This window comes from Mesocricetus auratus, unplaced genomic scaffold (assembly GCF_017639785.1).
Source record: "Mesocricetus auratus isolate SY011 unplaced genomic scaffold, BCM_Maur_2.0 Super-Scaffold_6731, whole genome shotgun sequence".
In the NCBI taxonomy this organism is placed as follows: Eukaryota; Metazoa; Chordata; class Mammalia; order Rodentia; family Cricetidae; genus Mesocricetus; species Mesocricetus auratus.
Genome location: NW_024429185.1, coordinates 4,112,911 through 4,184,999, shown reverse-complemented (window position 1 = coordinate 4,184,999; position 72,089 = coordinate 4,112,911). Strand labels below are relative to the sequence as shown.

Sequence of the window (72,089 nt, the reverse complement as noted above, 5' to 3'; positions counted from 1 at the left end):
GTTGTTAAAAAGCAACCCATGTAGAGGCAGACACAGTAGTTCTCATATTTAGGCATCCCAGATATATATATATATATATATATATATATATATATATATATATATATATATATCCTGTAAGGTAAAAAAGAAAGCAAAAGATAAATGAAAAGAAAGAAAAGAAAAATTTTCTGCCACATTATGAGATAATGAACCTCACAAAATGTCACTGTGTTCTCTTTGTGTTACCATCTATAAATGGGCATTGATCCTGCCCTTAAGTGTGGTTTGTTACCATGGCGGATCAAAGGTTTTATAGCTAGGTTAGTGATGTAGATTTCTCCTCTGATAACAGGCAAAAATGCCTTCCAAGTATCATTAATAGTAGTCATAAAGCTTGAAGATTCTATGTAGTCAGAAGACCAACTTCTCCATATTCTGTGGGTTATACAGGCATTGTTCTCAGCAATGTGGCATTACTATCAGTCTGTGTAGAGCAACTAAAGCCTGGATTATATTTCATTGTTTCCATAGGACCCAATTGACCAAAAGATCAAGTATATATAAGGCATTACTGGCACTGGAAGTTTCATTTGCTGGCACAAGACATCTAATTTGGCTTTGTCTCCCCCATTATTTGTAATTCCATGGATATTTATTTCAGATATGTATATATTTTAAGAAGAATTTATTGTAGTAGTTTTCAATATGTCCTCCAATGTGGTCCAAGGTCTTATCTGCCATTCCCTGCATTCCCTCTTTTATCATTCTCTTTTCCTCCCCTCTCCCAATTTGGTCATCCTGCTACAGTTTCCTTCACAGTCTTTTCATAACTTTCTAATGTATTTCCCATTCTGAAGAAGATCCTCCCTTAACTACAGTCATTTTCTCTAATAGAGCCTGTATAGGTATGTGCATCCTGTTTATCAATTATTTAACAGCTAAAATCCACAAATAAGTGAAAATATGTAAAATTGTCCATTGGTATCTACATTACATCACTCTCAATTATTTTTTCTAACTTCATCAATTTGTCTGCAAATTTCATGATTTTTTAAACAGGTGAATAATAGTCAATTGTGCAAATGTACTATTTGGTGGACAAGTAGGCTAATTCCATATATTTGACTATTGCTAATAAAGAAATTAATCCACAAAGTATGTGCCCAAGATTGATATAACAGCATCTTGAAGTAGGTTTATTCCCAACTTCCTCAGGAATCACCACACTAACTTCCACACTGGCTCTTTACAAGCCATCTAGCAATAGATGTGTGTTCCCTTTACCCCTCATATGTGTTAGCATAGGGTGCAATTTATTTACTGAACTTTGCCATTTTGACCTGTTTAAGATAAAATCTCAAAATAGCTTTGATGATTAAGACTATTGAATAGTTTTTCAGTGTTTCCCATCCATTTTGTATTTGATCATTTGAGAACTTTTTGATTCAGTTCTTCATTTCCTTTCTGATCACTTTTTTTAGCTTTGTTATCCAACTATTATGTGTGGAGCTGAAAAAGGATTTTTTCCTATACTGTAGATTGCCCCTTTGAATAAGAGTGCCCTTTGCCACACAGAAGTTTTTCAGCTTTGTTGAATGCCACTTACTCATTGTTGATCTAAGTGCTTGTGTCCTATTCAGAAAAAAATTTGTTGTCCTAGTGAGTTCAAGACTATTCCTCACTTGCTTTGGTAACAGATTCATGTCTCTGCCCTCATATTGATGTCATGATCCATTTGGAGTTGAGATTTGTGTAGGGTGAAAAATATGAATCTATTTACATTCTTCCACATGAAGTCACCCAGTTTGACCACCACCATTTAATGAATATGTTGCCTTTATCCCATTGTGTATTCCTGACTTCTGTATAGAAAAATCAGTCTCCCATCACTTTGTGGATTGTGTCTGGTTCTTAATTCATTTCCATTGATGAGTAGGACTGATTTTTGGCCATAGCATTTTGACTTTCAGACTAGAACTCTATAGTGTAATTTGAATTTGAGGATGATCTCACCTCCAAATATTCTTTTATTGATTATTCATGAGAGTTAGCTATCCTGGGTTTTTGTGTTTTCATAAGAAGTAGAAAAGTATCCTACCAATTTCTGTCAAGAATTGTGTTGCAAGTGGGTTTCTTCTGATAGGATGGTCATTTTTACTGTACTAATCCTACTGATACACATGCTTGTGAGATTTTCTGATATACTTTCAATTTCTTAGATCAATATCTTAAAGTTTTTATCTTGCAATTCTTTGACTTATTTGGTTGCAGTTATCAAGACTTTTTAAGAGTATTTTTAAGGAACCAGTTCCCTGATTTCTTTCTCTAATTTATACTTGTGTATATGAGGCTATTAATTTAGTGTGCTACTACCTGGTGGAAAGTATTTACTATGTGAAGAATTTTCTCAAGGGAGTTTCTAGGGTTACTTATGTATACAATCATATCATCTGAAAATAAAGACACTTTGACATTTTCCTTCTTATTTGTATACACTTGATCCCCCTCAATTCTCCTATTACCCTAGCTAAAATATAAGTCCTATACTAAAAAGGCATGGAGTGGATGGACACTGTTGTAGTCATGTATTATTTATGATTTCTTAAGGCTTCCCTGAGGATTCAGAAAGCAAAGTCAGTCACAATAGAAGCTAGGCACCACCTTTAATCCCAGCAGTCAGAAGCTAGAAGGTAGCAGTACACACCTCTAATCCTAGAATTCAGGACTAAGAGGTAGGTGGATCTCTTTGAGTACAAGGCCACTCTGATATACACAATATTGAATCACTATGAAAGAAAATTTTAGCTCACACCTTTAATCCCAGCAACAGTGTATCAGATAAAGGCATTGATTCTCTAGCCATGCTGAGGAGAGGTTATTCTAAAGCTTAGTGAAAATTCTCAGGGACAGGCTCAGTCCCTTCTGTCCGAGGAAGTGATAAGAGTCTAGTTCCCAGCTAATTTAGTTTTCTGACATTCAGCTTGAAGTTTCAACCCCAAGATACATCTCTGGGTCTTTTATTTTTCATGTTACACATTGCTTCCTTGCTTCTGATTTTAACTGAAAGGCTTCTAGTTTCATTTCATTTAGGTTGCTGTTGGCTCTCAACTTCCTGTAAACGGCTATTTTCATGTTGAGGTGTATGTCCCCTGTATTATTAGTTTCTCCAGGATTGATCATGGAGTGTGGTAATTTGAATGTAATTGACTACCATTTGCTCATTTACTAGAAGTTGTGTTTTTTTGGAGCTGTTTTGGCCATGCTGGCATAAGTGCGTCACTTTGGGAGTGGGGTTCAGGTTTGTTATGCTCAAGATATGTCTCATTGTCTGAGTCCACTCACTGTTGCCTTATGATCAAGATATGGCCATCACCATGTCTGCCTAGAATTCAATGAGAATGATGACAGAACATACCCAAACTTATGGGATACTTTGAAAGCAGTGCTAAGAGGAAAGTTCATAGCACTAAGGGCCCACTTGAAGAAACTGGAGAATAGTTACACTAGAGAATTAACAGCACAGCTGAAGCAAACTTACCCAGGAGGTGTAGATGCCAGGAAATCCTCAAATGAAGGGCTGAAATCAATAAAGAAGAAACTAGGGAAACAACAGAAAGAATCAATGTAACAAAGAGTTGGTTCTTTGAGAAAATCAACAAGATAGACAAACCTTTATCCAAACTAACCAAATGGCTGAGTATGAGTATGCAAATTAACAAAATCAGAAATGAAAAGGAGGACATAACAACAGACTCTGAGGAAATTCAGAGAATCATCAGGTCATACTTTGAAAACCTGTACTCCACAAAATTCAAAAACTTAAAGGAAACGGACGACTTCCTGGATAGCTATCCCCTGCCAAAATTAAATCAAGAACAGATAAGCAATTTATATAGACTTATAACACCTAAGGAAATAGAAACAGTCATCAAAAGTCTCTCAACCAAAAAAAAAGCCCGTGGACAGATGGTTTCAGTACAGAATTTTATCAAAAGTTCAGAGAACAGATTATACCAACTCTCCTAAAAGAATTTCATGCAATAGAAGCAGAAAGGTCTTTGCCAAAGTCTTTTTATGAGGCCTCAATAACATTGATACCCAAGCCACACAAAGACACAACTAAGAAAGAGACCTTCAGATCAATTTCCCTCATGAACATTGATGCAAAAATACTCAATATACTGGCAAATTGGATCCAAGGATGCATCAGAAAACACATCCACCATGATCAAGTAGGCTTATTCCGAGGGATGCAGGGTTGTTTCATCATATGAAAATCTATTAATGTAATCTACCATATAAATAAGCTGAGAATCAAAAATTACATGATCAACTCACTGGATGCTGAAAAAGCCTTTAACAAAGTCCAACACCCCTTCATGGCAAAGGTCTTTGAGAGATCTGGGATAACAGGAAGAAAACTAAACATAATAAAAGATATATACAGCAAACCAACAGCTGACATCAAACTAAATGGACAGAAACTCAAGGTGATTCTGCTAAAATCAGGAAAAAGGCAAGGCTATTCCCTATCCCCATACCTCTTCAATATTGTACTTGAAGTTCTAGCAAGAACAATAAGACAACAAAAGGAGATCAAGGGAATACAAATTGGAAAGGAAGAAGTCAAACTTTCAATATTTGCAGATGATATGATAATTTACATAAGTGACTCAAAGAACTCTTCCAGGGAACTCTTAACAGCTGCTTAACACCTTCAGCAAAGTTGCAGGATACAAGACTCAAGAAAGTCAGTAGCCCTACTGTATACTAATGATGAGAGGGCCGAGAAAGAAATCACAGAAACATCACCCTTTACAATAGCCACACACAAGATAAAATACCTTGGGAAAATGCTAACCAAACAAGTGAAAGCCCTGTATTGCAAGAACTTTGGGTCTTTAAAGAAAGAAACTAAAGAAGACACCAGAAAATGGAAAGATCTCCCATGTTGTGGGTTAGGTAGGATCAATGTAGTAAAAGTGGAAGTCCTGCCAAAAGCAATCTACAGACTCAATGCAATCCCCATCAAAATTCCAGCACAATTTTTCACAGACCTTGAAAGAAAAATTCTCAACTTTATATGTCAAAACAAAAGATCCAGGATAGCCACGACAACCCTGCTCAACAAAGCAACATCTGGAGGCATCACCATTCCTGACTTCAAGTTCTCTTTTTTTCCCACTACATTTATTTACTTTTAAAAGACACTATCCCACTTGGTGGTCATACTAGTCTAGTATTCCTTGTGTGGTTCACAATTGCCCTCAAACACAGGATTATAAGCATGATACATTATATTTGCCACACTGGACTCTTACTGATGTTGTCCTTTTTTATTATCATTTTTTATTTTAATTTTAAATAGCTTGTTTTACATGTCAATCCCAGTTCCTTCTCCCTCCCCTCCTCCCGCACTCCCCTTACCCCCCCACCCTCCCAACCTATTGCCAAATCCTTCCTCATAGGGGATATCTAGAGTCTGTCACTTCACTCTGGGTAGGGTCAAGGCACTCCCCTAAGAGTCCAGGCTGAGAGAGCATCCCTCTTTGTGCTATAGGCACACGATGACTGTTTGTATTCCAGGGATAGACACTGATCCACAGCTCAGGTCCCCATAGGTTGCCCAGGCCTTCTCGCTGACACTCACATTTGGGGGGTCCAGATCAGTCCCATGCTGGCCTCCCCACTGTCAGTCTGGGGTCCAAGAGCTCTCCGCTGTTCAGATCAGCTGTCTCTGCTGGTTTTCCCACCCATTCTTTGCCAATTTGCTCATCACTACCCTCTCTCTGTCACTGGGTTCCTTGGATTCAGTTCAGTGATTAATTGTGTGTTTGCCTTTTCTTCCATCAGTCACAGGATGAAGGCTCCCGGATGGTTATAGACATCAAGTTCATTATCAGGAATGGGCATTCAAGGTGTTCTCTCCACTATTGCTTAGCTTGCCAATTGGTGTTATCCCTTTAGATCACTCGAGGTCACTCTGGTGCCTGATCTGTCTTCTATCCTATGATTGCCTCTTCCCCCTATTCTACCCACACCCACTCAACTTCCTGATCCCCCATGACATACTCTCTTCCTCTTCACACCCTCTCTTCTTCCCAGCTCCCACTCCCCCCCCACCCCTCGCCGTGTTCCCCATCCATTCAGAGGATCTTGTCTCAATCCTCTTCTCTTGGGTACTATGCATATATGCATATTTTAGGTTCTTTCCTGTTTCCCATACTCTCTATCAGTGGAAGTGCAGACTGGCACGATCCTGATCCATGTCTAAAATCCATATATTAGTGAGTACATACCATGTTTGTCTTTTTGCGACTGGGTTACCTCACTCAGGATGGTTTCTTCCAGTGCAATCCATTTACCTGCGAATTTCAAGATTCCATTGTATTTTTCTGCTGAGTAATACTCCATTGTGTAAATGTACCACATTTTCTCTATCCACTCTTCAGTTGAGGGGCATCTAGGTTGCTTCCAGGTTCTGGCTATTACAAATAATGCTGCTGTGAATATAGTGGATCAGATGCCCTTGTTGTATGAATTTGACTCATTTGGATATATGCCTAAGAGTGGAATTGCTGGGTCTAGTGGTAGATTAATTCCCATTTTCCTGAGGAATCTCCATACTGATTTCCAAAGAGGCTGTATGAGTCGGCACTCCCACCAGCAGTGGAGGAGTGTTCCCCTCTCTCCACATCCTCTCCAGCATAAATTGTCTTCAGTGTTTTTGATTTTAGCCATTCTGACAGGAGTAAGATGGTATCTCAGAGTTGTTTTGATTTGCATTTCTCTGATGGCTAAGGATGTTGAGCACTTTCTTAAGTGTCTCTTGGCCATTTTAACCTCCTCTATTGAGAATTCTCTATTTAGTTCTGTACCCCACCTTTTAATTGGATCCTTTGGTGTTTTGGAGTCTTGTTTCTTGAGTTCTTTGAAAATTTTGGAGATTAGCCCTCTGCCAGATGTAGGGTTAGTGAATATCTTTTCCCATTCTGTGGCCTGCCTTTTTGTCTTTTTGACTGTGTCCTTTGCCTTACAGAAGCTTTTTAGTTTCAGAAGGTCCCATTTGTTAATTGTCGATCTCAGTGCCTGTGCCACTGGTGTTATGTTTAGGAAGTGGTCTCCTGTACCAACTCGTTGAAGAGTATCTCCCACTTTCTCTCCTAAAAGTTTCAGTGTGGCTGGATTTATGTTGAGATCTTTGATCCATTTGGACTTAAGTTTTGTACAAGGCGATAAACATGGATCTATCTGCGGTCTTCTGCATACCAGTACCCAGTTATGCCAGCACCATTTGTTGAAGATGCTTTCTTTTTTCCATTGTACAGGTCTAGCTTCTTAGTCAAAAATCAAGTGTTCATAGGTGTGTGGGTTAAAATTAGGGCTTTCGATTCAGTTCCATTGGTCTACCTGCCTATTTTTGTGCCAATACCAAGCTGTTTTCAGGACTATAGCTCTATAATAGAGCTTGAAGTCAGGTATGGTGATGCCTCCTGAAGTTCCTTTATTGTATAGGGTTGTTTTGGTATCCTGGGCCTTTTGTTTTTCCATATAAAGTTGATTAATGTTCTTTCCAGGTCCTTGAAGAATTGTGATGGAATTTTGATAGGGATTGCATTGAATCTGTAGACTTCTTTTGGCAAGATTGCCATTTTATTATGTTGATCCTACCAATCCAAGAGCATGGGAGATCTTTCCATTTTCTGGTATCTTCTTTGATTTCTTTCTTTAAGGACACAAAGTTCTTGATATACAGGTCTTTCACTTCCTTGGTTAACATTATCCCCAGATATTTGATGCTCTTTTTGGCTATTGTAAAGGGTGATGTTTCTCTGATTTCTTACTCAGTCACTTCATCATCTGTATATAATAGGGCCACTGATTTTTTTGAGTTTGCCTTGTATCCTGCCACATTGCTGAAGGTGTTTATCATCTCTAGGAGTTCCCTTGCGGAGTTTTTTGGGTCACTTATGAAAACTATCATATCATCTGCAAATAGTGAAAGTTTCACTTCTTCTTTTCCTATTTGTATCCCCTTTAATTCCTTTTGTTGTCTTATTGCTGTAGCTAGAACTTCAAGTAAAATATTGAAGAGATATGGAGAGAGTGGACAGCCTTGTCTTGTTTCTGATTTTAGAGGAATTGCTTTGAGTTTCTCTCAATTTAGTTTGATGTTAGCTGTTGGTTTACTGTATATTGCTTTTATTATATTCAGGTATGTTCCTGTTATCCCTGATCTCTCTAGGACCTTTATCATGAAGGGGTGCTGGATTTTGTCAAAGGCTTTTTCAGCATCTAGTGAGATGATCATGTGGTTTTTCTTTCGCAGTTTGTTAATATGATGGATTACATTGATATATTTTCTAATGTTGTACCATCCCTGCATTCCTGGGATAAAGCCTACTTGATCATGGTGGATGATTTTTCTGATGTGTTCTTGAATCCGGTTTGGAAGTATTTTATTGAGTATTTTTGCATCGATGTTCATGAGGGAAATTGGTCTATAGTTCTCTTTCTTAGTTGTGTCTTTGTGTGGCTTGGCTATCAAGGTGATTGTAGCCTCGTAGAAAGAGTTTGGTAGTGAGCCTCCTGCTTCTATTATGTGGAATACTTTGAGGACTATTGGAATTAGCTCTTCTTTGAATTTCTGGTAGAATTCTGCACTGAAGACATCTGGGCCTGGGCCTGTTTGTTTGGGAGACTTTTGATGACTGCTTCTATTTCATTAAGGGCTATAGGTCTGTTTAGATTGTTTATCTGTTCTTGATTTAGTTTTGGCAAGTGATATCTATCCAGGAAATTGTCCATTTCCTTTAAATTTTCAAATTATGCCCTGATAATTCTCTGGATTTCCTCAGAGTCCATTGTTATGTCCCCTTTTTCATCCCTGATTTTGTTAATTAGCATGCTTTCTCTCTGTCTTTTGGTTAGTTTGGACAGAGATTTATCTATTTTGTTGATTTTCTCAAAGAACCAACTCTTTGTTTCATTGATTCTTCTCAGTGTTTTCCTGGTTTCTTCTTGATTGATTTCAGCCCTCAATTTGATTATTTCCTGGCGTCTGCTCCTCCTGGGGGTGTTTGTTTCTATTTGTTCTAGAACATTCAGCTGTGCTATTAATTCTTTAGTATGACTGTTCTCCAGTTTTTTCTTGTGGGCACTTAGTGCTATGAACTTCCCCCCGTAGCACTGCTTTCAAAGTGTCCCATAGGTTTGGGTATGTTGTGTCTTCATTCTCATTGAAATCGAGGAAGTCTTTAATTTCTTTTTTTATCATTTTTTATTTTAATTTTAAATAGCTTGTTTTACATGTCAATCCCAGTTCCCTCTCCCTCCTCTCCTCCCGCACTCCCCTTCCACCCTCCCTCCCACCCTATTGCCAAATCCTTCCACATAGGGGATATCTAGAGTCTATCATTTTACTCTTGGTAGGGTCAAGGCACTCCCCTAAGAGTCCAGGCTGAGAGAGCATCTCTCTTTGTGCTATAGGCACATGAAGGCAGATTGTATACCAGGGATAGACACTGATCCACAGCTCAGGGCCCCTTAGGTTGCCCAGGCCTTCTCACTGACACTCACATTTGGGGGGGTCCAGATCAGTCCCCTGCTGGCCTCCCCAAATTCGGTCTGGGGTCCAAGAGCACTCCCCTGTTCAGATCAGCTGTCTCTGCTGGTTTTGCCAGCCCATTCTTTGCCAATTTGCTCATCACTCCTCTCTCTCTGTCACTGGGTTCCTTGGGCTCAGTTCAGTGCTTAGTTGTGTGTTTGCCTCTGCTTCCATCAGTCACAGGATGAAGGCTCCCGGATGGTTATAGACATCAAGTTCATTATCAGGAATGGGCATTCGAGGTGGTCCTTCCACTATTGCTTAGCTTGCCAATTGATGTTATACCTTTAGATCACTCGAGGTCACTCTGGTGCCTGATCTGTCTGATTTAATGTGCATTTTGAGCTTTAGTAACGTTTCTTTCACGAATGTAGGTGCCTTTGTCTTTGAGGCGTAGATATTTAAAACTGAGACTTCGTCTTGATGTATTTTTCCTTTGATGAATATGAAGTGTCCTTCTTCATCTCTTTTGATTGATTTTAATTTGAAGTCTAGTTTGTTAGATATTAGGATTACTACACCAGCTTGTTTCTTGGGACCGTTTGATTGGAAGATCTTTTCCCAACCCTTTACTCTGAGATAACGTCTATCTTTGATGTTGAGATGTGTTTCTTGTATGCAGCAGAAGGAAGGGTTCTGTCTTCGTATCCATTCTGTTAGTCTGTGTCTTTTTATAGGCAAGTTGAGGCCGTTGACATTGAGGGATATTAATGACCATTGATTGATGATCCTTGTTTGTGCTTGATTTATTGTTTGAGAAGTTATTTTGTGTAGTTTCTCCTCCCTCTTTTTTGGTGTTTTGTAAAGTGGGAATATATTGCCTGTGTCTTTGTGAATGTAGTTTTCTTCCTTGGATCTAGGTTTTCCTTCTAGCACTTTCTGTAGAGCTGGATTCATGGATATGTATTGTTTAAATCTGGCTTTGTCATAGAATATTTTGTTTTCTCCATCTATGGTAATTGAGAGCTTTGCTGGATATAGTAGTCTGGGTTGGCATCCTTGTTCCCTTAGCATTTGTAGGAAATCTGTCCAGGATCTTCTGGCTTTCATCGTTTCCATTGAGAAGTCAGGTGTAATTTGGATAGGTCTGCCTTTGTATGTTACTTGGCTTTTTTCTTTAGCTGTTCTTAATATTTTCTCTTTACTCTGTAGGTTTGATGTTTTGATTATTATATAGTGATGTGACTCCTTTTTCTGGTCAAGCCTATTTGGTGTTCTGTAAGATTCTTATATTTTTATGGCATATCTTTCTTTAGGTTACGGAAGTTTTCTTCTATGATTTTGTTGAATATGTTTTCTGTACCTTTGAGTTGTATTTCTTCGCCTTCTTCTATACCTATTATTCTCAGGTTTGGCTTCTTCACGGTGTCCCATATTTCCTGGATATTTTGTGTTAAGGATTTGTTGGTTTTGAGATTTTCTTTGGTTGACGACTCTATATCCTCTAATGAGTCTTCAACACCTGAGATTCTCTCTTCTATCTCTTGTATTCTATTGGTGATACTTGCATCTGTAGTTCCTGATCATTTACCCAGCTTTTCTATTTCCAGCATCCCCTCATTCTGTGTTTTCTTTATCGTTTCTATTTCAGCTTTCAATCCTTCAACTGTTTGAGTTGTTTCCTTAATTTTTTTGGTTTTTTTTCTTGGTGCTCTTTAGATTCTTTGAGAGATTTGTTTATTCCTTAAAATTTTCCCCCATTTCATGGATTTTTTTTGTTTGTTTTTTCTTCAATTTCTTTAAGGGATTTCCTCGTTTCTTCTTTGAGAGACTCCATCATGTTCGTGAAATAATTATTAAGGTCTGTCTCCTCTTCTGTGTCTATGTAGTGCTTTTTGGGTCTTGCTGGTGTTGGATCTCTAGATTCTGGTGGGGTCATGTTGGTGTTTCTATTGCTGAGTGAGCTCTTATTCTGTTTTCTTCCCATCTCTTCTTCCAGTGGTTGCTGGTGGGGTGTTTCTGTCTCCACTGGTCTCCTTCCTTCCTGCAGCTGAAGCTGGGGATGCTGACACGGAGTTTGGGGCCTGGAAGGGCTGATGTCTTTCCTGAAGCTGGACTTTCTAGGGTTGGGGCCTTGGAATTGCTGACGTCTTTGCTGTGTGGGCGGGTCTCCTGAAGCTGTACTCGCTGGGGTTGGGGTCTTGGAAAGGCTGATGTCTTTCCTTTGTGGGCGGGTCTTCTGGATGCCAGGAGCGGCCCAGAAGATCAAGGGGATGGGTGTTGGGCGGACGGTCTCTGCCACAGACCCAGTCTCACCTGTAGCTGGACTCGCTGGGGCTCAAGTTCTTTTATAGAGCTGTAAACCTGAAAACAGATTGGTATTGGCACAAAAATAGACAGGCAGACCATTGGAATTGGATTGAACACTTTGAGATTAATCCACAAACCTATGAACAGCTGATTTTCGACAAAGAAGCTAAAATTATACAATGGAAAATAAATAGCATCTTCAAAAATGGTGCTGGTGTAACTGGTTATTGGCATGTAGAAGACTGCAGATAGATTGATGTCTATTATCATGCACAAAACTTATGTTCAAATGGATCAAAGACCTCAACATATATCCAGCCACACTGAACCTGTAAGAAGAGGAATTGGGAGGTACCCTTGAACCAATTGGTGCAGGAGACTGCTTCCTGAAAATAACACCAATAGCACAAACACTGAGATCGACAATTAATAACTTGACCTTCAGAAACTGATTAGCTTCTGTAAGGCAATGGACACAGTCAGCAAGACAAAAAGGCCATCCACAGATTGGGAAAAGATATTCACTAACACCCCCATCTGACAGAGGGCTGATCTCCAAAATTTACAAAGAACTCAAGAAGCTATTCTTCAAAACACCAAAGGACTTAATTAAAAAGTGGGGGACTGAACTAATTAGAGCATTCTTAATAGAGGAGACTAAAATGGCTGAGAGACACTTGAGAAAGTCCTCAACATCCTTAGCCATTAGGGAATTGCAAATCAAATCAACCCCAGTAGATCAATGACAGCTTATGCTGGAGAGAATGTGGAGAAAGGTGAACACGTTTCCATTGTTGGTGGGAGTGCAAACTTATACAGCCACTTTGGAAATCAGAGTGGAGATTCATCAGGAAATTGGGAATCAGGCTACCACATGATCTAGCAATTCCACTCTTAGGCATATACCCAAAAGATGCCCATTCATACAACAAGGATATCTGTTCCACTATGTTCTTAGTAAAATTATTTGTAATAACTAAATCCTGGTAGCAACCTAGGTGCCCCTCAACTGAAGAGTGGATAGAGAAAATGTGGTACATTTTCACAATGGAGTGCTACTCAGCAGAAAAAAAACAATGGAATCTTGAAATTTTCAGGCAAATGGACAGCACTAGAAGAAACCATCCTGTGTGAGATAACCCATTCACAAGAAGACAAACATGGTATGTACTCACTCATGTATGGATTTTAGGCATAGATCAGGGGAGTGTCAGCCTACAATCCCAGGGACAGTGAGTCTGGGAAACAGGGAGGTTCCCTAGATATATGCATTGTACCTCAGAGAAGTGGAAAGAGGCAAGATATCCTGAGCAGATTGGGAACATGGGGGGCATTGATAGGGAACCAGAAAAAAGTTCGGGTGGTAAGAGTAGGGTAGAAGAAGACATGGGGGAGCAGGAAGGTTGAATCAGGGTAAGAATAGAGACCAGGATGAGACATACCATAATGGTTGAAGTCATTATAGCTTTGAGGAGAGTGCTGACATTAGTGAGATTTCCAGAGATCTATAAGCATAACACCAACTGAAAAACTAAGTAATAGTGGAGAGACTACATTTATAGCCACTACCTCATGGCAAAGCTGATGACTACCTTATATGACATCGTAGAACCTTCATCCATTGACAGAAGCAGAGACAGATATTCACAGCTAAACAATGAACTGACCCCCTGGATCCCAGTGACTGAGATGGAGGAGTGATGAGCAAAGGGGTCAAGACCGTGCTGGTGAATCCCACAATGACAGCTGACTGGACGATGGGGAACTCTTGATCCTTAGACTGATGGCTAAGAGGCCAACAGGGGATTGATTCAAACTCCATGATTATAGTGTCAGTAAGGAGACCGCAGAAATCTCTGGGGCCTTGAATAGTAGATTAGTGTTCACCATGACATAAGAATGTACTTTGTGGGGCTACTCCACATGGAGGGTTGCTCTCTCAGCCTGAACACATGGGGAAGGGCCTAGGTCCTGCCCTGCATGAAATGACAGACTCTGGAGATCCCCCAAGGAGGGCCTCCCCCTCCCTGGGGAATGATGTGGGGTTTGGGTTGGGGGGCGTGGGGGTGGGGGTGGGACTGGTGGAGGGAGAAGGATGGAGCTGGGAATGACATTTGTAACATTTCAATTTCAATTTAAAAAAATTTAAAAACTAAAAAAAATCAGCTTTAATTTACATATTGAATGGAACCATCTTGCAAGTGAAATAAGAGGCTGTGGGAAACTCAATGTTTCAATGGTTCCTTGTAGCTTGGCCCCCATTGCTGATTCATTTGTGGGTGGAGCAGGAGACTAGGATGCTGGGGTGAGCTTGATCCTACCTCTGGAATGGAAGCTGCAGTGGCAGTCCCCAAGCACCTGCAGCCAGTCTAGTCCTTGTTCTGTGGGTGGGGCAGGAAACTATAGTACCTTGGCCCCTGCCACCTCCGCGGGGATGGAAGCTTCAGTGGCAGAGCCCAGGTACAGGCGGGTGGTCCGGAAATGTGACCTGGTTTACCTGGTCCAGTGCGTGGAGCAGGAGACAAGCATGCCTTGGTTCCCAACACTGGGATGGAAGCCACCGTGGTAGACTCCAAGCACAGGCAGCCAGGCTAGTCCCGTGGGTAGAGCCTGAGATTAGGCTGCGGGGGTGCCTTGCCTCCTGCCTCTGGGATGGAAGCCATGGCAGCCCCCAAGCACTGGGTGGTGGCCCAGAAATGGGTCCTGGTTTACCTGGACCCGTGGGTGGAGCAGAAGACTATTGTGTGTTGGTCCCTGCCACTGTGATGGAAGATGCTGCGGTAGACCCCAAGCACAGGCAGCTGATCGAGGTCTAGTTCCGTGGGGGCAGCAGGAAACTACAGTACCTTACCTCCTGCAGCCTCCACCGGAATGGAAGCCTCAGTGGCAGAGTTCAGCCAAACTGAAGCTCTTAGGAGAGAAAGTGGGTGGTACCTTGAATGAATTGGTACAGGAGACAGCTTCCTGAACATAACACCAGTAGCACACACAGTGAGATCAACAATTAATAAATGGGAAATCCTGAAGCTGAGAAGCTTCTGTAAGGCAAAGGACACAGTCAGCAAGACAAAAAGGCAGGCCACAGAATGGGAAAAATATTCACTAACCCCTCATCTGACAGAGGGCTGATCTCAAAAATTTACAAAGAACTCAAGAAGCAAGTCTCCAAAACACCAAAGGATCCAATGAAAAAGTGGGCTACAGAACTAAATAGAGAATTTGCAATAGAGGAGTCGAAAATGGCTGAGAGGCACTTGAGAAAGTGCCCAACATCCTTAGCCATCAGGGAAATGCAAATCAAAACAACTCTGAAATACCATCTCACTTCTGTCAGAATGGCTAAAATCAAAAACACCAATGACAATTATGCTGGAGAAGTTGTGGTGAAGGGGAACACTCCTCCACTGCTGGTGGGAGTGCCAACTTGTTCAGCCACTTTGGAAATCAGTATGGAGATTCCTCAGGAAAATGGGAATAAACCACAAGACCCAGCAACTCCACTCTTAGGCATATAACCAAAAGATGCCCATTCATTCAACAAGGATGTCTGTTCCACTATGTTCATAGCAGCATTATTTGTAATAAGCCAGAAATTGGAAACAACCTAGATGCCCCTCAACCGAAGAATGGATAGAGAAAATGTGGTACATTTACACAATGGAGTACTATTCAGCAGAAAAAAACAATGGAATCCTGAAATTTACATGCAAATAGATGGCACTAGAAGAAACCATCCTGAGCGAGGTAACCCAGTCACAAAAAGAGACACATGGCATGTACTCTCTCATATTTGGATTTTAGGCATAGATCTGGGATGTGCCAGCCTACAATTCCATGGCCAGAGAGTCTGGGAAACAGAACCTTCATTCAGTGGCTGGTTAAGTACTGAGCTGAACTCAAGAAAGCCAGTATCAGAGAGGGAGGACTGAAGATAAGAACCTTAAGGTACTTATGATTGGCAGTTTCCTGATGGATAATAATACTGAACATTTCTTTAAGTTTTTCCTCACCATTTGAGATTCATATAATGAGACCTCTCTGTTTATTTCTGTACTCCATTTTGTAACTTAATTCTTCATTTTTTCTCATGCTTATTTTCTAGAGTCATTTATGAATAGTGTATATTTGCCCTCCAGATCTGGAGTTATTTTCAATTTTTTATAAGGCCATTCTGTCTTTTCACAGTGTCCTTTGCCTTATAGAAGCTTTTCCATTTCATTGCGTCCCATTTATTAATTGTTGTTCTTAGTGGCAATAGTACAAGTGTTCTGTTTAAGAAGTCTTTTGTTCAGTGTATTCAAAGCTATCCCCCAATTTCCTTCAAGCATGTTTAGTGTATCTGGATTAATGTTGAGGTCTTCCATGCATTTGGATTTGACTCTTGTACAGGGTGATAGACAAGAATATATTTAAGTTCATATACATGCAAACTTCTAGTTAGAAAAGGACCATTAGTTGAAGATGCATTGTTTTTCCAGTGTATTTTTCCATATTCTTCATAAAAAATTAGATGGCAACAATGTTTGGACTCATGACTGTTCATCAATTGCTTTTGATCAATTTAATTGTGTGTTTTAATGGCAATACCATGTGGGTTTTAGAAGTACAGACTTATGGTTCTGCTTGAAATCATGGATCATGATACCTCTGTCTGTTTTCTTATTGCTCATTATTTATTTTGCCATCCTGGGTTTCCTGTTTTTTCATTTGATATTGAGCTGTCTTCTCAAGGTCAGTGAAGAATTATATTGAAATATTTCTATTATGGTACCTATTTTCTTACTCTCCTCTATTCTTCCCCTGACTCAATCTTCCTGCTCCCTCACATCCTCATCTCCCCTCCTCTTCTCCCCTTCTCTTTCTCCTAACTGCATCACCTCTCCTTCCATGCTTCCAATTTGCTCATGAGATCTTGTTCATTTTCCCTTCTCCAGGGGACCATGTATGTCTCCCTTAAGGGAGGAGATACACGTCTTATGAGTAAAAGATAGAACCCTCAAAGACACTCCAAAAAAGACAGAGACAAAACTTTCCAATGAATCAAAAAAAAACCTTTTCCTGCAAAATAAATAAAAACTTTTCAATGAGGGCCATAACAAGATGGGCAGGCAACATCTCCCTCTATGCCTTGGATGGTGGAATGTTGAGGTCCTGTAAAATTCCTTCTGTAGCACAAATAATAAAAACACAGAGACAGATATTTGGGTTCAAGCTGAGAATCAGAAAAGCAAAGCACCAAACACTAGAGATTCTTACCTCCACCAAAGCTCAGACCAAAAAGGGGCAATCCTATCCTCAGTGTGATTGCAGACTTCAATGTTCTCCACCAAATGTCAGACTGCATTGAGCTCCTGCCTTATATACCTCTCTAGTACTGGGATTAAAGGCATGTCATCACAAGTGTTGGAATCAATGGTGTGAGGTCTGTTTCTCGTTTAGACTGGCTCACTCTCATGTAGCCTATGGTGGCCTTGAACTCAGAGAACCATCTGCCTCTGTCTCCTGAGTGCTGAAATTAAAGGTGTAATAACCACTGCCTGTATTCATTGGTTAACCAGTGGCTTAGGTGTGTGCCTAACTGGTGCCTTAGTGTGTGTGTGTGTGTGTGTGTGTGTGTGTGTGTGTGTGTGTGTGTGTGCGCGCATTAGCTGTTATCTAGGTGAATGGCTTACTAGTGGTTCAGTTCTGCCCTCTGATCTTCAAGCAAGTTTTATTATTTAGACTACAAACAAAATGTCACTACGACACTCCACATTCTATATAAGGCTTCTGCAGAACAGCACCAGACTATGACTCACCAAAACGCCTTCATAGATGCTTGTTGTATTTCTCAGCATGGCAGTTCACTTCAATAGTCCTTGAACTGAAGGAAGCCATGGAACTTTGTAACATCCCAAAAGATATAACATCTCAGAAGATATGTTATGAAACAAAAAGTCCACAAGATCATCAACTATTGGGATAACATGAATGTAAATGGTCCTCAGAAGGTCATAGGGAGCAGCAGTCTTAGGAAGTATGGCCTTGGTGAAGTATGGTGCATGTACTCTCTTATATATGCATTTTAATCATAGATCTGAGGCGTGCCAGCCTACAATCCCATGGCCAGAGAGTCTGGGAAACAGAGCCTTCATTCACTTGCTGATGGAAGCAGAGGCAGATTCCCACAGCGAAACACTGAGCTGAACTCAAGGAACCCAGTGACAGAGAGCAAGGACCGATGAGAAAAATGGTTAAGACTGGGCTGATTTAACCCCCAGAAATAGCTGACCTGACCAGGGTTAGCTCTTGAATCCCAGACTGATGGTGGGGAATCCAGCATGGGACTTATCAAGACCCCCTGAACATGGGTGTCAATGAGGAGGCCTAGGCAATCTATTGGGCCTTGTGTAGTAGATCAGTATTTATCCCTGGCATACAAATGGACTTTGGGTGCCCATCCAACAATGAGAGATTCACTCTCAGTCTGGACTCTTGGGGGAGGGTCTAGTCCCTACCCTGGATGAAATAACAGATTATGGACACCCCCATGGAGAGCCTCACCATTCCTGGGGAAATGAGGGGGTTTTGGGGAGGTTGGTGGGTGGGCTTGGGAAGAGGGGAAGGAAAGGGAGAGAAACCTGTAAAGCAACCTACTTTCTAATTTAAATTTAAATTTAAAAAGCCAAAAAAAGAGCTATGGCCTTGGTGAAGTAGATGTGGCCTTGTTGGAGGAAATTGTTACTGAGGGGGTTTGACATTGGTGTCTTATACATTCAGGTTATAGCTAGTTCAGTTCACTTCCTGCTGCTTGTGAATCAAGATTTTGGGCTCTCTGCTCCTTCTCCAGCACCATATTTGCCTGCATACTATCATGTCCTGACATGATGGTAATGGACTAAACATTTGATCTGAAAGCCACACCAATTAAACAGTCTCCTTCATAAGTATTGCTATGATCTTGGTGTCACTTTACAGCAATAAAAGCCGTAACATAGAAGTTGGTACCAGAGAATGAGGTATTGCCGTGATAGGCTTGACCATACTTGTTTTTATCGCAATATGGACCTTGGGACTGTGGATTAGAAAAGCAGTTGAACAAATCAAGTGCTGCTTAATGGACTGTATTAATAGGAGAAGTGGTTCTTCCCAGGGAAAAGGACTCCAATTAGTTGTCTAGGACTGAATGGGCAACCCTGAAAATATACATAAAATTGACATTACATAGCATCAATAGTTTATATTCGGGAATATATTTGTATACACAAAAACATTATGTGTGCAATAATAATTTGTGAAAAGGAGACTATGAAAATTGAAGGAAAGTTAATAGGGATATATGTAGCCATGTGAGGGAAGAGAAGGGAGAGATGTTGCAATTAAAATGCAATCACAGCCCGGCAAGTCCAGCTTCAGGTGAGACTGGGTCTGCGGTGGGGATCCCCCGCCCAACACTCATCCCCTCAATCTTCTGGGGCCACTCCTGGCATCCAGAGGACCCGAGCACACAGGAAAGACATCAGCCCTTCCAAGCCCCAAATCCCAGCGAGTCCAGCTTCAGGTGAGATTGGGTCTCTGGCAGGGATCCCCCACCCAACACCCATGCCCTCGATCTTCTGGGCTGCTCCTGGCATCCAGAAGACCTGCCCACACAGGAAAGACATCAACGCTTCCAGGCCCCAAACCCCAGTGAGCCCAGCTTCAGAAGACCCGCCCACACAGGAAAGACATCAGCCCTTCCAGGCCCCAAACTCCAGGGAGCCCAGTGTCAGGAAAGACATCAGCCCTTGCAGGCCCCAAACTCTGGCGAGCCCAGCTTCAGGAAAGACATCAGCCCTTCCAGGCCCCAACCTCTGGCAACCCCACCTTCAGCTTAAGCTTCAGTGTCAGCATCCCCAGCTTCAGTTTCAGGAAGGAGGGAGACCAGTGGAGATGGAAAGACCCCTCCAGCACCCACTAGAAGAAGAGATGGGAAGAAGACAGAATAAGAGCTCATTCAGCAATAGAAAGACGAAGATGACCCCACCAGAATCTAGGGATCCAACAACAGCAAGACCCGAAAAGGACTACATAGATGAAGCAGAGGAGACAGAACTTAAAAATTATTTCATGAAGATGATAGAGACCCTTAAAGAAGAAACGAGGAAACCCCTTAAAGAAATAGAAGAAAAAACAAAGAAAAAATCCATGAAATGGGGGAAAAATTCAAGAAATAAACAAATCTCTCAAAGAATCTAAAGAGCACCAAGAAAAAACAATGAAAAAATGAAGGAAACAACTCAGTTGAAGGACTGAAAGCTGAAATAGAAACGAAAAAGAAAATACAGAACGAAGGGATGCTGGAAATAGAAAAGCTGGGTAAATGATCAGGAACTACAGATGCAAGTATCACCAATAGAATACATGAGATAGAAGAGAGAATCTCAGGTGTTGAAGACTCATTAGAGGATATAGAGTCGTCAAACAAAGAAAATCTCAAAACCAACAAATCCTTAACACAAAATATCCAGGAAATATGGGACACCGTGAAGAAGCCAAACCTGAGAATAATAGGTATAGAAGAAGGTGAAGAAATACAACTCAAAGGTACAGAAAACATATTCAACAAAATCATAGAAGAAAACTTCCCTAACCTAAAGAAAGATATGCCTATGAAAATACAAGAATCTTACAGAACACCAAATAGGTTGGACCAGAAAAAGAAGTCACCTCGCCATATAATAATCAAAACATCAAACCTACAGAATAAATAGAAAATATTAAGAGCAGCTAAACTAAAAGGCCAAGTAGCATATAAAGGCAGACCTATCCGAATTACACCTGACTTCTCAATGGAAATGATGAAAGCCAGAAGATCCTGGACAGATTTCCTACAAATGCTAAGGAAACAAGGATGGCTGCCCAGACTACTATATCTAGCAAAGCTCTCAATTACCATAGATGGAGAAAACAAAATATTCCATGACAAAGCCAGATTTAAACAATATGTATCCATGAATCCAGCTCTACAGAAAGTGCTAGAAGGAAAACCTAGATCCAAGGAAGATAACTACACTCACAAAGACGCAGGCAATATACAATCCCACTTTACAAACACCAAAAGAAAAAGGGACGAGAAACTACACAAAATAACTTCACTACCAATAAATCAAGCACAAACAAGAATCATCAATCAATGGTCATTAATATCCCTCAATGTCAACGGCTTCAACTTGCATATAAAAAGACACAGACTAGCAGAATGGATATGAAGACAGAACCCTTCCTTCTGCTGCATACAAGAAACACATCTCAACATCAAAGAGTAAAGGGTTGGGAAAAGATCTTCCAATCAAACGGTCCCAAGAAACAAGCTGGTGTAGCAATCCTAATATCTAACAAACTAGACTTCAAATTAAAATCAATCAAAAGAGATGAAGAAGGACACTTCATATTCATCAAAGGAAAAGTACATCAAGATAAAGTCTCAATTTTAAATATCTACGCCCCAAATACAAAGGCACCTACATTCGTGAAAGAAACATTACTAAAGCTCAAAAAGCACATAAAATCTCACACACTAATAGTAGGAGACTTCAACAGTCCACTCTCACCGCTAGACAGGACCTCCAGACAGAAATTTAACAAAGAAACAAAAGAACTAATAGAAGTTATGACCCAGCTGGTTTGAACAGACATCTATAGAACATTCCACCCAAATACAAAGGGATATACCTTCTTTTCGGTGCCACATGGAACCTTCTCTAAAATTGACCACATAATAGGAAACATAGCAAATCTCCACAGATGCAAAAAATTGGAATAACCCCCTGTATCTTATGAGACCACCAGAAATTAAAATTAGAATTCAACAATAACACAAATCGCAGAAACCCTATAAACTCATGGAAACTGAACAATGCATAATTGCACCATCCCTGGGTAAAGGAAGAAATAAAAAAAGAAATTAAAGACTTCCTCGAATTCAATGAGAATGAAGACACAACATACCCAAATTTATGGGACACTTTGAAAGCAGTGCTAATAGTTTCAAAAGTTCATAGCACTAAGTGCCCACATGAAGAAACTGGCAAATAAACACACTAAAGAATTAACAACACAACTGAAAGCTCCAGCACAAAAAAGAAGCGAGCTCACCCTGGAAGAGTAGATGCCAGGAAATAATCTAATTGAGGGCTGAATTCAATAAAGTAGAAACTAGGAAAACAACACAAAGAATCAATGTAACAAGTAGTTGGTTCTTTGAGAAAATCAACAAGATAGACAAACCTTTATCCAAACTCGCCAAACGGCAGAATGTCAACATGCAAATTAACAGAATCAGAAATGAATAGGGGGACGAAACAACAGACACTGAGGAAATCCAGAGAATCATCAGGTCATACTTTGAAAACCTGTACTCCACAAAATAAGAAAATTTAAAGGAAATGGACAGCTTCCTGGATAGATATCACCTGTCAAAATTAAATCAAGGACAAGCTGTTTAAATAGACCTATAACATATAAGGACATAGAAGCAGTCATCAAAAATCTCCCAACGTAAAAGCCAAAGTCAAGATGTCCTCAGTGCAGAATTTTACCAGAAATTCAAAGATCAACTTATGCCGACTCTCCTCAAAATATTCCATGCAATAGAATCAGAAGGGTCATTGCCAAACTCTTTTTAGAAGCTTTAATAACTTTGATACTCAAGTCAAACAAACACACAACTAAGAAAGAGAATTTCAGACCAATTTCACTCATGAGCACTTTGTAGGGGGGTTCAAATGGGCTTCCCAGTCAAGATAAAATATGTGTACATATTCATACAAACATACCAGGTACTCAAATCTTCCCTGAGCTGCAGCCATAAACACCTTCACAATGTTAGGTCTTTAAAAATTTATTAATGATGTTCCTGCTGGTACTTATCTTCCCCATCTTGCTATTTCATCAGATTTTGCACTGTTGTGATCCTATTAATTGTGTTTTGAAAAATAAATGAAATACATTCCAAGATAGGGATGTCGTGATTACATCTCTGCTCCCTTTTTATATTTGGCACAGACGATTTAAAGCAACAGGTGATTATCAGACTACGAAAATGTGAGTACTTTGTCTTATTTACTCATTTCTCTGTATTGGGAATCCAGGAACTTATCATGAATTCATCATTGCTTGTTTTAGCCCTTTTTTCAAATTCTTTCTCAAATGCATAGAGAAGTTCCTAATGAATTTTCTCAGTATTGATTAGCTTTATATATTAAAGAAGGGCAGATTTTTCACAGGTCTTCTTTTCACCAATTGCTTTTCAAGGGTAAAAGCTCTCAACTTATTCCAATATGTCCATCCTTCCTTAGTATAGGATGTAATTGCATAGGATGATGCAACGTATGTACGTTAAAACATAATGTGAGCCAGTTAGTAAGATCTGATATGAGAGGTCACAACAAGTTTCCTATCCTAACATATCCAACAGATGATAAAGCCCCTTTAATCACATGTGCTATTCCTAACAATTTCTTTTGAGAAGCCACTGTTATTCTTCTTCATGTATAAGAACAGACTTCATACTATAGTGGCCACATACATTTCTGTGAAATTTATACTATTACTTCATGCTATGCAGTCTCCACAGCATTTGAAACAACAATCGCAGAAGAAGAAAGAGAGCAGGCATCCATGAGGTACATTTTATTTCCGTTTTACTTGGACACATTCAATGCGGCATGTACTGAATATGCTCAATGCACTTTTGCAGCAGGAAGTCTAGTTCGTAAATGCTTAATGTATTTGACAGAATCACAACATTATGTTTTTGCCTATGTGAATTTTACAATGTGTTGTCAAAAGCAACAACCGCGGTAGCTTCTGATCACATGCTAGAGGGACAGTTCTACCACAATACTGTTAGCCTGGAATAGATGGTTACAATATGGAGCGCCTTTCCAGTTTCAGAAGACTTTCTTTTCTCTCATGGTAAAATAATAATATATTTGTGTGCTTAACTTCACTCAATTTAACACTTTTCTAAGGTTCCATGCTCACTTTATTTCACCAGTTTGAGATTTCCTTCCACATTGGTATTAATGTTTATATGTAGAATTTTCTTATAGCTACTCCCGGAAAGTATTGTAACAATTGACAAAATAGCATGCTTATCAGAAATATCAGGCGTAAGACTTGTAAGACTGATTAGTTAGCTTTTACAAACCAGTGGTTCATGATAAATATAGAAAGGAATAATTTCTTTGATAAAAGTCCTTTGAGGATATTTAAACACCTATAAAGTAGTTTTTAAGGGAGAAAGGGAAATTGTACTCTGTGTATGAAACAGATGTGCAAGAATCTGCATCCCATGATGACTGTAGTGTCAGTGGTAGTATTTTTTTAAAGAATAGGCAAGAGTTATTCTGTCTCAACTAAAATTATGACAATCTTTCAAAAGCCCGTTTGTGTGACCACTGAGTACTTGGTGAAAGATAGTTGAATGAAATAATTAGAAATCAAAGGCTATATGGAATATTTTCTTATCTAAGACAATAGGTCAAAATTGAAAATTCCAACACACACACACACACACACACACACACACACACACACACACACACACACACGAAATACAAGATTGAAGCTCTAGTATAGTCATGGGAAGAGCTAAACATTCTCAGAAATAAACACTGTTTCATTGAAGAAGTAAAGTATGCTTCCTCTATCCCAAGATCTCTTGGTGCAATTGTTATTAGGGGAAAATTTCATTTCACTTTGCAGGCAGAGAAGGTATTTGGGCATTTTCTGTTCTGTTTTTCAACCTCACTACCTCATAGACTAATGTGTGCAGCTGATTGCTTTCTCCATAAAGGCATAGTTGGATCTCTCTAAGGTGTAAAAGAACCCACTTCCAAACTGCAAATAAATCATAAGTTATTCAGTATAAATTGTTATTGAATGTTTTATTCAGTGGAGTAATGCATATTCAAATGATAATTTGAAACTTTAATTTTAGATGTGGCAGGAGAGTGTACAGAATCCCCATGGACAACAAAATTATTCCATGTATTGTTAATTGTTAACAACATTCACATTGAATATGGAAACTTATTTAAACTTTTTCCCTCTTCCATTTATACTGAATGATTTAAACATTAATATTTCCCTTATCCACAATTTATATACTGTACATTCTGGTTTATGCAAAAATGTATTCTGTAGAAAGGAAAATTGTTTACACCTAAATACAATGTCTAACTTTTATTAAACTTTGCAGCTTCTTAATATCAGTATGATTCTATAATATATTTTGAATTCTGCATATGTTGTTGATATAATCCCTTGTAGAGAACCCAAGGAAGTGGGAAGAAGGACATCAAAGTTTAGACACATAATTTTAAACTTATTAGTTTCTTTATCCATTTACTTCAGTGGTGGAATGGCATTGTTGCAATTTAGATTCTCTCAAGCAGCATGTAGTATTTTCTGATCCTCAACATTCTTGCAAGTTTTTTCCTCACTTTTGTACTTATTTTAAAAACTACATTATGGAGATATATGTTTTGAAGTTTTTTTTTTTTGGTTTTGTGAGACAGGGTTTCTCTGTATTGTTTTGGAGGCTGTCGGTCCAGCCTGGCCTGGAACTCACAGAGATCCGCCTGCCTGTGCCTCCCGAGTGCTGGGATTAAAGGCGTGCGCCACCACTGCCCGGCAAGTTTTGAAGTTTTTATCATATGTATCTTTCCCTTTATTGGTTAGGTTTTCACCAAGATATTTTATTTTATTTGAGGTCATTATTAAATACATTTTTCTCTGATCCTTTTTCTGTCCATTTGCCATTTGTATGTTGGAGGCTATCTGTCTGTCTATCTATCATCTATCTATCTATATTCTATCTACCTATCTATCTATCATCTATCTATGTACTTATTTCCATTTATCTTGTATCCGGCCACTTTTCTGAAAGTGTTTATCAGCCGTAGGAGTTTCTTGGGTTTTTTAGTATTTAAATAATATTTGACTCATTCCTTTCCAATTTTATCACTTTAATTTCATTCAGTTGTCTTATTGCTCCACCTAAATCCTCAAGTACTATGTTGAATAGACATAGAGAGAGTAAACAACTTCATTGCATTACTGATTTTACTAGAATTGCTTTGTCTTTCTATCCATTTAATTTGGTTTTGGTTATAGCTTGCTGTATGTTGCCTTCATTATTTTTAGTTATATTTCCTGTATCCCAACTCTTTCTAGGACTTTTATAATGAATGTTTGTGTTGGCTATTTTCAGAAGCCTTTTCTGAGTGTAATGCGATTGTTATATGGTATTTTTTTCAGATTGATTATATGGTGGCTTACATTTGATTTTTATGTATTGAACCATCCCTGTGTCACTGGGATGAAGCCTACTTGATCATGATCTATGTCATTTTTGAAGTTTTCTTATATTCAGCCTGCAAGCATTTTTGCATCTGTGTTCATAGGGGAAATTGTTCTGTAATTGTAATGTTTGTCGAGTGTTTTGGGGGCTTTGATATTAGAGTAACTGAGATGAATTGGTAATAAATTGGGAAATATTCCTTATTTTCTACTTTGTGGAGTGATTTGAGAAGTATTTGTAATAGTTCTTTGAAATCCTGATAGAACTCTGCAGTAAACTTGCTTTTTTTTTGGAGATGGTGTGGAGACTTGCATTGACTGCTTCTGTTTCCTGTGAGGTTTTATTGAAATTGTCTGATCTTGACTCAACTTTGGTATTTAGTATCTATTGAGAATGCTATTTACGTTTCTTAGATTTTCTAATTTTTTGGAGTATAGGTCTTTAAAATATGTACTTAAGGATTTCCTCCAGGTCAGTTGTTATGACCCCCCTTTCCTTTATATTTTTTTCAATACAATGTATTCTCTCAGCCTTTGTTTCACATCGCCTATGTTTATTCCGCCCAAACCCACTCTTTGTTCCTTGATATTTGTGTTTTTCTTTAGCTCTCAGTTTTATCATTTCTTGCAATCTACTCCTCTTGAATGTGTTCATCTCTTTTACTCTTAGAGCAGTCAGGTGTTCTCTTTGCATTTTTTGTTTTATGTAAGCACTTAGTGCTAAAACATTCATTTTGCAGCACTTTCACCGTATTCAATAAATGTGTCTGTGTTGTGTTTTCATTTTCATTGAATTCTAGAATGTCTTTAGCTTCTTTCCTTCTTTTGTCTTGACCCATTTTTTATTCAGTAGAGAACTTTTGTGTTAACGTGAGTTCATAAGTATTCTGTTGTTTCTGTTGTTGATATTCAGTTTTATTCCATTTTGGTGTGATAGGACACAGGGAGTTATTTCAATTTTCTTGTATCTGTTGAGACATGCTTTGTTACTGAGTGTGTTCATAAATTTTGAAGAAAGCTTCATTGGTGCTGAGAACAAAATATATTCTTTTGTGTTTTGTGAAATATTGTGTAACTATAATTTATTAGGTCCATTTGGTATATGATATTTATTAGCTCCAGTATTATTCTTCAATGCTGTCTTCAATATCTCATATTCTCTCTTCCAACTCCAGTATTCTATTGGTGAAGCTTGTGTTTGTAGTTCCTGTTTGTATTCCTAAATTCTTCAGAAATAGGGCAGATTTCTCAGTGAAGCAAGATATCTGAAGGACAGGTTAGAAGACAGATCAGGCACCATTGTGACCTCTGGTGATCTAAACGGATGACACCAATTGGCAAGCTAAGCAATAGTGTAGAGACCACCTTGAATGCCTATTCCTGATAGTGAACTTGATGTCTATAACCATCCTGGAGCCTTCATCCAGTGACTGATGGAAGCAGAGACAAACACCCACAGTTAAATACTGAACAGAACCCAAGGAACCCAGCGACAGAGAGAGGAGCCAAGAACAAATTGGCAAGTAATGGGCTGGCAAAACCAGCAGAGACAGCTGATCTGAACAGGGGAGAGCTTTTGGACCCCAGACTGACAGCTGGGAGGCCAGCATGGGACCGATCCCCTGAATGTGAGAGTCAATGAAGAGGCCTGGGCTACCTATGGGGTCCAGAGTAGTGGATCAGTGTTAATCCCTCGAATACTAACAGGCATCCTGTGTCCATAACACAAAGAGGGTTGCTTTCTCTGCCTGGACTCTTAGGGAAGTGCCTGTACCCTACCCTGAATGAAATGATAGACTCTAGATATCCCCTATGCGGAAGGAATTGGCAATAGGGTGGGAGGATGGGGGGGATGGTAGGGGGGTGCGGGAGGATGGGAGGGAGAGGGAACTGGGATTGACATGTAAAACAAGCTATTTAAAATTTGAAAAAAAGTTTAAAAAAGATATCTGAAGGACAGTATCATCTTTTTTGACAAAATTCATTGGACATTTTCTTCTATGTCATTCAGACTGTCTGGCAAAATCTTACATGAAGGAGGAATCCTAAAGGACTATACCACCTTGTTTGGGAAAGTTAAGCAGCATTTTTTGGATCCTGCATGTCCAGTTTTTACAGCATAATGTCAAGCAGTCCAGGCAAGAGTAGTTTCTTACCCAAACGGCAGACCTTGACACACTGAAAGCCAACTATGTAAGGTGATTCTTTTATACCCATCATCCTTTTGAGACAAATTAGTCTACCAGGTCCAGAAGTGTCTCACTGTTAAGAAAATTCTAAGATCTTAAAACATTTTAAATGCCATATCCTGTAGGTATTTGACATGTTTGCATATTATATACCCATCTGAAATATATCTCTGCATATCTAGAAAACCTAACTACATGATTATAAATTTGACAATTAAAGATGACTATTAATTTGTATTTCTTAGCTGTATATGACAATTTTAAATGAGCTGCAAAAATATAATACCTTAAACAAGTGTAGAATTATACATATAGTATAACAAAATTGACCATAACTTTGTATCAATAAACCAAAATTCATACCAATGTGAAGTATTTTGAGGTTAATGGTTTCTTTTTGGGTTAAAGTAGATGCACTAATCTACCTTTTGATTATTTCTGCACTATATTTTCTGTTTTAAACTGCTAAGTGGGCATAGCTAGGGCCAAAAGAGTAGCTTTGGCTGTTGGCTTCAACCTATTCAGATTCCCAACATGATGAATGTACCCAGGAGATTCAGGCTTACCACTCCCCAACTCAGAGGAAAATACTGCCATCAGGTAGCATGCAGATGGCCCATAAACCTTTTTTGTCTAAAGAGTGAAAGATAAATCCATCACACAGCATGCTGTGCAGCTTGTAGATGCCTCTGTGTAAAGTGGTAGGAACGTGCCATACTGTACTCAATACTGCATTCCATGACATCTCTGTACCATGCATCACATTAAAGACAGAAGTAGGAAGGTGTTTAAGCTCCGTTTTGGGTGCTAGGACCATTTTTTTCACTTTTGAAAGACCTATAGAAATTTGAGAGCCTCATGTTGAATGCCATTTGTCATCACAGGCTTTTCTGTGTCTTGCCAGGTTCCACAGATGCTTATAAAAAATCACTCAGATGCTTAATATTAATTATAATTGTTTGGCCAGTGACTCAGGCTTGTTATTGGCTAACTCTTACATTTAAATTAATTTATTTCTATTAATGTGTGTATTTGCATGTGCTCCAGGGCTTACAAGTAATGCTTTGGTATCTTGCTACTCTGTCAGCTACTGGAGTGTCTCTTGACTCTGCCGTCTGTCTCCTTTTATTCAGTTTGGCTTTCCCACCTAGCTTTGTTCTTCCCTGACATAAGCCAAAGCAATTTTATTCATCAACCAAAAAAGGAACACATATTCTCAGCATACAGAAGGACATCATATATGAGATATCAGGCACAAAAATATCAATATCATCATTCATTATGGAAATACAAGTCAAACCACAAGGAAATATATTTTCAGATCCCAGGATGTGGTGATAGGAAGAGACAGAAACACTAGGAGCTATCAATGATGTAGAAAAGTTGGAACACTGATAAAATGATGGCATAAAGTTAAAAGAGTATAGCTGCCATTATGGGAAATAACTTGAGGGTAATACCTTTCAATAGAAGAAATAAAATTAGCTTGTAACAGCCTTTACAATCCTGCTTATTATTGCACAAACTTGGACAGCCAAGTTCACATAAAAATAAGCACTAGCACCTACAACTATAAAATTCCTAATACCCCTAATTTAGAAATCATCTCAATGCCCATCAAATGAGTGACCAAACTGTCCAATCAATAAAATGTAGTATGCTACTCACATCTAAATGTGAACTACTACTGAATAGAAGCACTAACGTGTGAATTAGCCCAAGGGATATCTATTCTTGGTTGTCAACTTGAATATAACTGGAATAAACTACAATCAAGATATGGATGTCCAACCTGTGAGAGATATTCAGCTTGGTCTGCGGTGGTAAAACCATTTCCTGTCAAGACTTTTAATGTAGGAAAACACACCTTTAATTTGTGGCACACATTCTGTTGGAAGCCTATGTAAGTGCATTGATGAAAGAAGATTTTGTTCCTTGCTTGCTTGCCCTCAACTTCATAGCACAGCCATACTTTCACTGGCAATGGAGCCTACTTCTTAGTAGGCTGTAAAGCAACTCCCAAAGATAGAGAAATAGAATATAGTTATGGAGAAACCTTTGGGTGGCTGAAAAAAGAAAATCTAAAGGGGAGAAGGGGTAGCACTGGGATAAATAATCACATGTAGGGAGGGGCACAAAAAACTAAGGGAGATGTGGGAATTGTATATAAAACTAATGAAGCAGAGGTTTCCTAAATTACATATAGATACAAAAACAATGATATTATCAATAAGAGGAAGACAAATCCCAAACTAGACATCTCTTTTCCCCAAAGGAAAATGCCAGTGCCAAGATTGGATTACATATATTTTAGTTTGGGGCCAAAGCTGCCAATAAAACCCCCAAACAATTCAGAATACTGTCAAGATTATTGTAATCTGCAAACTAATTGTAATCCTAAATTGCTGAATAAAACATCTACATATCTCACTGAATACAGTGAAAGCAAGTTGCTAACTACCTGGAGCCTTCAAACCTACTCACTAGTATTCATGTTACAGGAAGATACTCTATTCACCAACAGAGAAGAAAAGTAAATACAAACCTAGTTACAAACATGTATCTACAATGGTGAGCTGCCTGCATTATATGACTGTGTAATATTAGCACAAATATTGTTGAAGTAATTGTCTTAGTTACTTGCTATGAAGATATCACATGAACAACACAACTTATAAAAGAAAGCATCTAAATGTGGGATTTAACACTTTGAGGTTTACAGATTTATAATGTGAGTCCTTTATAATTATGCTGGTCAGCATGACCTCAGGCAGGCAGCTAGCATGCGGGAATAGTAGCTAAGAGATGCACATTGTTCAACAAGCATTGAGACACCAGGCAAGACAAGGGCTTTTTAAACCTCAAAGCCCAGTACAACTCCTCCAAAAATGCTTCACATCCATCAAAGCTATACCAACTCCCACTAGAATGGCAAAGAATGGGCTGACAAAACCAGCAAAGACAGCTGATCTGAACAAGGGCAAGCCCTTGGATCCCAGACCAACAGCTGGGAGGCCAGCATGGGACTGATCCAGACCCCCTGAGTGTGAGATTTAGTAAGGAGGCCTGAGTAACCTATGTGGCCCTGGGCAGTAGATCAATGTTTAACCCTGGCATACAAATGGATTTTGTGTGTCCATAACACAAAGGGGGATGCTCTCTCAGCCCAGATTCTTAGGGGAGTGCCTGGACCCTGCCCTGAGTGAAATGACAGACACAGCATATCCCCTATATGGAAGTAAGTGGGGATAGGGTGGGAGGCTGGGGGGGGATTGTGGGAGGGTATAGCAAGAGGGGAGGGACAGGGAATTGGGATTTCCATGTGAAGCAAGCTATTTAAAATTTAAGTAATAAAATAAATATTTTCAGCAAAAAAGTCTAAAAATGAAGCTACCAAGAAGCCCAGCTATACTATTCCTTGGCATGTACTCTAAGAACACAGCATTCTACTAAAAAAACCTTGTTTAGCCATGCTAAGTGCATCTGTGCTCACAGTAGCTAGGAAATATAAACAATCTACATATCTTTCCACTGACAATGAATATGTAGTACATATACAAACAATAACTCTGTATTGGTGTTTAAGGAAAATGAATAAAATTTTAAGTGAATATATGAAATTAGAATGATTTATATTCATTCAAAGACATGCTCCCATATTTTTGTGGAGTAAAAGTGTGAGGGACATGAAAGTGGGGTTGACACATTATAACTAAAGGAATAAAGCATAGTATGCTTATTGACACATTCCAACAATTATTCAGGCTTAATTTTTAAAAATGAAATTCAAAGGATTGGGTAGGCCCATGGACCTTTAGACACATGCTATAAAGATTTACAAAGATGTGAATAATCAATGAAAGTAAAGTCCATCTCCTTATTGAAAGAAGTAAATTGTTTCTGAAGATTGAAGTCTATTAAAACAAAGAATGAGCTTTTGGGGAAACATGATCAAACAGGTAATCTGAGTACAGAAACTACCTACGCTGCAGATAAGGGTAGCTTGAGAAGAGCTATGCATTTTATTCATTTTGATGTATCATTTATAAACTTTTCTTTGGATTAGCTGGCAATTTGCTGCTATGATTGTCAGAAATTGGATTTTTTCAAATATCAAATGGGGGGGAATATGTGCAAATGGATAGTTCCCAAAAACATCAATACAGCAAATTAAGCTAGTGCTTCATGGGTGAAGACTTATAGAGAGTTAGAGTTTGAAACTGTTTAAAAATTTCAAGATGATAATAATTGCTGTTTGATCATACAGTTAATGTTAATACATGAAGTGAGTATATGAACATATTTAATGCTAATTAGAAAACATGCAAATACACATAGAATTTAATGCATTAGTATATACAAAAATGTAACGTAACAATAGTAATTTTGCAAAAAATAGAGTGAAATATTGAAATATAGATATTCAAAATTTGGTTTTGACAAAGTAGTTTCAGAAAACAAAATATCTGAACTGAGGTATCTTCCATGGTGACAAGAAGGAGGTACATCGTTAAATTAAGAATCACATATTTATGAAAATAAAGTTAGGGGAGTAAAAGGTGGCAAGCTGATGGCTACAGTTTGTAGTGATTCAAATGTTAGAATAATCCCAGAGCCATATGTAGATAAAAGCAAAAGGAAGAGTTCAGTTTGATGATTGAAGTGTATTGTAACTGTCCCAAGATCCAATTTTGAAAACAAGCATGTTTAATATTCAGAAGACATTTTAGTTTCAAAGTGTTTCTTATTCTTAGAATGATAACTATAAATTTTTTCTGACCTTAATAAAATAACATAGCACTTTGGAAGAAAAATGCATCCAAGTAGGCCAGCACCAGAAGCCAAGATAGATATTACCTCAGTGACTACAACAGACCTGCCCTTGGTGCTTTGGTAGACAGGAAGGAAAGTGACCCAGACACTACAAAATACCAGCATGCTAAATGTCAGGAACTTGGCTTCATTAAAAGTATCAGGCAAGTTTCTCACCAGGAAAGCCAGGGTGAAGCTCCCCAGTGCCAGGCAGCCCAGGTATCCCAGGACACAATAAAAGGCAGTGACTGAGCCCTTGTTGCACACAATGATGATGTGTTCATATTCTGAATGTATATCTATGTCAATAAAAGGAGGTGATGTCCCCAGCCAGATGCCAATGAAAATAAGTTGGATCAGAGTGCAGAAGGGTACTATGAAGTTTGGTGCTCTTGATATCAGTAACCACCTCATCCTTCTTCCTGGAGAAGTAACTCTGAAGGCCAGTGCCACAGTAACAGTTTTGGCTAAGACAGTGGAAAGAGCCACAGTGAACACAGTTCCAAATACGGTGTGCTGCAGAATGCAAGTGGCTGGGTTGGGATGACCAATGAAGAGCAAAGAACAGAGAAAACAGAGGATGAGGGAGATGAGCAGAATATAACTAAGTGTTCGATTATTAGCTTTGACAACTGGAGTGTCTCGGTGTTTTAAAAAGACCCCCAAAACAGAAACTGTCAATCCAGAGAAGCCCAAGGATAAGAAGGTTAAAATCATCCCCAAGGTGTCTTCATTGGATAGGAAGGCCACACGTTTTTTAATGCAGTGAATTCTCTGCATGTTAGCATATTGATTATCTGCACACCTTAAACACTGCTCCATATCTATTGTGAAATAAAAAGTTTGAGGTAAATTTATTAGTAAGAGACAAGAAAATGGAAAGATCCCCCAATTTGATATCTCTTGTCATCAAATAAGACCTTCAGTGCTTGGAACATTAGATGCCATCTAAGGGAATATAGGCCATTACCTGGGATTGTATTGTTCTCCACAAACTAATAGTAGTGTCCTCTTTCTAAAGAGAAATTGATGGGTTGCCTAACAAGAGACTTCAGTCTTAATGACTAATGTTGATATTACTGACACTCTGAAATCTACCACAAGAAAATGTAAAATATTACCTAGCTATAAATCCTTTAATCAACAATTGTTATGTAAGATCTGCCCCACCTGCCTGGTCCCAGAACCACTTCAGCCTGAAATAAATACATAGGCACTATATTAAATATAAAATGTTGGCCAATGGCTTTGGCTTATTATTGGATAGCTCTGTCTTAATTATTAGTCCATTTCTATTCATCTATGTATTTCCACATGGTCTTTGCTTACTAGAGAACACTTGGTATGTCCTCTCTTCTTGGGCTCTACATGAGACTCCAACTACCTACTTTTCCCAGAATTATCCTCAACTCCTGATCCTGGATACACTTCTTGCCTTGCCAGTCAGCCAATCAGTGTTTCATTCATAAGAAAAACATGTATACAAAAAGACATCTTCCATCAAACAGTGGTGACCTGTCTGCAAGGTACATAGGTGCAGCAGTGGACAAGCATTGTGGGAGAAAGTTCAGCCAGACAGAAGACTCAAGAGAGGAGAGACTCAAGAAAGAAAATAATTAAAAACAGGTACCTCCACTTCTAACAGTAAAATTGAATGGTGAAATCCCCCAGGTTTTGCTTGAGAGATCACCTTCTAAGGAGAAGGTGTATTAAATTAATCTCCAGCCTTTTGCCTGATCCATTAAGGTCAGCACAGTAAAGGAGAACTGAGAGATCACCCTCAAAGGCTGGCCAGCAAGTAAGGCTATGAGGGTGTATTGGAAAGGGGTATCAAGTTAGGGGTACCAGGTTAAATATTCAGGCCTTTGCCCACAAGGTCAGGAAAGAAAGGGGAACCTGATAGATAGCCCTCAGTTGAAGGGTGAATTGAGTAAATCTTAAGGCTGAACGATCATCCTTGGTTGGAAGATGGTGAATTGAAAATTGGTAATGGTTAATAAATTAGGTACTGGTATTAAGTGAAAGAAAAGAAAAAGATAAAAGTGTATGGAATAGAAAATACATGGAGTGTCTGGATACTGTGTGCTGTTAGGTTGTCTTTAAACTGTTTAATTGCTAAGAAAGAAACAAAAACTACTAAAAGACATTTGATTATCAATGCTGCTAAAATAAGCCAACTTACATATTTTGAAAATGCTTTCACTTCTAAATTTAAATATAAGGACAGATTACTTGGGAAAAGAATTTCTGCTTTTATTTCCATAGAAAATAAAAAGCTGTGGGTTCCTTCCAGACTAGTATGGTTTGATGAAGCAAGACCTCTGGAAGCAGTGGCCCAAGTGATTCAACATCTAAAGCAGCTAAGAAAATGCATCCTTACAGACCCCAAAACAAGGACTTATACAGGTTTCTGAGTTTTGTTATGATCTCCATGGTATGAACAGCACCCCTTTACAGCAGGAATTAGTTTGGTAAGAACAATGCCCACATTTCCAAATATTGTTTATAAATATTTGTTTGCATTTATACAGGGTTGGTTATTGCTACAAACTTAAGGTCAATTTTGTGAGTCATCTCTAAAAACTTTTTACAAGGAGTGGGTATGGCTGTAGCCCCTGAGAAAAATAACAAAATCCTATAACATGGCCCGAGAGCCAAAGAAATCTGTATGGAAGATTCTATAAAGTAGCAAACAGTTCAAACAAAATTTTAAAAAATACAAAAGGGGGAAATGTTGGGGGCTAGCCCCACAGGGTCTCTGAGTTGTTTGTCCGCTGATAGCCACCAGTGCATCCTGTTTTCTAGTCCTGGCTTACTGCCCCTGCATTGCCCCACTGACATCAACATCTAGCATGAGAAAAGCACGCTCTCTTCCACTGGGGTTTTTCTACTGTGTTGTAAGACTATATATAAGACTGTTCCCTCCTACAAGAGAGTCCTGTCACCACACACACACACACACACACACACACACACACACACACACACCTGACAATAAAGGCAGCACATACATTTTCTTAGTACAAACCGCTGAACATCTGTTCTTGCTTATCCTGATACCTCGGAGTTGCTTGTGGCGCAGGCGCCACACCAAAAAAAACCCTGAAAACCAATAGAAAAATAACCTATAGATATAAACTGATAAAGATTTATGACGCACTATTAAAGGGCAAATGTATCAAGAAGTAAACAAGAAGGAAAGGTACTGAAAGACCTGAAGTAAGTAGGCATCAGCCTGATTACCCCCATGACGTCCCGAGCTCAATAACCAGACAGTAGGATGCAACCACAAGAGGTTTAAGTTTTTACACAGGCGTCTGTGGGCGATTCAGCAGCTTGGCTAACTGAATGTGCCAGGCCCTAGGACAGCTTTCTTTTTATATACATAATGTTGGCAAGCAAAATAATAGGGATATTGTAAGGAGTGGAGCTACTGCAGGTGCAGATCTGGGCAAGCAATAGGGGATTGTCAGAAGCACAGGCAGAACTCATCCTCCCTGGAGAAACCCCAAGGTCAGATGTACACTTATCTCTACAGCCTGCCAGTTTCCTTCATTAACACTCTGGACTCGATGTTCTTTCTAATAAGACCTGGTTCCCTGCCTAGGGGAAAGGACCTTGGGTAATTTTCCACTGAGGTGACCTTCTGAGTCTCAAAAGGGGGGGGTGTATTGAGGTTTTTCAGTACAACATCCTGGAAACACATGGAACAGAAAACACCAAATCTCTTGGGCACGATAAAAGCAGGGCTCTGAGGGAAATATATGTGCCTGGAGGAAAGTACAAAATTATACAAATACATCTCTTAATTTTAAACTCCAGAACTAGTTGACAAAAAACAGAGTCCAAAATCTAGTATGTTGAACTATGTAATAAAACCTATATGGAAATTAATAGGGATACATAAAAGAAGAAATTAAACTAAGAGCTAATTCTACAAAATGATAAACAATTTTGACAGTAACTTATCAAAATTAAACAAACAAAAGAGATCAAATGAATACAAATCAGTCATAATTAGGAATATATTACAACAAACACCAAAGAATTTCACAATGATATAAAGAAATCCTTAAAAGCCCACATCATTGGACTGTAAAAAGCTTAAACAAGCAAGTGAATTTCTATACAGATATTAATGACAAAGAAAACCTAAGAAGAAAGGATAAAAGTAAAAATACAAACACAGATAAGATGATTATTCCAGGATTAAAAAGCCTTCAATATAAAAGAGACTGTTTAAAATGTATTCAAAATGTAAATCTAAGAACCTTTCAAACAAGAATTACAACCAGTACTTCAGTAATTATTTCAAAAGATAAAAAAAAACACTTGCTAACTGATTCTAAGACCAAAACTATTCCAATGACAAAACTGGAGCATAAAATTAACAACTATTAAAAAATAATTATGAACCAATATCACTGATGAAATTGATTCTACACTCTCATTAAAATAATTGCAAGCCAAATATTGGCATAAAGCAAGCAGATCATCCAACCAAGTAATGTTGTCTGATCAAAGATATGCAAGTCAGTAAAAACAGTACATTATACAAATAGACTTAAAGACAAAAATAACATGATCACAACAGGAGTTGAGAAAATAGAATTAATAAAATTATGCCTGTCGCTATACTTAAAGATCTAAGGAGGAAAGACCATAAGGGGACATAATTCAATATAATTTAAAATAGATTTGACTAGCCCAAAACTAATATTGTCCTAAAGAAGAAAAACTAAAACCAGGCTATTAAAATCAAGAAAAAGTTTACTTGAACTTGAAGTTCTTGTCATACAGGTCTTTCACTTGCTTGCTTATAGTTTCCCCAAGATATTTTGTTATTTGTGACTACTGAAAAGGTAATGCTTCTCTGATTTTTTCTCAGTCTGTTTAACATTAATATAGGAGGGCTGCTGAATTTTTGAGCGAATCTTGTAACCTGCTAAATTACTGAGGATGTTTAATAAGTTACATGTGTTCCCTGGTAGAATATTTGGGTCACTTATGTAAAATCACATATCATGACCAAATAGCAAGAGTTTGAGTTATTCTTTTCTAATTTGTGTACACTTGATCTCCTTTTGCTGTCTTATTGCTCTATGTAGAACTTGGAGTACTATATTGAATAGATAAGGAGAGATGGGGCAACCTTGTCTTGTGTCACATTTCAGTAAGATCATTTTGGTTTTCTCTTCATTTAGTTTTCTGTTGGCTGTTAGGTTGCTATATGTTGTCTCTATTATTTTCAGGTATGTTCTTTGTATCCCTATTCTCCCCAAGACCTTTACCCTGAAGGGGTATTGGATTTTCAAACCTTTTTTAGTATCTAGTGAGATGGTCATGTGGTTTTTCTTTTTCATATTGTTTATGTGGTGGATTACATTGATGGATTTTCATGTGTTGAACCATCCCTGCATCTCTGGGATAAAGCCTACTCGACCATGGCAGATGATTTTTCTGATGTGTTCTTGGATTCAATTTGGCATTACTTAATTGAGTGTTTTTGCACCAATGTTCAGAAGGGATACTGGTATGTAATTCTCTTTTTTAGTTGTATCTTTGTGTGGTTTGGATAACAAAGTAATTGTAGCTTCATTAAAAGAGTTTGTAATGTCCCTTCTGTTTCTACTGTGTGGAAGTTTGAGGGGTATTGGTATTAGCTCTTCTTTGAATTTTTGATAGAGTTCTGCACTAAAACCACCTGACACTGGCCTCTTTTGTTGGGAGACTTTGATGACTGCTTCTATTTCATTATGGGATATAGATCTATTTAAATTGCTTACCTGTTCTTGATTTAATTTTGGCAAGTGATATCTATCCAGAAAATTTTCCATTTCCTTTAAAGTTTCCAATTTTGTGGAGTATAGTTTTTCGAAGTACGGCTTGATAATCCTCTGGATTTCATCAGTGTCTGCTATTACCCCCCTTTTTATTTCTGATTTTGTTAATATGTATATTCTCTTTCTATCTTTTGGTTCATTTGGGTAATGGGTTATTTATGTTCTGAATTTCTCAAAGAACCCACCCTTTGTTTCATGGAGTCTATTGTTTTCTTTGTTTCTATTTTTTTTTATTTCAGGCCTCAATTTGATTATTTCCTGCCATCTACTCCCCCTGAGAAACTTTGTTTCTTTTTGGTCTGGAGCTTCCAGGTGTTTTGTTTATCTAGCGTGGTATTTCTCCAACTTCTTTTTGTAGGTGTTTAGTGCTATGAACTTTTCGCTTAGCACCGATTTCATAGAGTCTCTTAAGTTTGGGTTTGTTGTACACTGATTTTCATTAAATTCTAGGAAAACATCATTCTTTTCTTTGTTTTTTCCTTGACCCAATGTTTAATCATTATTCATTATTCAGTTGGCATGATTTGTAGGCTTTTTAGAATTTGTGTTGTAGCTGAATTCTAACTTTAAGCCATGGTGATCCAATATGATTCAAAGGGTTAGGTGTGTGTGTGTGTGTGTGTGTGTGTGTGTGTGTGTGTGTTTGTGTGTGTGTGTAGATTTGCTTTGTAATTGAGTATGTGGTTAATTTTAAAGGAGGCTCCTTAGGGTGCTGAGAAGAAGGTGCATTCTTTTGAGTTTGGGTGGAATGTTCTATGGATCTCTTAAGCCCATTTGAGTGGTAACATCTGTTAGACCCTTTACTCCTCTGTTAATTTTTTTCTGGCAGACCTGTCCACTGGTAAGAGTGGAGTGTTAAAGTCTCCCATAACAAGTGTGTAGAATTGATGTGTGGTTTAAGGTTTAGTAGTGTTTCTTTCACTAATGTGGGTACCCTTGTATTTGGGGCTTGCATATCCAGGATTGAGAATTCTTGCTGTGTTTTTCCTGTGATGAATATGAAATGTCTTTCATGATCCATTTTGATTACATTCAGTTTGAAGTGTCTTTTGAAAGATATTAGGATAGCTACACCAGCTTTTTCTTTGGTTCATTTGCTTGGAAAGTTTTTTCACAACCCTTTACTTGGAGGAAATGTCTGTCTTTGAAGTTGAGGTGTGTTTCTTGTGTGCAGCAGAAGGAGGAATGCTGTTTTTGTATTCATTGTGTTAGGCTGTATCTTTTTATAGGAAAGTTGAGTTCTTTGATATTAAGGGATATCAATGACCAGTGGTTATTGATACCTACTATTTTTGATAGTGGTGTTATGTGTGTTTCCTTAGGATTTTTGTCTGTGGGATTATTTATTGCCTGTGCTTTCCTGGGTACCCCTAACCTCCTGGGTGCTTTCTATATGGCAGGATTTGTGGATAGGTGTTGTTTAAATCTGGTTTTGTCATAGAATATCTTGTTTTTGCCATATATGGAAATCAAAAATTTTTCTGGTAATAGTAACCTGAGTTGGCATCCATGGTATCTTCAAGTCAGCATAATGTCTGTCCAGAACCTTCTAGCTTTGAAATTATCCATTGAAAAGTTACATATCATTGTGATGTGTCTGTTCTTCTATGTAACTTGACATTTGTCCTTTGCAGTTCTTAATATTCTTACTTTTTCTGTATATTTCATGTCTTATCTTATTTTACGTGGTGAGAGGACATTTTTTACTCTGGTCTATTTTTAGTTCTGTTAGCTTTTGTATCTTCATAGACATCTCCTTCTTTAGTTTGGGAAAGTTTTCTTCTATGATTTTGTTGAACATATTTTCTGTGCCTTTGAGCTGGACTTCTCCCTTTTCCATCCCAATTAATCTTAGATTCAGTCTTCTCATAGTGTCACAGATTTCCTGCATGTTTAGTGTTAAGTATTTGTTAGATTTAAAATTTTCTTTGACAGATGAATCTATTTCATGTATCATATCTTCAACATCTGAAATTCTCTCTTTCATCTCTTGTATTCTGTTGTTTATGCTTCCATTTGTAGTTCATGATCTTTTACCCAGATTTTCCATTTCCAGAATTCCTTCAGTTTGTCTTTTCCTTATTGCCTATGTTTCAAATTTCAAGTCCAAATCATTTCCTTCACTTCTTTAGTAGCTTTTTCTTTGTTTTCTTTAAGGCATTTTTCAATTTCGTCCAAATTTTTGCTTGTCTATTCCTCCAATTCTCTAAGGGAAGTTTTCATTTACTCTTTAATGGCTTCAATAATCCTCATAAAGTTAAGTTTAGGTCATTTTCTTCTGCTTCATCAGTGTTGGGATGCACACGTCTTGCTGTTATAGCACTACTAATCTCTATTGGTGTCATATTGCTCTTTATATTGTTGAACATATTCTTACAGTGTTGTCCAGGCATCTCTTACTCTAACTGGTATACATGGAGTTGGTGCTTCCAGGGGTCTCTCTTTCTCCAATTGATATAGTTGGAGGCTATGGCTAAGTCAGTGGCATCTCTTTTTCTCCAATTGGTATAGTTGGAGGCTGTGGCTAAGTGGACTGCTCCTTCGGGAGCAAATTGAACAGTGCCTCTGGTGACTACTGTCTCTGGTGGAAGTGTGCCCAATGCTCAGGTGATCATTTCTTGAGGTGCAGATGGGGCTACTGCTCTGGTGAATGCTCCTCCCATCGGAGGTAGGGCCACTGCTCCATGATTGCTTCTCTAGGTATAAGTGGGTCTGAGGGTCCAATGGTTGCTGTAACAGCAGAGTATCTCCAACCAAAAAAAATGTAGGTGGATGCTGGCTGGACACAGGTGCCCTTTCCTAGAGGAACTTCTTGTGAGAAATTCTGGAAGCCACTGCTGGAAAAAGCGGCCATTGTCTTATCTAGCATTTGCTCTCCACTCCCAGGCTTTTGGCTCAGGCCATCCTCTAACACTGTTTAAGGTCTGAGGCTCAGGCCTCCCATTGACACTGCTCGAGGCCTGAGATTCGGGACTCCTGACACTGCTCCTGAGCTGATGCTTAGGGTCTCCCATTGCCCAGATTGATATCCATTTCTTGCACTTAAAGGGGAATAGTAAAGAGGATAATTGTGTTGATAAGGTTTATACTTACTTGTTTCATTAGAGATCTCATTTTCTGAACAAGGGATGCAATCAAAGCAACAAATGGCCTTTCCTTCCACATGTACTTTCCTGAATCCACGACCACAACTCTCACTGCATAGGGATTGTGGGGTCTGAGGAAAGTTAGAGATGCATTAGCAACTGTTATATCACTCAACAAATGTATCAATAAATACAATGAGTCAGTAAACAGAAACTTTAAACATAACACATGCTCTTAAATAAAACTGAGTCTTTAGATGTTCTTGCTTATTTGTGCATGAGTTCATTGCCTAAATACAGTACTCTAGTCCTGATATGCCCTGAAAATTCATGGAAACTGTATGATTTGGATCCTGATAAATGAAAGGTAACTAAATTTGTCCTTTAAGTGGAGATATTTACAATCTTGTAGCAGATGATTTTACTTGATACTTGACTATCATGTAGAGAATAATTTCCTCTGCCATGCACATACACTGCAATACCATGATATAAATCAAATATCAAAAAATGCCTGAATTAGGGAAAAACCATCTATACTTTGTGTGTTCTTATAGATTTAGTTCCCTAAAAAATTTTATAGTGATAAATGGTCACACAGACAATGTACTTGAATCTCATGAAAGACATAAATCTTATGCATATATTGGTAAACAGAGAAGACCAGCTTCATCAGTGTAAAAACAATTCTGAAATTATAGTTGATAAATCTTCATTGGAGATCAATAGCATAACAACCATAAATCAAGAATAATAAAAACAAGAATGTGATACTAGTTGACTGTTTGCATTTGAAAATATTATGTTAGCTTCCACCAACCTCTGTAAATCCTAAAGGCCACTCTATTATGTCCTTATGTAAAGTCAATTGATGGCCAGGTGGAGCAAGTGGAGAAAACATTCCTATTTTCAATGCATGTACAAAATGTGTTGGGAAATGGCAATAGTTAAGGATATCATACTCTGCCACAGATTTCCTTTTCTCATCCAAAATAAATTGGTCAAGACGAATATTCCTTAGAAAGGAGTGCATCTACGAGAAATGAGTGGCTCGGGTTAACACAGAAAGCAACATGTAGAAAAGGTCTTCATCTCTTTTATTCCTTATACCATAATGCAGATTTAGCACAGCAATAAATAAAGCATAACAAGGTTAATAGTATGAAAAACTGAAATATCATAATATTCCCAAGTTCAGTAACATGAAACAAAATGAACTAAGTATCACAGTATGAGTCTCTATTGTTCATCAAGATTTCAATACTGTAATGAAAGCTTGACATGTTCTAAGATGATGTTGATGTACATATGTCATAAGTATGCTCATTAGATTTTAATACATAAATCCCTGGGACCAGAACTAGGATGAGGAATTGTTAAGAGAAGCTTTTTCTTTTGCTAGCCGCTTTGGTTTATCCTCCGCCAGCCCCCTGGGCTCTGTCGCGCCAGCCTGGTTCTAGATCCACATGAGTCCCAAATAAACACACAGGAGGCTATATTAATTATGAACTGTTGGCCTTGTTTGTCTCTTACTGGCTAGCTCTGCCTTAAGTAATTACCCCATAATTGTTAATCTAAGTATGGTTCTTACCGGAGAATAGTTCCCGGCGTCCTACCCCCATGACGTAACATGTTGACTCTCTTGTGTTTCCCCTTCCCAGAATCCTCCTCGACTCCTAGTCCCTCCTATCTAAGTTTTCTATTGGCCAGACAGTACTTTATTGACAAATGCGCAGGCAAATAACAGGACTTCCCCAACAAGGAATAGAAGAACTACCAGAGCATTGGACTTGCTAGCACCCATTGAAAGGGAACTCTGGTCTGCTCTTTCTGCATCCACTAGAAGAAGACATAGAAAACAGACAATACATAAAACACACTCTGCAACAGAAAAACAAATATGACACCACCACATTCGAGAGACTCCACAAGAGCAAGACTCCAACATTCCAAAGCAAATGAAACAGAAGGGAATGACGTTAAAAACAACTTCATGAAAATGATAGACACCCTAAAAGAGGATATAGGAAAATCCCTCAAAGAAATGGATGAAAAAAACAAAACAAAAATGCAAGAAATGGAAGAAAAAATGCAAGAAATGGAAGAAAAACAAACAAAAAGGCAGGAAATGGAAGAAAAACACACAAAAAATACAAGAAATGGAAGAAAACACAAACCAAAAAATACAAGAAATGGAAGACAAAGCAAACCAAAAAAATTCAAGAAATGGGAGAAAAAGCAAATGAAAAAATGCAAGAAATGGAAGAAAGAACAAACAAAAAATTCATAAAATGCAACAAATGGACAAAAATATGAATAGAAAATTGCAAGAAACAAAACAAACAGTGCAAGGGTTGAAAACTGAAATAGAGACAATAAGAAAACCCAATCTGAAGAAAGGCTGTAAATAGAAAAGCTGGGCAAATGGTCAGGTACTACAGATACAAGCATTACCAACAGAATACAAGAGATGGAAGAGAGAATCTCAGGTGTTGAAGACACACGAGGAGAAATGGATTCATCAACCAAAGAAAATAAAAAGTCCAACAAATCCTTAACACAAAACATCCAGGAAATATGGGACACCATGAAAAGACCAAACGTAAGAATAATAGGTATACAAGAAGGTGAAGAAAACCACCTCAAAGAGGCAGAAAACATATTCAACAAAATCATAGAAGAAAACTTTCCCAACCTAAAGAAAGACATGCCAATGAAGGTAAAAGAAGCTTACAGAACACCAAACAGAGTGGACCACAAAACAAATCCCCTCACCACATAATAATTAAGACCCCAAACATACAGAATAAAGAAAGAATATTAAGGGCAGCTAAGAAAAAAGGCCAAGTAACATATAAAGGCAAACCTTTCAGAATTACACCTGACTTCTCCATGGATTCTGAAAGCCAGAAGGTCCTGGATAGATATTCCACCAATGCTAAGAGACCATGGATGCCAGCCTAGGCTACTATACCCGGCAAAGCTTCCAATCACTATAGATGGAGAAAATAAGATATTTCATGACAAAACTAGATTCAAGCAATACATGCCCACTAACCCAGCCTTACAGAAAGTTCTGGAAGGAAAACTCCAACGCAAGGAAGATAACTACAACCAGAAAAACATAGGCATTAGATAATCCCACTTTACCAACAGCCAAAAGAACAAAGTGGTGGAATTCCACACAAAATTCCAACAAAAACAACCATTCCAAATCAAAGAAAAATAAGCAATCAATGGTCATAAACATCCCTCAATGTTAATGGCCTTAACTCACCAATAAAAAGACACAGGCTAGCAGAATGGATTTGACGACAGAACCCATCCTTCATCTGCATACAAGAAACACACCTCAGTCTCAAAGACAGACTTTACCTGAGAGTTAAGGTTGGGAAAAGATTTCCAATCAAATGGACCCAAGAAACAAGCAGGGGTAACAAACCTAATATCTAACAAATTAGATTTTAAAATGAAAACAATCAAAAGAGATGAAGGAGGTCATTACATACTCATGACAGGCAAAATCCACCAAGATGAAGTTTCTATCCTAAACATCTATGCCGCAAATACAAAGACATTGACGTTCCTAAAAGAAACATTACTAAAACTAAAATCCCATATGAAGCCCCACATACTTATATTGGGAGATTTCAATACCCCACACTCACCACTAGACTGGAATACCAGACAGAAACATAACAAAGAAGCAAAGGGTATAATAGAAGTAATGACCCATCTGGGATTCACAGACATCTATAGAACATATATTCCACATAAAAAAAGAATATACATTCTCACCACCACATGGAACATTCTCAAAAATCGAACACATACTTGGCAACAAATCAAAATTCAGCGGCTGCAAAAAAATTAGAATAACTCCATGCATCTTATCACACAAACTTGCATTAAAATTAGAATTCAACAAAAACACAAACTGCAGAAACCCTACAAACCCATGGAAATTGAATAATGCACAACTGCACTATACCTGGGTCAAAGAAGAAATATAAAAAGACATTAAAGGCTTCCTAGAATTCCATGAGAATGAATACACAACATACCCAAACCTATGGGACATTTTGAAAGCAGTGCTACGGGGGAAGTTCATAGCACTAAGTGTCCACATGGAGAAACTGGAGAATAGTTATTCTAGAGAATTAATAGCACAGCTGAAAGCTCTAGAACACAAAGAAGCAAACTCACCCAGAAGGAGTAGACACCAGGAAATAATCAAATTGAGGGCTGAAATCAATAAAGTAGGAAAACAATACAAAGAATCAATGCAACAAAGAGTTGGTTCTTTGAGAAAATCAACAAGATAGACAAACCTTTGTCCAAACTTACCAAACAGCAGAGTGTGAACATGCAAATATTAATATCAGAAATGATATTAGTGCGCCGAGGAAATTCAGAGAATCATTACGACATACTTTGAAAACCTGTACTCCACAAAATTCAAAAATTTAAAGGAAATGGATGACTTTCTGGATAGCTACAACTTGCCAAAATTAAATCAAGAACAGATAAGCAATTTAAGTAGACCTATAACCCCTATGGAAATAGAGGCAGTCATCAAAGTCTCCCAACCCAAAAAAGCCCAGGTCCAGATGGCCTCAGTGCAGAATTCTACCACAAATTCAAAGAACAGCTTATACCAATTCTTCTCAAAGTATTCCACGCAATAGAAGCAGAAGGTTCTTTGCCAAACTCTTTCTAAATGTCTTCAATAACCTTGATCCCCAAGCCACACAAAGACACAACTAAGAAAGAGAACTTCAGACCAATATCCCTCATGAACATTGATGAAAAAATATTCAATAAAATACTGGCAAATCAGATCCAACAACACATCAAAACAATCATTCACCACGACCAAGTAGATTTCATCCCAGGGATGCAGGGATGGTTCAATATAAGAAAATCCATCAATGTAATTCACCATATAAACAAGTTGCAAAACAAAAATCACATGATCATCTCACTAGATGCTGAAAAATCCTTTGACAGAATCCAACACCCCTTCATGATAATGGTCTGGGAAAACAGGAACATACCTAAACATAATAAAAGCTATATACAGCAAACCAACAGCCAACATCAAAATAAATGGACAGAAACTCAATGCAATTCTGCTTAAATCAGGAACAAGACAAGGCTGTCTGCTCTCTCCATACCTTTTCAATACTGTACTTGAAGTTCTAGCCAGAGCCATACGACAACAAAAAGAAATCAAGAGGATACAAATTGGAAAGGAAGAGGTCAAACTTTCACTATTTGCAGATGATATGAGAGTTTACATAAGTGAGCCAAAGAACTATACCAGGGAACTCTTTTTTTTTTTTTTTTGGTTTTTCGAGACAGGGTTTCTCTGTGTCTTTGGAGGCACTCCTGGAACTCGCTCTGTAGACCAGGCTGGCCTCAAACTCACAGAGATCCGCCTGCCTCTGCCTCCCGAGTGCTGGGATTAAAGGCGTGTGCCACCAAAGCCCGGCTACGAGGGAACTCTTAACTGATTAACAACTTCAGAAAAGTGGCAGGATACAAGATCATCTCAAGAAAATCAGTAGCCCTATTATATACATACGATAAAAGGTATGAGAAAGAAAACAGGTCAACATCACCCTTTAAAATTGCCACAAACAACATATAATACCTTGGGGTAATGCTAACCAAACAAAAGAAGTACCTGTATTGCAAGAATTTGAGTCTTTAAAAGAAGAAATTAAAGAAGCCCTCAGAAAATGGAAAGATCTCCCATGTTCTTGGATAGGTAGGATCAATGTAGTAAAAATGGCAATCCTGCAAAAATCTATCTACAGATTCAATGCAATCCCCATTAAAATACCAGCACAATTCTTCACAGACCTTGAAAGAACAAAAATCAATTTTGTATGGAAAAACAAAATTCTCTGGATAGCCAAAACAACCCTGTTCAACAAGGCAATGTCTGGAGGTATCACCATCCCCGACTTCAAGCTCTATTATAGAGCTATAGTCCTGAAAACAGCTTGGTATTGGCACAAAAATAGATAGGTAGACCAATGGAATCAAATTGAAAACCCTGATAATAGCCGCCACATGTATGAACATCTGATCTTTGACAAAGAAACTAAAAATACACAATTGAACAAAGAAAGCATCTTCACCAAATGGTACTGGCATCACTGGATGCTGGCATGTAGAAGAATGTGGATAGATCCATGTCTATCTCCATGCACAAAATTTAAATCCAAATGGATAAAAGACCTCAACATAAGTCCAGTCACACTGAACCTCTTAGAATAGAAAGTGGGTGGTACCCTTTAATGAATTGGTACAGGACACTGCTTCCTGAACATAACACCAGTAGCACATACACAGAGGTCAAAAATTAATACATGGGACCTCCTGAAACTCAGAAGCTTCTGTCAGGCAAAGGAAACAGTCAAAAAGACAAAAAGACAGCCCACAGAATGGGAAAAGATTTTCACTAACCCCACATCTGACAGAGGGGTGATCTCCAAAATTAACAAAGAACTCAAGAAGCAAGTCTCTAAAACACCAAAGTGGGCTACAGATCTAAATAGAAAATTCTCAGTACAGGAGACTAAAATGTCTGAGAGGCACTTGAGAAAGTGCTCAACATCCTTAGCCATCAGGGAAATGCAAATCAAAACAATTCTGAGATACCATCTTACTCTTGTCAGAATGGCTAAAATCAAAAACACCAATGACAGTTTATGCTGGAGAGGTGGTGGAGAAAGGAGAACACTCCTCCACTGCTGGTGGGAATGCCAACTTGCATAGCCACTTTGGAAATCAGTATAGAGATTCCTCAGGAAAATGGGAATCAGCCTACCACATGACCCAGCAATTCCACTCTTAGGCATATACCCAAAATATGCCCATTCATACAACAAGGATGTCTGTTCCACTATGTTCATAGCAGCATTATTTGTAATAGCCAGATTTTAGAAGCAACCTAGATGCCCCTCAACTAAAGAGTGGATAGAGAAAATGTGGTACATTGACAAAATGGAGTACTTTTCAGCAGAAAAAGAAACAATGGAATCCTGAAATTTGCAGGCAAATGGATGGCACTAGAAAAACCCATCCTACATGAGGTAACCCAGTCCCAAAAAGGAAACTTGGTATGTACTCTCTCATTTATGGATTTTAAACATAGATCCGTGGAGTGCCAGCCTACAATCTTACTGCCAGAAAGTCTAGGAAACAAAACATTTATTCAATGGCTGATGGAAGCAGAGGCAGACTCCTACAGCTAGACACTGAGTTGAACTAAAGGAATACAGTGACAGACATGGAGGACTGATGAGCAAAGGGGTTAAGGCTGGGCTGGTTTAACCCCCAGAAACAGCTGACTTGACAAGCATTAGCTATCCAATCCCAGACTGATGGCTGGTAATCCAGCATGGGACTGATCAAGACCCCCTTAATATGTGCAACAGTAATGAGGCCAAGGCAATCTATTGGGCCTTGGGTATTAGATCATTATTTATCCCTGGCATACAAATGGATTTTGTGTGGCCACCCCACAATGAGAGATGAATTCTCACCATGGACTCTTGGAGGAGGGTCTAGGCCTTGCCCTGGGTGAAAGAAAAGACTATGAACACACCATGGAGGCTCTCATTCTCCCTGGGAATTGAGGGGGCAATGGGGGATGGGTGTGAGGGCATAGGAGGAGAGGGAGGGAAAGGGAGAGGAACCTGGAATTGACATGTGAAGCAACCTTGTTTCTAATTTAAATTTAAAAATAAAAAACACATATTAAACTATTCCCTTTGTTTTCCCATAAAGTTTTTTCTTTAGAAAATTGTGATTCTTATAATTTGTGCCATTCAAAGAAATGCCCATTACCTTCCAGGGGAAATGCACCAGTCTCTTTACACCTCCTAGTCCCTGAAATTCTGCTTGATGAAGCAATAAATCATGAAGGGCATGAGCCACAGCATACACAGCATTGTAGAGGTTGTAACTCTCCTCACTTATGGCAACGTCAATAACTGGATAAGATAACATTCCCAAGGAAGCATTCAGTGGACAGTTCTCCAGTATGGTACAGTCAGAATCAGAAAATGTACAATCAAAAAAGAAAGACCAGAATATAGCTAAGTAAATGTCATTTGGGTATTTAGAGGGATTGACAGTATGGATAAATTTTCTAAATCCTGAGATTTCCTTATGGTGGTGTGAAAACATGAGAGAACCATGAAATGGGTCAAAAAGTATACTCTGTTTTATTTTGGAAGAATGATATGGTGATGCCATGACCCAGACTTTTTGTGTCATAAGAGATTGTTCTAACATGTGAACTAATGTGATCAGAGAATCAGAGTCAAAATAGAGTACAATAACATTTACTGCTGATTTCAAGATCTGATGATAATGGTTCACTTTAAATTCTGGAGATTCTGACAATTTGCTGATTGGCACAATTTCCATAAAGGCCACACAAATACTGTTCTTGTCTATTTGTATTCTAAAGTCATGCCAAAACTGAATGCTTCTTTCATCTTCTGAGATATACAGACCCACCCAATTCCAGTGGAAATGAAGTATTAAAGAGATCACAGCTTGGGCCAGAAATGTGTCTTTAGGTGCTACATGATATAAAGAAGGTAAGTGGATATTGCTACTCATGGTGGGATCATAACGTCCAATGGCGAGCTAAGGGAAGAGGACAGTTAAAAACAATATGAAGATAAGTCCTGTACAATTATGAGAACTTATTTGCCATTAACAATAGCTATATGCTTTAGAAAGGACAATAGGCTTATCTCATAGTTAGAGTTGCCATCTTCTTCCTCAGAATGTTTTGGAATATTAATGATTAGACTCATATTTGGAAAAGTCATGGTCTTCTACAAACTCTCCCACCACTCTATTCCTAATGAAGATCCCAAGCAATTAAGTTTAAACAGGAATTTTGCATAATGCATAAGTCTAGTCTCCACTTTTTACCTTTCCCATGAATGTATCATTATCAGTGTATGAATGATCAGTTCACTTCACTCCATAGCGACAGTGCTCACCTGTGGAATTTTGTACAGCTCCAGCAGTTTTCCAATTAGAGTAGATGATGTCCATGATGGTCCTGTAATTAATACTACAGACTTGCTCTCTTTCCTACAGTTGTAGTTAGGAATCATTTCAGCTATCCCTGAGATCCACTTTAAAGAAGGATACATTATGTCTACATCAATAAGTGCGACATTATACACATCTAATCCCAAAGTTATATTGGGTAAAATATGAGAGTTTCTGTTGATCTCTTCAATGGCAAAGAGGAAGGAGAGAAAAAACATGTATGTCTTGGTCTTAAACCTATAAAGATGAGAAAGAATCATTAAGAAAAGTTGCAAGTCATGATTTTATTTAAAAACAATGTAATCAGTTTATAGGTTGTATTGACCAATTTAATGAATCAATTTTTTATTTTGCTAGCATTTATTACTTGTACAAAATACTGGATTTCATAATTGAAGTTTATTGATGCTTGCAACATACTTTGCTACTTCTCACACTGGAATTAGCAAAATAGTCCTTCTTTTCCTATCGTTTCCCTTGTTCCCTTGTGGTAAGTTCTCCTTGTAGTTTGTTCTATTACCTCTATTATTCTTAATTTAATAATTACTGTTTTAGTATATATAGTTACAACTCTATAACCACACCCTGTTGATTCCATTTAGTTTTGCTCATATATGTATATATATGAATATGAATTGTTATTCATATCTATTTATGTTGACATATAGTTTTAGGATTGACTAATTGGTATTGGATAACCAATTAGATGCCTGATCCCTGTCAAGACTGATTATTCTTCTCCTGGCAGTCATTAATAGCCTGTAGGAAAGGGTCTAGGGTTTTATGATATTTCCTCATTCACGTGGGTATGTCTATGTGTACTGCCATAATTCAAGCCTTATTTGGGCTACCAAACCATTGAGAATTCATTTTAACAGCTTTCCTTCCTTTTGAGACTATACAATCTCACATAAGATGATATTTCCCAGATATAGATGTAGGAATTAAAAATGTACTTTTTAACTGAGTTTAAGAACCCCTTAGTCACTTGTTCTCTGTATACCAACAAGCTGTGGATGATGGTAATTTAATTTTCTCTGTCTTTTGCAAAAAGAAATTTCTTTGGTGAAGAAGGAAAATTATATGTACCTGTAAGTAAAGGATAAACAATTAGAACCTGGTAAGAAATTATGCTAGTTTGAGAAAATGTTACTCTCCTCCCCAGTCCTCTATACTGGAGCCAACAGCTCTAACTGCATTACCAGAGGCTGGTTGGATCAAGGGACACTAGCCCCAGACTGAACCCTCTCTCTGGGACTCCATATTCCCTCCCACAACTCCAGCTTCTTTACCAGAGACCAGGTTGATCCAATGGACCCCAGGTAAAATACCCACTGGTCACTAACCCTCCTTAAAGCGTACTCAACAGCTCCAGGCTGCACTCCTTTGCCTGTTCTCCTTAATTTGACTCACAACTTTGCAAGAAAAATTCTGCTCATCCCAAGAAAAACCTTATTCTAGGGAACTAGGGCAGACAATGTCTACCACCAGTTAACAATCTCTAAAGCTGGTCCAACAGACTCCAGCTGATCTCCCTGTCCTGCATGTCATCTTAGGTCATCACATCAGCTGAAAACTTACACTTTACTGGAAGACATGCCATTATAGAAATTACAGAGACCAAGCAGGTATGCAGAACCCCAGAGGCCACCCAGGTACTTGGATACTCAGAGGCAAAGTTGGGATAGAAAAACTCAGAGGTCTTGAAGGCGACAAAGCAACAGCATAGACACTTTAGTGGACATGAAAACTCACTAGTTACCAGAATGCCAGGCCAGTTAGGTCTGAAGATGAGAAACCAAGGGAAGAAAAACACCCATCTAACAAAGACAAACTCAGGAACTGACAAACAAAACTTTAGTCATTCCAAACCAAGATGTCTACATGCCAGTATAAGAACATAATTAACAACAGAAAGAGCAATATTGCCTCACTACAGCCTAGTTATTCTAAGACAGCAAGAACTGAATATTCCAACCCAGCTGGATCACCAGAAAATGATGTTAAAAATAGCTTTGTGAAGATAATAGGATCCTTAAAGAGGAAATGGCAACATCCCTAAAGAAACTGAGAGAAAGACAAATAGAAATATTGGAGAAAAACAATAAATTTCCTCAAGGAATGCTAAGAAATCAATAAAAAACAAACAGGTTAATGAAACTGTTCAAGACCAGAAAATGGAAGTAGAAGAAATGAGCCTTGGACAGCAGATCAGTACCCATCCCAAGTATACACACGGTCTCTGGACTCCCATAGAACAATGTGAGGTGCACTCTCACCCTGAACTCTTGGGGAAGGGTCTAGGCCCTGCCCTATATGAAATGACAGACTATGGACACCCCCATGGAGGGCCTCACCCTCCCTGGGGGAATGAGGGGATAACGGGGGGGGTGGGGGGGAGGGCACGGGAGGAGGGGAGGGAAAGGGAGAGGGACCTCGTACTGACTTGTGAAGCAACCTTGTTTCTTATCTAAATTTAAAATGGAAAATAAAAAAATATTAATAAAAAAAAAGAAAATACAAACAGAGGAAATTCTGGAAATGGAAAATCTGAGTAAGAGGACAAGAAATACAAATGCAAGCATAACCAACAGAAAAAAAGACAGAAGAGAGAATCTAAGGCATTGAAAATACAATAGGAGAAACACATTCATTGATAAAAAATGTTAAATCTACCATAATCTAGCACAAATTTCAGGAAATCTTTGTCATTATGAAAGGACCAAAAATAAGAGCAATGGGTACAGAAGTAAAAGTATTTCTACTCACGGGACAAGGAAAAAATTCAACAAAATCATAGAAGAAAATTTTCCTTACTTAAAGAAGAACATGGCTATAAATGTATAAGAAGCTAACAGAACCAAAAATTTCACCCTGCCACTTAATAATCAAGACATTAAAAATATAGTCAAATAAAAGAATATTAAAAGCTGAAAGGAAAAAGCCAAGTAATGTAAAAATGGGTTGCAATAGAATTGCAGTAAGCTTCTCAATGGAAAGCATAAAAGCCAGAATGGCCTCAACAGATGTCTTGCATACTCTAAGAGAACATATATACCAGCCAAGACAAGTATAACCAGCAGAACTTTCAGTCACCATAAATGAAGAGAACAAGATATTTCATGTCAAAGTAAATTTAAGCAACATCTCTCCACAAATCATCATCCACAGAACGTAACAGAAATAAAACACAAACCCAAGAAAGTTAACTTCATTCACAAAAATGCTTGCAGTAAATAATCCCACACCAACAAAAGCCAAGAAAGGGAAACACACAGACACAAAACCAACAACAAGAAAATAACAGAAATTACTCATCACTAGTTATTAATATCGCTCCATATCAGTGGACTCAATTTGCCAATAAAAAACACAGGCTAACAGAATGGTTATGATCCTTCTTAAGCACTCAATAAATAAACCTCAACACCAAGGATAGGTGTTGAGGATTTTCCAAACAAATTAACCAAAGAAGCAAGCTGGTGTAACTATTCTAATATATAACAAAGTAGACTTCCAACTGAAGTTATTCAAAAGAGACAGAGATGGATATTTTCATCACACCCATCAAAGGGAAAATCCACAAAGCTGATGTCTCAATTCTACACATCTATGCCTCAAATGCAAAGGCAACCACATTTTTCAAAGAAACATTTTCAAAGTATATAGCATATATTGAACCTCACACATCTATTGAGGAAGACTCTCTCACACTCACCCCACTCTCATCATGGGGCAGGTCATCCAGACAAAAACTGAAAAGTGAAATAATGGAACTAACATAATTTTGACACAAACAGACCTCTCAAATGTCCACAGAACATTTAAACCAAACACAAAAGGAAATACCTTCTACTCAACAACTCATGAAACATCCTCAAAAACTGATCATATATTTTCTCACTGAGCAAGTCTCAACAGATACAAGAAAACTGATATAAACCCCTATAACTTATCAGACCATGATGGACTAAAGTTGCATTTTATCAGGAGAAATGAGAAAACCCCTAAAAACTTACAGAAGCTGACCAACTATCTACAGTATCACTACTGGGTCATGGAACACATAAAGAAAATAAAACTTCCTAGAGTTCACACAATACACACAAATTTATGGAACACAATGAATGTGGTGCTGAGAGGCAATTTCATAGCACCAAGCACCTTAATAAAGAAATAGAGAGATCTTGCCAGGAAGTGGTGGTGTACTCCTCAATCCCAGAACGTGAGAGGCAGGGGTAGGCAGATCTCTGTGAGTTCAAGGCCAGCATGTACTGCAAAATGAGTTCTAGGTCAGCCAGAAATGTTACACAGAAAAATCCTGCTTCAAACATACCAAAATAAATGCATGTATGAATGAATAAATAAATAAATAAATGAATAAATAAGAGAGATCACATGCCTGACACCTAATAGAACACCTGAAAATTCTAGAACAAAGACCCAATAGGAGTGGACTGCAGTACATAATCAAACTTAGGGATGAAATGGAAACAATACAAAAAGTTAATGAAACAAAGATATGATTCTTTTAATAAAATCAGCAACATGGACAAAACCCTATCCAAACTAAGTAATAGGCAGAAAGTAGATATCCAAATTAACAAAAATTGTAATGTGAAGGGGGATATAACAGCAGTCACCAAAAGAATCCTAAGAATCATTAAGTTATATTTTAAAATCTGTACTCCAGGAAAATGTAAAAGAAAAAATATGGACTTTCTCAATAAATACTACTTATCAAAGTTAAATCAAGATCAGATGAACAATTTCAAAACAATTATTACTCCTAAGGAAATAGAAGCAGTCATTAAAATCCCCCAAGCATAAAATAGCCTGCGCCAGATGGTTTAGCACAGAATTCCAACAAACTTTCAAAGAAGAGCTAATACTAACACTCCTTAAATTATCTCTCAGATGCCCCTCAACTGAAGAGTGGATAGAGAAAAATGTGGTACATTTAAGCAATGGAGTACTACTCACCAAAAATAAATAAATAAATAAATAAATAAAATCTTGAAATTTACAGGCAAAGGGATGGCACTAGAAGAAACCATCCTGAGTGAGGTAACCCAGTCACAAAAAGACAAGCATAGTATGTACTCACTCATATATGGATTTTAGACATGGAGCAGGGCATTACCCGCCCACAACCCCACTGCCAGGGTGCAAAGAGGACCCTAAGAGAGATATGCATGGTAACCCGGAGAAGGGTTAGAGGATGCAATCTCCTAATTGGATTGGGGGGGAGAAGGGAAGGGTAGAAGGAGATGGGAGAGAGAGAGAAAAAAGAGGAGGGGAAAGGAGGACATGGGAGAGCAGGAAGTTTGAGCCAGGGTAAGAATAGAGGAGAAAAGGATGGGAGATACCATAAAAGAGGGAGCCAGTATAAATTGGAGGAGAGATCTGACACTAGTGAGATCTTCACAGATCTACAAGAATGACACCAACTGGTATTAAGGCTACCTTAAATGCCCTCCCATGATAATGAGAATGATGACTACCTTATATGCCATTCTAGAACTCTCAACCAGGGGCTGATGGAGGCAGTTGGAGACACCTACAGCTGTGAACCAAATTGAACTCCTGGAACCCAGTTGCAAAGAAGAGTGATGACCAAAAGAATCAAGATCGGGCTGGCAAACCCACAGAGGCAGCTGACCTAAACAAGGGGGAACACATGGACCCCAGACTGATGACTGAGGGGCCAGCATACCTCCCACCAAACTGGGTGACAGAGAGGAGGACTTGGCAATCTGTGGGACCTGGGAGAGTGGAGCAGTATTTATTCCTGGCATACAGAAGGACTCTGGGAACCCATACCACGTGGAGGAATTTCTCTCAGCCTGGACACATGAGGAAGAAACTGGGCTCTTCCCGGGATGATGAGACAGACCCTGAAAATCCCTCATGGAGGCCATTGCCCTCCCTGGGGAGCAGAGCAGGGGTGGGGTGGGGCGATGGGTTGAGAAGATTGGGGAATGGGGCAGTAGGGGAGGGAGAGGGAACTGAAAGTGACATGTGCAAAAAACTAAATAAAAAATATATGGAAAAATTATCTCACAAAATTGAAACAGAGGAACATTGCACATTCATTTTCGAGGCCAGAGTCACCCTGACCCAAACTACATGAGAGCTCAACATAGAAAAAGAATTCCAGAACAATTTCCCACATGAACATTGATGCAAGACTAATCAATAAAATATTTGCAAACTGAATCAAAAAACACATCAGATAGATCATCCATCCACCATGATCAAGAAACTTCATTACAGATTTACAGGGATGGCACAACATACAAAAATCTCTCAATGTAACCCTCCATATAAACAAACTGAAAGAAAAAAGTCTTGATCATCTCATTAGGGGTAGAAGAGGCTTTTGACAAAATCTAATGATGCTTAATGATAGAAGACTTGGAGAAATCAACAATTCAAGGGGCATACACAAACATAATAAACGAAATTTCTGTCAAGCCTATACCCAAGACCAAATTTAATGGAGAGAAATGAAATACAATTCCAGTAAGATCAGGAACAAGACAAGGCTGTTCATTCTTTCCATATGTATTCATATAGTATTTAAAGTTCTAGCCAGAGCAACAAGAGAACTAAAATAACTCGAGGGTATACAAACTAGAAAGGAAGAAGTTAAGATACTTCTGTTAGCTGATGATATGATAGTATATATAAGAAATTTGAAAAATTCAATCAGAAAACGCCTATAGTTGAAAAACACCTTCAGGGAAGTGACAAAGTTAACTCAGAAAATCAGGCACTCCCCCCATATACAAATGATTAATGATCTGAGAAAGAAATCAGGAAAATAATACCCTTCCCAATATTCAAAATTAATATAAAATAACATAAAGTAACTCTAACCAAGCAAGTAAAAGGCCCATATACTAAGAACTTCAAGTCTTTGAAGAAATAAATTGAACAAGATATCATGAGATGGAATGATATTTCAGGATCGAGGATTAGTAGAACTTACATAGCTTACATAGTAAAAATGGTCTATTCTACATGAACAGGCTACAGGTGCTTTAGAGCAAGTGATGCTGAATTTGGTGTTGAGTCTCAAAGGAAGGAGATTGTATAAGAGGAGGATAATGTCCCAGGCAGATGGCAAAATGACTAGGGGTACTAGAATTCAGAAGGTATGGAGGTAAATAGTGCAGTTAATCTACTTGGATCAATGTCATGGATACTGGTTATTTGGTTCCTGTAAGAAAGGAGGCCATGTTTTGGTAGTGCCTTCCATAGGAATAGAGGTGGGAATGGAAAAGAATGTTGTCCAACTTGGGCAACAGCATGATTATGGATTTCAACATCTATACGAGATAATAACTGTGGACTGAGAATTTGAGAACATAATGTGTGTTATTAGGATTAAGTGAGCCCAGCAAGCTGTACTTGTTAAAGATGAGGTTTTTTCCTACTGAGACTCAGGGTTATTATCATTTTACCACATAAATACCTACAAATACTGAATCATAGAAACAGAAAATGAGCACAAACCCCTCAGTCCATGATGCATTGCTTGATTTCTCAGCTGCCACAATTGTGAAAACTAAATGCTTCCTGTTCATGCTCCCTAATATTGGATATGCAGTTAAATAACTGCTGTAGCTATATAATATATATCTGAGTTATAGGCAATCATGCAGTTATTTGAACCTATCTATGTCTATATTTGACTATTTTATGATAAGATTTATGCTCTAATTTATGCTCTTTAAATCTTGCAATATTTCACCTAAAAGGAAGGAAAGAAATATTGCAAACATGAGATAAAAATCAAAATTCTGATCATGTTAAAGTTCTGTTTTTATTTTTATTTATTTGTAGATGTTAGTGTGTCTGTGTTTCTATATATGGGGACAAGATATGTGAGTACCACAGCATGAATGTAAGTACCCAACAACATCTTTCAGGAATTGTTTTCCACCTTTTAACTATAAATAGATCAGAGAATATAACCTCAAATAAAGAAGTCTGAAATAGGTTGCTTTACCTCTAGACTCAGCTTGTGCTTTGTTTTGTAAGTGGTTATTCCACAAAAATGTAAACTGTGATTGAATCAATAAATAATTTAGTACCATTTTGGAGAATAATGTTATATACATTCTAGCAAAACCATGAAAAAGCAATATGGAAGAGATTTTTAAAGCCAATAAAAACAATGTCTGTGGGTTTAAACGAATATGGCAATGCTTGAACATTAACCTGCATAAGCTATTGCATGTAGGTGTCAACCAACATGAAAAATCTGGACACTAGGATTTACAAGGCCATGTGAACCAATGGAGAACATGAAAACAGCAAGCATGGAATGCTACTTTGCAGGTCACAGTTTGCTTTTGCTATTCCATTCTGTCTCTATTACAGTTTCACAATCCAGATATGCTGAATTCTGTTATGTACAACTATGTCGAACAATTGCATTTCAACTGCATGTATTTGAATGATACATCTCTGTAGTTTCAACTAGCTTTCCGTTGATCACTTTTTCCAGTAATGAATTTTTTCATTTCTGTTTCTGAGGCCATTTGCAGTGTCAATGCTTAAAGTGTGAACTAGTATTGAGCTTACATTGTGAAATAAATCAATTTATTTCTTAGAAAGTGAAACAGGTGGGGAAAGAAGGGAGAGATAGGGAAAAGAGAGATCTTTCCAACTGTAAAATTTTATACTACCCTGGAGAATATAAGGTTCAAAACAGGCAGAAAATCAGATTGCTATCACTAAGGGGAAGTTGTAATTATTTCTACTAACACAGTGTAAGGAATAATAAACTATAACTCTTAATTCCAGTAGTCCACTTATTTCAAAGAGCCCTTTCACTGATTCTGATTCATGATAAATTCTCTGACTTATTAGTAAAGATTAAAGACATTATATTACAAAAATTACTGTATATGCAAGAACATGAATAATTTTTCAAAATATTTTATAATAATAATAGATTTCAAAATACAAAATAATACCACAATATACATATATATGTGAGAAAACATGGAAAATGTTTTCAAATACATGAATATGATAATATATTGTAGTAGATCATAAAATAAAAAGCAGTTATATTAATGGGAAACCCAAATATAAGATAGTTTTGCCCAAAAGCTGGAAATATAAGGAGACATGCTAAATTTGAATTTAATATAAGATTTAAAAATTTTTTCACACAAATATACAGTCAAAGGTATCATATAATACAAGAAATTACCAGGAACATGTTTGATGTTTCACAGTAAATATTCCCAATTAGCCATCAAATATTTATTTATTTCCTACTAACATCATAAAAATCGAATTGCAATATTGATTTCACATAAAATAAAACTAATATAAGGAAAGAAAACATATTCGCTTCTTGAAAAGTTTTCACCTTCCCTGTTCAGTATGCTGATATACCAAAGGATGCTCAATCATACCACAAGAACATTTGCTTAGCTATGTTCATAACCTCATTATTAGCAATGGCCAAAACCTGGAAACAACCTAGATGCCCCTCAACCAAAGAATGGATAAAGAAAGTTGTTACATTGTCATGGAAGCTTTATCGAGAAGCTAGCTGCTCATTGCTTGAATATCCATTCACTACCAAAGTAGGAAAGTAATTAATAATAATAGTGCAAGATATAAAAATATAAGAGTGATTGGCTTGGCAATACATGCCCAATAGTGCAATAATGACACAAACACAGTGACAGTAAACAATTGATTTTTTAATAGATTTGTCTTGCCCCTAAATATAAAAGTCATAGCATTCACTATCAATGGAACAAAAAAACCCTGAAGGTAGATAGGTTATATCTTGGGGAAGAACAAAATGTTGTTTTCTAAATACTCAAAATATTAGATGAAAGATCAAAAACTTCGTGTGATATTGGCAGGTTAATGCATCTCTAAACCCTCAGGATAGAAGCTAAAATGTGTGGTAAATAGTGATTATCAGAAAGACTTGCAACTTTCCTGATGAAGAAAATAAGAAATTGTGGGATGCTCCAACCTAAATATGCCACATATCCTCCTCTGAACCTCAAAGATCATTGTAAAACAAGGGAGAGAAGCAATCTAAAAGCTAGGAGGGTTGGATGACTGCAAGAAAATACTGTCTTCTGAACACAGCAGGGCAGCTCCAGATATTAAATAATGGAAATTATGGCAACATGCAGAAGAGATGTGACAGAGCAGCCAGAGCAACTACTACCACAGAGAGGGTTTTGAGCTTGAATTATAACTCATAAAGGAGAATCAAATGGCTAGTGGTAGCCTCTGGGAAAGAAAAGGAAATGGGAATTTTCTTTTAAGACTGTAACCCCTGTAGAAAGATAGCTCTGCAATTAGAAGCACTGGTTTTAATTCACAGAACACAGGACAAAATTTAAAGACATGACAAGGCATCTCGCAACTGCGTGTGATGCCATGTTCCAGGATATCCAGTTCCTTCTTTTTACCTCAACAGGTACACAAATATTCCATACTCATGGAAGCAGACAGAAGAGGAATACATATAAAACTATGGAATTAAATTAAACTAAAAAGCAGTGTATAGATTGGTAATTTGACCGTGCTGCAATGGAAGTGTACACATTCTAATAAATATTTTGGAGGCACATGATGGTCCTGGTGGGTTAAATCAAAGAACACAAACTTGGGTAGATGAAGGAGGGTGGGTCTGGGAGGAGTTTGGAAAAGAGGAATGACACATGATCAACAATTGTATATGAAAATTTTTAAGAAATAATAAAATATTTTACAACTGAGTTAGAGATTAAAAATGCTACAAGAGTGGTAAAAGAAACAGACATTCAGAAAATGTAAAGCCATAACATAGATACAGGTAGAAACCAAACATATTTGAATTTGAAAAAAATCACATAGTATAAGTGGCTCAGATGACAAACGAATGGAGGAAAATATTTCCAGATAGTGTCAAAATAATTTTAGGGTATTAATGTCAATAGAGGGAAAGTCAATAAATTTAAATCACTATCAACATATCAAGAATAAGTATTAGCTACCATTAAGTTTATTGTCTAATATATTATTTTTTGTTTTTCTTCATGTTGCACATAGTACATGCACACTGGGAGAGCTGTGAATACCTACAGCTCAGCATAGTTAAAACTTTGAGACTGTCTTTTCTGTGTGTGATTTGTAGCACCATTTCTTATTTCTTAACTGTAAACCTGACATGGAGACCTCTGTCAAAATATCCATATGTTTGACATGGTTCAGAGTGTTCATAGGTATGATAGATGAAAATGTTTTTGCTTTTTAGTTTTCTTACCACATTCATTCCATGAAAAAAGAAACAAACATTAAGAAAACAAAAAGCTTAATAAATTGAGAGAGATTAAATAATGTGCAAGACAGCTAAACTTAAACATCAGGCCAATAATATTTAATAATTTCGTGATAGGAGTGGTTAGTATAGGCAAATATCCTTCATCTTCCAAGTTGTTTGTATATGGACAAATACTTCAATGTTTCCAGGGCAGAAAATACTATGTAGAATATAAATTATTTGGAAAGATTTTAAACAGTTGTCATAAAATTAATGTTTAAATGTTGTAAATAGGATGTGATAAATGGCATCTTTTACTTCTTAAATATATATTTATAGGGTCTTGCAAGCCCCAAGCCTTAGCGAGTCCAGCTTCAGGCCACTCCTGGCATCCAGAAGACCCACCCACACAGGAAAGACATCAGCTCTTCCCAGCCCCAAACACCAGTGAGTCCAGCTTCAGGTCAGATTGGGTCTCCAGCTGGGATCCACCCCCCACTCCCATCCCTTGATCTTCGGGGCCGCTCCTGGCATCCAGAAGACCCACCCACACAGGAAAGACATCAGCTCTTCCCGGCGCCAAACCACAGCAAGTCCAGCTTCAGCGAGTCCAGCTTCAGGAAAAACATCAGCTCTTCCAAGCCCCAAACCCCAGCGAGTCCAGCTTCAGGAAAGACATCAGCTCTTCCAAGCCCCAAGCCCCAAGCCCCAAGCCCCAAAACCCAGCGAGTCCAGCTTCAGGAAAGACATCAGCTCTTCCAAGCCCCAAACCCCAGCTAGCCCAGCTTCAGCTTCAGGAAGGAAGGAGACCAGTGGAGAAAGAAAGACCCCACCAGCATCCACTGGAAGAAGACATGGGAAGAAGACAGAATAAGAGCTCACTCAGCAATAGAAAGACCAACATGACCCCACCAGAATCTAGGTCCAACACCAGCAAGACCCGAAAAGGACTACATAGACGAAGGAGAGGAGACAGACCTTAAAAATTATTTCATGAAGATGATGGAGACCCTCAAAGAAGAAACAAGGAAATCCCTTAAAGAAATTGAAGAAAAAACAAACAAAAAAATCCATGAAATGGGGAAAAAATTCAAGAAATAAACAAATCTCTCAAAGAATCTAAACAGCACCAAGAAAAAACAACCAAAAAAATGAAGGAAACAACTCACGCAGTTGAAGCATTGAAAGCTGAAATAGAAACGATAAAGAAAACACAGAATGAAGGGATTCTGGAAATAGAAAAGCTGGGTAAACGATCAGGAACTACAGATGCAAGTATCACCAATAGAATACAAGAGATAGAAGAGAGAATCTCAGGTGTTGAAGACTCATTAGAGGATATAGAGTCATCAACCAAAGAAAATCTCAAAACCAACAAATCCTTAACACAAAATATCCAGGAAATATGGGACACCGTGAAGAAGCCAATCCTGAAAACAATAGGTATAGAAGAAGGGGAAGAAATATAACTCAAAGATACAGAAAACATATTCAACAAAATCATAGAAGAAAACTTCCCTAACCTAAAGAAAGATATGCCTATGAAAATACAAGAATCTTACAGAACACCAAATAGGCTGGATCAGAAAAAGAAGTCACCTTGCCATATAATAATCAAAACATCAAACCTACAGAGTAAAGAAAAAATATTAAGAGCAGCTAAAGAAAAAGGCCAAGTAACATACAAAGGCAGACCCATCCGAATTACACCTGACTTCTCAATGGAAACGATGAAAGCCAGAAGATCATGGGCAGATGTCCTACAAACGCTAAGGGAACAAGGATGCCAGCCCAGACTACTATATCCAGCAAAGCTCTCAATTACCATAGATGGAGAAAACAAAATATTCCATGACAAAGCCAGATTTAAACAATACGTATCCATGAATCCAGCTCTACAGAAAATGCTAGAAGGAAAACCTAGATCCAAGAAAGATAACTACACTCACAAAGACACAGGCAATATACAATTCCACTTTATAAAACACCAAAAGAAAAAGGGAGGAGAAACTACACAAAATAACTTCACTAACAATAAATTAAGCACAAACAAGAATCATCAATCAATGGTCATTAATATCCCTCAATGTCAACGGCTTCAACTTGCCTATAAAAAGACACAGACTAGCAGAATGGATATGAAGACAGAACCCTTCATTCTGCTGCATACAAGAAACACATCTCAACATCAAAGACAGACATTATCTCAGAGTAAAGGGTTGGGAAAAGATCTTCCAATCAAACAGTCCCAAGAAACAAGCAGGTGTAGCAATCCTAATATCTAACAAACTAGACTTCAAATTAAAATCAATCAAAAGAGATGAAGAAGGACACTTCATATTCATCAAATGAAAAGTACACCAAGATGAAGTCTCAATTTTAAATATCTATGCCCCAAATACAAATGCACCTACATTCGTGAAAGAAACATTACTAAAGCTCAAAAAGCACATAAAATCTCACACACTAATATTAGGAGACTTCAACACTCCCCTCTCACCGCTAGGACCTCCAGACAGAAACTTAACAAACAAACAAAAGAACTAATAGAAGTTATGACCCAACTGGGTTTAACAGATATCTATAGAATATTCCACCCAAATACAAAGGGATATACCTTCTTCTCGGCACCACATGGAACCTTCTCTAAAATTGACCACATAATAGGAAACATTGCTAATCTCCACAGATACAAAAAAAATGGAATAACCCCCTGTATCTTATCAGACCACCATGCATTAAAATTAGAATTCAACAATAACACAAATCGCAGAAACCCTACAAACACATGGAGATTGAACAATGCACAATGGCACCATCCCTGGGTAAAGGAAGAAATAAAAAAAGAAATTAAAGACTTCCTCGATTTCAATGAGAATGAAGACACAACATACACAAACTTATGGGACACTTTGAGAGAAGTGCTGAGAGGAAAGTTTATAGCCCTAAGTGCCCACATGAAAAAACTGGAGAACAGTCATACTAGAGAATTAATAGCACAGCTGAATGTTCTAGAACAAAAAGAAGCAAACTCACCCAGGAGGAGCAGACACCAGGAAATAATCAAATTGAGGGAGGAAATCAATCAAGTAGAAACCAGGAAAACACTGAGAAGAATCAATGAAACAAAGAGTTGGTTCATTGAGGAAATCAACAAAATAGACAAACCTCTGTCTAAACTAACCAAAAGACAGAGAGAGAGCATGCTGATTAACAAAATCAGGAATGAAAAAGGGGACATAACAATGGACTCTGAGGAAATCCAGAGAATCATCAGAGCATACTTTGAAAATCTGTACTCCACAAAATTTGAAAATATAAAGGAAATGGACAATTTCCTGGATAGCAATCACTTGCCAAAACTAAATCAAGAGCAGATAAACAATCTAACCAGACCTATAACCCCTAATGAAATAGAAGCAGTCATCAAAAGTCTCCCAAATAAAAAAAGCCCAGGCCCAGATGGCTTCAGTGCAGAATTCTACCAAAAATTGAAAGAAGAGCTAATTCCAATACTCCTCAAAGTATTCTATACAATAGAACCAGGAAGCTCACTGCCAAACTCTTTTTATGAGGCTACAATTACCTTGATACCTAAGCCACACAAAGACACAACTAAGAAAGAGAACTATAGACCAATTTCCCTCATGAACATCGATGCAAAAATACTCAATAAAATACTCGCAAACCAGATTCAAGAATACATCAGAAAAATCATCCACCATGATCAAGTAGGCTTCATCCCAGGAATGCAGGGATGGTTCAACATTAGAAAATCTATCAATGTAATCCAACATATAAACAAACTGCGAAAGAAAAACCACATGATCATCTCACTAGATGCTGAAAAAGCCTTTGACAAAATCCAGCACCCCTTCATGATAAAGGTCCTAGAGAGATCAGGGATAACAGGAACATACCTGAATATAATAAAAGCAATATACAGTAAACCAACAGCTAACATCAAACTAAATGGAGAGAAACTCAAAGCAATTCCTCTAAAATCAGGAACAACACAAGGCTGTCCACTCTCTCCATATCTCTTCAGTATTGTACTTGAAGTTCTAGCTACAGCAATAAGACAACAAAAGGAGAAAAAGGGGGTACAAATAGGAAAAGAAGAAGTCAAACTTTCACTATTTGCAGATGATATGATTGTTTACATAAGTGACCCAAAAAACTCCGCAAGGGAACTCCTAGAGCTGATAAACACCTTCAGCAATGTGGCAGGATACAAGGTAAACTAAAAAAATCAGTGGCCCTATTATATACAGATGATGAAGTGACTTAGAAAGAAATCAGAGAAACATCACCCTTTACAATAGCCAAAAACAGCATCAAATATCTGGGGATAATGTTAACCAAGGAAGTGAAAGAACTGTATATCAAGAACTTTGTGTCTTTAAAGAAAGAAATCAAAGAGGATACCAGAAAGTAGAAAGATCTCCCATGCTCTTGGATTGGTAGGATCAACATAATAAAAATGGCAATCTTGCCAAAAGCAGAGTACAGATTCAATATAATCCCTATCGAAATTCCATCACAATTCTTCAAGGACCTGGAAAAAACATTAATCAACTTTATATGGAAAAACAAAAGGCCCAGGATAGCCAAAACAGCCCTATACAATAAAGGAATTTCAGGAGGCATCACCATACCCGACTTCAAGCTCTATTATAGAGCTATAGTCCTGAAAACAGCTTGGTATTGGTACAATAATAGGCAGGTAGATCAATGGAACTGAATTGAAAACCCTAACTTTAACCCACACACCTATAAACATTTGATTTTTGACAAAGAAGCTAAAACTGTACAATGGAAAAAAGAAAGCATCTTCAACAAATGGTGCTGGCATAACTAGGTACTGGTATGCAGAAGACTGAAGATAGATCCATGTTTATACCTTGTACAAAACTTAAGTCTAAATGGATGAAAGATCTCAACATAAATCCAGCCACACTGAAAATTTTAGGAGAGAAAGTGGGAGATACTCTTCAACGAGTTGGTACAGGAGACCACTTCCTAAACATAACACCAGTGGCGCGAACACTGAGATCAACAATTAACAAATGGGACCTCCTGAAACTAAAAAGCTTCTGTAAGGCAAAGGACACAGTGAACAAGACAAAAAGGCAGTCCACAAAATGGGAAAAGATATTCACTAACCCCACATCTGACAGAGGGCTAATCTCCAAAATTTACAAAGAACTCAAGAAACAAGTCTCCAAAACACCAAAGGATCCAATTAAAAGGTGGGGTACAGATATAAATAGAGAATTCTCAACAGAGGAGGCTAAAATGGCCAAGAGACACTTAAGAATGTGCTCAACATCCTTAGCCATCAGGGAAATGCAAATCAAAACAACTCTGAGATACCATCTTACTCCTGTCAGAATGGCTAAAATAAAAAACACTGAAGACAATATATGCTGGAGAGGATGTGGAGAGAGGGGAACTCTACTCCACTGCTGGTGGGAGTGCCAACTCATACAGCCTCTTTGGAAATCAGTATGGAGATTCCTCAGGAAAATGGGAATTAATCTACCATAAGACCCAGCAATTGCACTCTTGGGCATATATCCAAATGAGGCAAATTCATACAACAAGGGCATTTGCTCCAATATGTTCATAGCAACATTATTTGTAATAGCCAGAACCTGGAAGCAACCTAGATGCCCCTCAACTGAAGAGTTGGTGGAGAAAATGTGGTACATTTACACAATGGGGTATTACTCAGCAGAAAGAAACAATGGAATCTTAAAATTCGCAGGTAAATGGATGGCACTGGAGGAAGCCATCCTGAGTGAGGTAACCCAGTCACAAAAAGACAAACATGGTATGTACTCAGTCATATATGGTTTCTAGAGAGTCTGGGAAACAGGAAAGAACCTAAAAGATATGCATATATGCATAGTACCCAAGAGAAGAGGATTGAGACAAGATCCTCTGAATGGATGGGGAACACAGTGAGGGGTAAGGGGGAGTGGGAGCTTGGAAGTAGAGAGGGGGAGAAGAGAAAGACAGAGTAGGTCATGGGGGAACAGGAAGTTGAGTGGGTGGGGTAGAATAGGGGGAAGAGGGAATAGGATAGAAGACAGATCAGGCACCAGAGTGACCTCTAGTGATCTAAAGGGATAACACCAATTGGCAAGCTAAGTAATAGTGGAGAGACCACCTCGAATGCCCATTCCTGATAGTGAACTTGATGTCTATAACCATCCGGGAACCTTCATCCTGTGACTGATGGAAGCAGAGGCAAACACGCAATTAATCACTGAACTGAACCCAAGGAACCCAGTGGCAGAGAGAGAGGAGTGATGAGCAAATTGGCAAAGAATGGGCTAGCAAAACCAGCAGAGACAGCTGATCTGAACAGGGGAGAGCTCTTGGACCCCAGACTGACAGTGGGGAGGCTAACATGGGACTGATGTGGACCCCCCCCAAATGTGAGTGTCAGTGAGAAGGCCTGGGCAACCTATCGGGCCTTGAGCAGTGGATCAGTGTCTATCCCTGGATTACAAACAGTCATTGTGTGCCTATAGCACAAAGAGGGATGCTCTCTCAGCCTGGACTCTTAGGGGAGTGCCTGCACCCTACCCAGAGTAAAGTGACAGCCTCTAGATATCCCCTATGTGGAAGGAATTGGCAATAGGGTGGGAGGCTGGGGGGGGAAGGGGAGTGCGGGAGGAGGGGAGGGAGAGGGAATTGGGATTGACATGTAAAACAAGCTATTTAAAATTTTAAAAAATGATATATAAAAAATATAGATATATATTTATAGGAAACCAGAGGAGCCATGGAGACCAGGGAAGCAGTTGTTCTGGCAGCATCAGGTTCAATAGGCCCTGCTTCTGGGCCTGTGTTCCAGTGCCTGGGGTTCACCTGGGAACTGCATAGAGCTTCCAATCACAGTGGGAGCCAAACACCCCAGACTCCAGGACTTCTCTACCACCAATGAGACCAGGAAACCAGAGGAGCCAGGGAGACCAGGGGAGCAGCTGTTCCGGCAGCATCTGGTACAACAGGATCCAGCAAAGGGTTCAGGGGACCAGGTGGGAGACTAAGCACCCCAGATTCCTGTTCTACTTCTCCACCCACAGGACCAGAATGAGGACAAGGAATAGAAGAACTACCAGATTATTGGACTTGCTAGCACCCACCAAAAGGGAACTCTGGTCCCCTAACCACCAGACCAGTAAGAGGTTCTTTCTGCACCCACTAGAAGAAGAGATGGGAAAGAGAAAATACAAAAACACACTAAGCAACAGAAAAACAAATATGACACCGCCAGATTCTAGAGACTCCACACCAGCAAGACTCCAACATTCCAATGCAAACAAAGCAGAAGAGAATGACCTTAAAACCACTTTCATGAAAATGATACAGGCCCTAAAAGAGGATATAGGAAAATCCCTCAAAGAAATGGAAGAAAATCAATCGAAAAATGCAAGAAATGGAAGAAAAAACAAACCAAAAAATGCAAGAAATGGAAGAAAAAACAAACCAAAAATGGCAGGAAATGGAAGAAGAAACATACCAAAAAAGATGGGAAATAGAAGAGGAAACAAAGCAAAAAATGCAAGAAATGGAAGAAAGAACAAACCAAAAAATTCATCAAAGGGAACAAATGGACGAAAAGATAAACCGAAAATTGCAAGAAACAATGCAAACACTGCAAGAGTTAAAAACTGAAATACAGACAATAAAAAAAACACAATCTGAAGAAAGGCAGGAAATGGAAGAGCTGGGTACACAGTCAGGTACTACCGATACAAGCATTACCAACAGCATAGAAGAGATGGAAGAGAGAAACTCAAGTGTTGAAGATACACTAGGAGAAATAGATTCATCAACCAAAGAAAACCTTAAGTCCAACAAATCCTTAACACAAAACATCCAGGAAATATGGGACACCATGAAAAGACCAAACCTTAGAATAATAGGTATAGAAGAAGGAGAAGAAAACCACCTCAAAGGGGCAGAAAACATATTCAACAAAATCATAGAAGAAAACTTTCCCAACCTTAAGAAAGACATGCCAATGAAGGTACAAGAAGCTTACAGAACACCAAATAGAGTGGACCACAAATAAAGTCCCCATGCCACATAATAATCAAGACCCCAAATATACAGAATAAAGAAAGAATATTAAGAGCAGCTAAGGAAAAAGGCCAAGTAACATATAAAGGCATACCTATCAGAAATACACCTGACTTCCCCATGGAAACTCTGAAACCCAGAAGGTCCTGGATAGATATTCTACCAACACTAAGAGACCATGGATGCCAGATCAGACTACTATACCCGGCAAAGCTCTAAATCACTATAGATGGAGAAAACAAAGATTCTATGACAAAACTAGATTCAAGCAATACGTATCCACTAACCCAACCCTACAGAAAGTTTTGGAATGAAAACTCCAACCCAAGGAAGTTAACTACAACCAGAAAAACATAGGCATTAGAGAATCCCTCTCTACCAACAGCAAAAAGAACAAAGGGGTGAAATTCCACACATAATTCCACCAACAACAACCATTGCAAATTGAAGAAGAATGAGCAATCAATGGTCATTAATATCCCTCAACATTAATGGCCTTAACTCATCCATAAAAAGACACAGGCTAGCAGAATGGATTCGAAGACAGAACCCTTCCTTCTGCTGCATACAAGAAACACACCTCACCCTCAAAGACAGATATTACCTGAGAGTTAAAGGTTTGAAAAAAAATTTCCAATCAAATGGAACCAAGAAACAAGCAGGGGTAGCAATCCTAATATCTAACAAACTAGATTTTAAAATAAAATCGATCAAAAGAGATGAAGGAGGTCATTACATACTCATCACAGGTGAAATCCACCAAGATGAAGTGTCTATCCTGAACATCTATGCCCCCAATACAAAGGCATCCACATTCGTTAAAGAAACATTATTAGAACTTAAATCTCATCTAAAGCCCCACACAGTTATAGTGGGAGATTTCAACACACCACTCTCACCACTAGACAAGAATACCAGACAGAAACTCAACAAAGAAGCAAAGGGTCTAATAGAAGTAATGACCCAACTGGGATTAACAGATATCTATAGAATATTTCATCCACATAAAAAAGAATATACATTCTTCTCACCACCACATGGAACCTTCTCAAAAACCGACCACATACTTGGCAACATATCAAACCTCAGCAGCTACAAAAAAATTGGAATAACTCCATGCATCTTATCAGACCACCATGCCTTAAAATTAGAATTCAACAACAACACAAATTGCAGAAAACCTACAAACTCATGGAAATTGAATAATGCTCAACTGTCCCATCCCCGGGTCAAAGAGGAAATAAAAAAAGAAATTAAAGACTTCCTCGAATTCAATGAGAATGAAGACACAACATACCCAAACCTATGGGACACTTTGAAAGCAGTGCTACGGGGGAAGTTCATAGCACTAAGTGCTCACATGAAGACACAGGAAAACAGTTATACCAGAGAATTAACATCACAGCTAAAAGCTCTAGAACACAAAGAAGCAAACTCCCCCAGGAGGAGTAGACGCAAGGAAATAATCAAATTGAGGGCTGAAATCAACAAAGTAGAAAC

The 72,089-nt window shown here is 38.3% G+C and overlaps 1 protein-coding gene across 1 annotated transcript; it reads right to left on the bottom strand.

Annotated features, from left to right (window-relative positions):
- Positions 1-33,063: 33,063 nt before the first annotated feature.
- Positions 33,064-51,190, bottom strand: LOC101824853 (vomeronasal type-2 receptor 116-like). The gene is made up of 5 exons (XM_040742282.1): positions 51,136-51,190; positions 49,961-50,106; positions 42,105-42,228; positions 40,295-40,297; positions 33,064-33,992 (listed from the first exon to the last, which is right to left on the bottom strand). The coding sequence occupies exons 1-5, from the start codon at positions 51,188-51,190 to the stop codon at positions 33,064-33,066; spliced, it is 1,257 nt and encodes a 418-aa protein (XP_040598216.1).
- Between the last annotated feature and the right edge of the window lie 20,899 nt (positions 51,191-72,089).

What these genes read in the sequence shown, in the direction of transcription:
- LOC101824853 (XM_040742282.1), bottom strand. Translation starts at nt 51,190, where the DNA reads ATGGACATCATCTACTCTAATTGGAAAACTGCTGGAGCTGTACAAAAT. An exon ending in AGCTGTACAAAATTCCACAG is followed by an intron (nt 50,107 to 51,135) that starts GTGAGCACTGTC and finishes TATCTTATCCAG; the next exon opens with TTATTGACGTTGCCATAAGT. An exon ending in TGGTGCATTTCCCCTGGAAG is followed by an intron (nt 42,229 to 49,960) that starts GTAATGGGCATT and finishes AACTTTCCTCAG; the next exon opens with ACCCCACAATCCCTATGCAG.